Source organism: Grampus griseus, assembly GCF_964374135.1.
Source record: "Grampus griseus genome assembly, chromosome: 5".
In the NCBI taxonomy this organism is placed as follows: Eukaryota; Metazoa; Chordata; class Mammalia; order Artiodactyla; family Delphinidae; genus Grampus; species Grampus griseus.
Genome location: NC_138998.1, coordinates 59,042,619 through 59,114,707, shown reverse-complemented (window position 1 = coordinate 59,114,707; position 72,089 = coordinate 59,042,619).

The following is a 72,089-nucleotide window of genomic DNA, read 5'->3' as shown; positions in this document are numbered from 1 at the left end:
CCAACTTTGAAATGGCCACAGAGCAGAATGTTAACAGAAATCAAAATCACAAACACAGATGAAACTCCCTCATTGAGGCCAGCTCTTTTCCTGTCACCACCCTCCACGGCCCCAAAGGAGAGTGGAGGATTATAGGTTTGGTGGATGTTCCTTGGGGCACATTCAAAGAATTTGAGGTTTTGTTTGAAAGTCTGTTTGCAGACAGTAAAAATGGATTAAATTGCCTCTGCAACACAAAGGAATGCCAGGTCTCAGTAGAGCTAAGACACCAGAGACTTAAAGTGCTACTAGAAGCAAAATAATGAAAAGAGTCCAAAATGCTGGATCATCTTTGCAGTCAACACTATATCCTGTATGTTTGAATATGTACATTAATTGTGATGGAAAAAACCAAAGAAGTGATGCATTTAATAATACAATTTTTTTCTTCTTGAAAGGAAATGGGTTACTTAAGGACCATGGTATATATCATATATTCTTTTTTTTAAAAAAAGGTTTTTTTTTTAATGTGGACCATTTTCTTTTTTAAAGTGTTTATTGAATTTGTTACAATATTGCTTCTTTTCTTTATGTTTTTGTTTCTTAGTCCTGAGGCATGTGGGATCTGAGCTCCCTGAGCAGGGATCGAACCCTCAACCCCTGCATTGGAAGGCAAAGTTTTAACCTCTGGACCACCAGGGAAGTTCCCTACACATTCTTTTTTAAAAAGCACAACAGAAAGTTATTTACTTTGTTCTATTTTCTATTGCTACTCCCTCCTGTAAAATTTAGATGCTTTACATGTATAAATTCTAGAAGTGACGTGGGTTGGTCTAACTGTATTTACAAAATGCCATTGGAATCCAAAGATTAAACAAAGAATAAAGATGAGACTTTTGGGGAAATCCCTGGCAATCCAGTGGTTTGGACTCCACACTTCCACTGCAGGTGGCACGGTTCGATCCCTGGTCAGGGAACTAAAATCCCGCATGCCACATGGCACGTCCAAAAAAAAAAAAAAAAAAGATGAAACTTTTTCGTCTCTTAAATGACAACATTTCAAAGCATTCTAAGAGGTTAAATGAATTTTTTTAGTGCTTTTATGCATGTTGAAAGCACCAGATTATACATGTATGGGAAAACTGTGAGGAAACAACTATTCGTGATGGTTAAAGAAAGATCATACTAATAAAAAGAACCGTATATTTGGTAAGATTTTGATGATTATCTAAGCTTTAAAGCACTAACATTTTCAACTGATAGCACCTACTAGAGACACTGTGAGAAAGATCAGTTATGGGAGTACTTTTTTTTCCCCTCAAATGGCCTAAATCACTGTTAAACCTACACAAGTAGAGTAGTAGCTCTTTCCAAGGCTGAGTTAATAATATTTTCAAAACTTAATAAGTCAACATGTGTAAGGTGCATTGCATATTTATTTTGTTAGGTACTTTTTATCAGTTTTGCCTTCCTCTGCATGTTCCTGTGTGTGCCTGCACCTGTGCCTACCAGTCTCCGGGCAGTCTTCGTACGGCAGACATTGTGCTCGGCATAAGGGCATAGTTCCTTTCCCAACACTGCAGTGGCCCATGCACGGGCTATTGGAGCCTTAAGAGGCATCAGCTATGGAGACAGCACATGGCCTAAAAATTAGAGAAAACTCAAGGAGGAGTGGGCACTTCAGTTGAGGTCTGAGGAACATTAGGAATTATTTTGAGAATGCTTTTCTTTTTGTAATAAAATATATCATTTTTTTAATCAATAGAATTTATTTTTTGGAGCAGTTTTAGCTTTACAGAAAATTGAACAGTTAGTACAGAGAGTTCCGTTATATCTCCTTCCTCCCCCAATACAGTTTCCCCTATTATTAATATCTTGCATTAGTAAGTACATTTGTTATAATTGATGAACCAATATAGATTTTTTATTATTATTAGCTAAAGGTCATAGTTTACATTAGGGTTCTCTCTTTGTGTTGTACAGTTCTGTGGGTTTTGACAATTGTACAGTGTGATTGTCCATCATTATAATGTCATACAGAATAGTTTCAATCCCTAAAAAATTTCCTGTGCTCCACCTATTCATACCTCCATCCCTTTCTCCAAGCCCCTGGCAACCACTGATCTTCTTACTGACTGAATAGCTTTGGCTTCTCCAGAATGTCCAATGGCTGGAATCATACAGTATGTAGCCTTTGCAGACTGGCTTCTTTCACTTAACAATATGCATTTAACGTTCCTCCATGTCCTTCCATAACTTGATAGCCATGTTCATATTTTTACAAATAGAAAAAAGTACCATTCATAATCCCAGAGATTGATACTTTGTACAGTTAGACGCATTTCTTTCTAGTTTCTTTCATAGGTAGATAGATAGACAGAAGATCAGACATGCATATAGCAAATGATCATATTGTCTATACCATTTAAAAATCCATTGTTACTCAATCATTTATCAAAAATATTGTATTATTAAATATAAGTTTGTAAAATTACTTGTAATCCTAAAGACTATTCCATTTCCAGATGTATTATTTATTGAACTAAGTCCCCATTTGGGGGCATTAAGATTGTTGTAGATTTTCTGCTACTGGATACAGTACTGTTCTTCTTGCCACGTATATGTAGGGAAAATCCTAGAAATATAGTGGTGGTATCACATAGTGTATAAAAGTTCCAGGCTTTTGTTAGTGATGACTAAACTCTGCTCCAAAAGTATATATTGGGCTGGCCAAAAAGTTTGTTTGGGTTTTCCCATAAGATCTTACGGAAAAACCTGAACGAATCTTTTGGCCAACTCAATAACAATCTCCCCTCCCCCAGAGTGCCAGAAACTGCCTGTTTCCCTGCACCTTGTCAAAGCTGGGTAACACCGTTTTAAACAATGTTTAAATTAGAAGGATATTTGACATCCATTTATTGGTGGTTAGGAGGTTAGGGCAGGAGAGAAGGTATTTGGTGACAAAAATAGCACGAACAAAGGCATGAAGGTGGGTAAGAAAATCATGTCCAGACAATCGAATATTCTAGTGCAGTGGAAGTGCAGGGGAAGCAGCATAAACTGAGGCCTGTAAGGCAGATTTTGGAGACTATGGAGGTCCTTGAATGCTCAGCTAGAGGTGAAACATCCTGGGTAGACAAAAGGAAGCCCAAGGTCTCTGAGTAGGATAGTGAACGAATCCATGCTCCTGTTAAGACGATATGGGTGGCAGCATGAGGGTAAATTGGAGGATAACAAAGCATTCTGGGAAGTGTTTAGAGACACTGAAATAGTTGAGGATAAGGATGGCAGTTGACTGTTTTAAGGAGACAACAGTGGAAATGAAGTGGGAAGGATGCCACTTCATTTCTCCTCAAATGAAATGAGGAGCAGGTGCCAAGTGATGTTCCAGAATTTCTTTGGCTCCTTTGCGTCTCCCGTTCCCCAATAATTTTCTCTCAGATACTGTCACATCCCCAGATGCCAGAAATTCCCAACTCAGGGATTGTTGCTTTAATATGGGGGCTCTGAGGACCCCAAACCGAAGGGAATGTATTTTCCATTGTGGAATTTCAGGTAATGTGACAAGTCAGGGAAAAGCTTTTAGTGGCACTTGAAATATGTAGTAATTTTTAAAGCCAGTCAAAAATCCTTTATAATCTCACCAAGAAATTGTTCTGGGTTTGAATATTTATATGAGGAGCCGCATGAATATGTAAAGTCAAAATCACATTTATTTATGCAGTCAATAAATCTGACTCCATTAAAAAGAACACAATTGCCTGACATCAAGACTCTGGTCAAATTCTGGGATGTTTAGTTACCACAACCATGATACCGGTCCCTCCCATAGACCCTTAGAGCTGTGCACAGAATTTGCAAACAGAAGATGAGAGAAGCTAGTTCCCCTGGAAGGGGCAGGGGAAAGGACAGGTTTTGAAAGAGCTAGTGAGTCACCCGCATTCGAATGTCCAGCCACAGCTGAAATGATGACTGGAACCCAGGGGAGAGGTTCAAGTTGTCTGCCCTATTTGGGAATTCCTCTGCACACCCATAACAGTGAAAACTTGTGAGAATTCTGAAAATTTCCCTAAAACCAAATTTTGGGTTATGTCAGAAGTTTTCACTAAGAGAGAAATCACCTTGTGAGCACCCTGTTTATACCATCTTCTTTTGAATCGACACATATATTTGGCTTTGGACCCATTATAAATTACCTGCTCTGTGACAAGATTGTTTTCGTGTTCTCTCGCTAATATGTGTGTACATCTCCACGTGACTCCTTCTCTGCCTTTTTCTGTCTTCTGTTATATAAGATCTTACTGCTGTCTTCACCATGATCACACTTCGACAGTCAAAAAAAAAAAAAAAAAAAAAAACCCGATGTATTTCAGGTGTTTGAGATGAAGGAGGTTGCGTGAGTTTAACCTTCCTTGGTATCCTTGTGAGCTTTCTGTATTTAATACTTGTTTTATCTGAAGCCTGTGGAGGTTCTAAACTATTAGAAGACACACTTTCTGAGAACTACCTTTCTAGTAGCCTGAAGATATATCATTGATGTTGGGCAACAAAGTTATTCTCTGTAATCCTCTTGATGTTGTAAATGAAAAAGAAGACGGAGCCAGCGCCATCTGAACTTTGGGCAAACCATTTGCTCAAAAGGATCATCAAAGGACCAAGCCCTGCCAAAATAATATTTTTTAAAAAATCCAGCAGAAAGGAAAACATTGAGGAGCACGCACAAAAATGAAATTGGTGCAAATTAACTGCACTGTGATTGGAGAGCAATACAAAACAAACTCCCACCACAGCCTCGAAAGGAAAGCCACACAAGACAGACATTGAAGTTGTAGCCTCACAGTAGCCATCTTTTAACAGCTTTCTTTCTTCAATGCTTTAACCTAAAAAAAAAAAAAAAGGAGGAAAAAGAAAAAAAAGAAAAGAAAAGAAGAAGAAGAAAAGAAAGAAAAAGAAAAAAAAGGAAAGAAAGAGAAAACCTACCCATTGTTATGCCCCCTATTCATCCTTCATTCAAAGTCATTCACTATGCATTAATTACCACTCTCTTCAATGCACTGGGAGCTCCCAAACACGGCCTGTTTTCAAAGAGGCACACTTCCATGCCTCTGCTATTTATATGCAGAGCCTGCTGAAATTTTCATCCCAATACTTTGGATCCCCCTTAAGTTTTGCATACTGTAATTGTTCATAAGAAAAAAAAAGACAAAAGAATGATTTCATGCTTCCAGGACAGTTGTTTGCATCTCTTTCATTTTTCTTTCCAGCTGTGAGTGGCAGCAGCAGGTTCTTTAGCAGGTGTCCTGCCTGCCCTATGGTAATTTTTAACTTTCCTTCACTTTCTTTCATGTCTGACACATTTGTAGAGACTTTTTTTTTTTTTACCCCCATGCATGGTATGTTTTTTCCACCTTTTCTGTATCAATCTAATATCTGGATTTTTCCTTAATATGTCACTCTCCTTAGGAGCCATTTAGGGAGAAGGAAAAGGACTGAGTCAAGAGTTCAAAATCTCATGTAGACATCTTAAGTATATAGTAATTGGATCTCGTGACACTCGCTTCACTCTGACATTCCTGTGGGTCTGTTCACTCTGAAACTTGCGAAAACTACAATGTTGGTTAATAGGATAATAACAAATTAATGTGTGTGATAATAAATTAATGCACAGCTGACAAAAAGAAAACTTGTTCCAGTGGCACTCCTTGGTAGAAAGCTTTCATTTTCTAATACTATTTAAACGTCAGAAGATGGACACAATCTGCAACTAAATTTTAATAATTAAAACTTTATTAGGAAACGTATATGTGAATCAATTCAGATACTCATGTTCCAGTTTGTTCAGGCTAAACAATAGATATTAATGTTGTTTAAGGAGGCAAAAAGAAAAAGAATTAATGAATGACATACACCTGTAGGACTATGTACACTTACAAGAGCACAAAGGGTTCAGGCAAATTGTAAAAACTAACTGAATATCACATCCAAGCATAGAATGTTAGACTTGGAAGGAGATTATTTCAGCTTTTTTTTTTCTTAATAGTTGAGGACACTGAAGCCTAGAGAGATTATGACTTGTACAAAGTCACCCAGATCTAATGAAAGATAGAGTCTGGTCCTATGATGCCAATTGCAACATATTTTCCATGACATTCTTGCCACTTAGAAAACTTTTGCAGGCTTTCATGGGCATTTCAGCTGCACAGACAAGAGTGCACAGTATACCTCACCCATCCCTGGCACCAGCACAGGCCATGAACTCCAGTTTCCTGAGGATACAGCCAAGTTTCCACATGGTGACTTACAATGCCTGAAATACAGTAGATGCTTTAGAAATGATTGTTGCTATTATTACTAGTATTACCACTGGTATCAGTGTGGATCCCCTTCTGACCCCCTTTATGTGAACAGCATTTTTCTTTATGCATGTGGGCAGGTTCCATTTTGAAAAATGTTCGCAGCATGTATATATATATTCAGATAAGAGATCCCATGTATGAAGACAATAGTATCTATTTCACTACCATAATCAGGATCTCTAATAGGTAGAACACCTTGGAAAATATAAATTATAATAAGAGGAACTCAGAGTTGCAAGGGGTTTCGTAGATTATCTAGTTCAACTGTCCTCCCCTTGATAGAACCCCCTCATACTTACATTAGATTTCTTACATCAAATAGTATAATGTATCATAAAATAGACCCAACAACAGTTTGAAAGGAAATGAACGCTAATAACAGTAGCCACGGTTTATGAAGTACTTATTTTGTGAAGCACTATACAACAGGTGCTTTATATAATTATTTCTAATGCTTACAAACAAGCTTGCTAGTTAAATATTCATACTAGTTCCACTTTATTATATGACTTAACAGAGCCTCCAAGGGATGAATCGCCAAATGTGTAAAAGTCGGGAAGAGGCAGAGCCAGGATTTCAACCCAGGCCTGCACAGCAATAACATCCAAGTTCATTCCCCCATCACGCCCGGCACCCAGATTCTTCAATCAAGAGAGAATGGCTCCAAAATTCTGAAGAAATGTGCTTTATTCTTTTTCCTTATTTTCCCTATGAATTATTTCTTGGATTCTAGACTGTTCATCAAAGGACATTCCCAATCTTTGAATTTATATACCAGTCTTTCAACGTGAACCCTGGCCAGTTGTTGAGCCATTTTATAGATTCAAGGAATCTAAGCTTCAAACTAGAAATGAAATCGACTTCTTGACTTGAACCAGATGAAATGTCCCTTGATGTATATAGTAAATAATTTTAGTTTCATCACATGAACATTTACCTGAGACCCCTCACTAGGAGGTATCAGCTTCAGGTCCTGGCTCTGGGGGTCTCTGCAGCCTCAGCCGGGTCACAACCTCTCTGAGCCTTACTTCCCCGCGAGTCAGTTGGAGAGGTTAGTACCTCCCTCGTCTTTCTAATAGAGTGGGGTCAGTGCTAGGTGAGGCAGAGTGATCCTGCTTGTAAACTGCAGGTTTTGTAAACTAAACTGCATGATACAAAATTTCATAATTAATAATGATTCATATATAAAACCTCTATGGTTTAAGATGACTTTTTTTGAAAAATAAATTATCTTAGAGTAATAAGGAAATAAGAATTCCTTTGCTCTGAAGCAGCACCAAAATACCACCACCACCTTTTGGCTTCTTGAAAAGAGATATATAAAGGCAACTTCTGTCTTATTTTTGTTTGTTTTTAAAGGCAATGTTTAATTTTTAAAGATAAGGAGGAAAAAAAATCACCCAACGCAATTATGACAGAAATGTAATTTCATTCTTTGGTTTCTAGGCATTTAAAATTTTTTTTAATAATGGGAAAGTAACAAATAAAATATAAAAGGTAATGCAAATGTTAGAATCATAGACTCCTAGAGCTGGATAAAGGCTTTTAGAGATAATCCAGTCTGCTCCCCCATTTGTTTCATGATGAAACCTAGACTCTGAGAGAGAAAGTGATTGCCCAAGTTCACCCAGCCCATGAACTTGGAGCAGGAATAGAAATGCAGCTCCTTCTAATTCAAAATCCAGGTCTCTTTTTGCTACACCACAGGCCTTTGTTCCTACCATCTAGGACACCTGGAGGGCCTGCAGTTTACTTTGTTAAGGCTGTAAACTCCTAGTAAAAATATTTGTCTTCAATTTCACACATCCTTCAGGATATCACAGCTGCCCCCCAAACCCCCCAGGCAGCGTAGGCCAGTCTAGGGAGGCACCAGTGCTAGAGAGAGAGAGAGAGAGAGAGAGAGAGAGAGAGAGAGAGAGACACGGAGAGACAGAGAGTGTGTGTGTATGTGTGTGTCTGCGTCCGTGTGATGGAGGTCGGGGTGCAAGACGATGGCCTGGAGGGGCAGTGCAAGAAGGGTTTCTAAGAACAACTGAAAGCAAAAAAATTTCTCTATCCATTGCTCAGGGCTTTAACAACATCTTCTATAGCTACAACACCTTATGAAAATAATAAAATGACTAATGCTTAAGATAAGAACGCAAATAGTGCCCCATCGCTGCAAAGCTCCGTTACCCCTTCAGAGAGCACCGATTTCCACAGGGAATCACTTTTAATTATATTACTCCCAACACACGATTTGGACATCTGATTATTACTGCTGCCCAGGCACAGGATACTATCATCTCCGCGACTGGACAGAATACATCGATTTTATTGTTCCTAAGCTTATGGTTTAAGAAAGAGTACATTACGGCTATCTGTAAGAGTAATGGAATCGTAAAAAACAGAACATAACAAAAACCAAAAACAAAACCGAAAGACCTTTCCGGGAAAGTTTTAAAGGAAGTCAGCCAGAGAACTTTTGTAAGATATAAAAAAATTTTAATTAGTGGCCACAACAGGTAACCAAAAAGGAAACATGTGCGTTATATTATACTCAAAACTAATGTTTCTCTCCATTGTTTAACATTAAAACTAAATAAGATATAAGCCTCCTTTCCAAAGTTCACGTTCTTTACTTTGGCATTTAAAAAAATTTTTTATTCAGGTGTAGTTGATTTCCAATGTGTTAATTTCTGTTGTAGAGCAAAGTGATTCAGTTATACATATATGTAATTTTTCATATTCTTTTCCATTATGGTTTATCACAGGCTATTGAATATTGTTCCCTGTGCTATAGAGCAGGACCTTGTTGTTTATCCGTTCTATATATACTAGCTTGCAACTGCTAAATCCAAACTCCCAATCCTTCCCTTCCCCACAGCATTTTTTTTTACTTCATGTTTTTTACTTCAGCGTTTGTCAACCTTATATGAGAAACCTGGTTTGTGTACCACTGGCAGGAAATTTTTGTTTTCTTTGAACATAGCAAATCTGTATCATACCTGGAACTCTTCTGTGACAGATACTTGTATAGATATTAATCAGCGATTATGATGGTCATTTCGGGTTACTAGAGAGGGAAAGAGCCCTCTGTCAACTGCTGTTTATCTTCTAAAATGTTTTCTTATTTCCTCTTCAGAAGAGAAGTTTTTTTTATTCATCAACGATTATTAAGCTCTTAAGGGAAGTATAACTGATCATTAACGCCAGTCTTCTGTAAAAATATTAGTTTCTAACATTGTGCCTTTCAGGTGACTAAGTAATGCTAAATAAGACAATTTTCCCTGGTGTACTTAAATTTACAAAGTGCTAATAAAATGCAATTTTTTATATTTTTATGAAACTGTAGAGCAAAAATGGTTCCCACATAGACAGTAGGATTCATCCTAAATTCCTACTAAACGGTGTTCCGGGCATGTTTAAATGTTAATCTTGTAGATAAGCGACAGCGTCCCTCATAATTCCTCTACTCTACACCCAGGTTTTCTACCCTCACTACCATTTCCTTTACCATTCTCACAAATACTATATTAAAACCATCATCTGTAATACTGAGAAATAAGAATGTAGTAATAAGTTAAAAATTTATAGTAAGTGTTAATACCTATCTTTTTTTTTTATTATTGGAGTATAGTTGTTTTACAGTGTTGTGCTGGTTTCTGCTGTACAGTGAAGTGAATCAGTTATATGTATATATATATCCCCTCCCTCTTGGACTTCCCTCCCACCCTCCCCCATCCCACCCATCTAGGTCATCTTAATATTGAGAGCTCTCAGAAAAGATTTAATAATAATTGTGATGTTTTAATCCTCTAACTCGAATGGTTGGTCCGCATGTTTTTTAGGTTTTATAAAATATATGTTACCTATGTCCATTTGTGCGTTTACATGAGTAAAAAACATAAAGTGTCAACATAAAAAGCACTGGGAAAATTCTCTGTGGACAGATTTTATGACCAAAAGTTACCTGAAATATTGTCTAAATGCTTTGTAATTAAAATTAGACGAGTCTCGGAACTATGAAAACAGAGACTAAAGCTATAAATAATATTATCACCATTTATTGAACACCTATTTTGTGTCCCATGCAACCCTAGGTGCTCCATGCACTTCAGAGCCTCGCCAGCCTCCAATGTTACAAACTCCGTTATACAGATTCAAGGATGTTAGAGAGCTTGCTCAGAGCCACAGCTAGTAAACTGGAAAGCTACATTTTAAACCCAAGTTCGCTTTCTTTTATAAATGCAGTTAAAGCAGTTAATAGAATACATAAACCATTTAGTGCTAGGAATGTGGATTGTTACAGCAAATATAATCTACTTGTGAGTATATGAGCTTTTTAAGAGAAAAGAGGAAGAGATGTAATTTTGTTTTCTTCTCTTGATTTCCACCCTGTTTCTAGTCTTTGAGAGCAGAGATCGTTTTTAGTTACCTTTATAAGCTAGCCCTTGGCACATAATAAGGATTCTCATAACTAGGCCATGTCATGAGTTGTGAATTGGCTCTAAATACAATCCAGGGACATTGCTTTGTTACTCCTTAAGATATTGCTAAAAAATCAAATATAACTTGGAGTGTTGAGGGGTAAATTAACTAAGAAAAAAATTTTTTTTAACTTCCCCGTGTTTACAAGTTTCCAAGTATAAATCTGAGTACTTCCTTTCATTGCCAATTCTTAATATCTCCTTAACACACAAGCTGCAAGATAATCAAACGGCTAGATTTTCAGGAGGCTCCTCATGGATACCCAAGGATAATATTGTGGGGTCACACTGGGGACTGTGTCCTGGTAAGATGCTGAATTTCATCAAATATTTAGTTTTAACAATTCGAATTGCTCGGCTACATCTTGATTAACATAGAATATACATTAAGTAAGTTAAAGTGTATATCTAATGTAATGCCTACTTTTTCATTATTAAATAGACATTTGATTTGGAAAATATTTATGACTAGGTAATCTACTTCAAAATAGGGATGTGTTATATAGCCAAAATTTTAAGCATATTTATTAAAGATAATATAAAATAGCTAATATTTATAGAGTGCTTCCTATATGACAGACACTAGAGTAAGAAAGGAATACAGTTTTCTAATTTAATATTCCAAATAACCTGTATATCTTCATTTTACCTGCAAGTTAATGGAACATTAGAAAGTAGGCATGGTTGATAGTAAGTGTTCACGTCCAATTTGTGCTTTTTACCACAGATTTTTTCATCTTGCTCTACCTTGACATGCACTTTATTCTCATTCTTTTATAATATCAGGATGAAATAGCTAAAACATCTATTTTGACAGATATACTAGTGTTGTTGCTGTATTTGTAGGGTCTGCGTTCCTGGTTTTTAACTATATATTTCAAGGAGTTTATTTTCTGCTTGTTGATATTCATGAAAATTTCTTGCAGCAAGATAACAAACAATTTCTTCCTTGGAAAGCAAATTTACTCCAATACCTGTCACAATTACCCTTTTAAGGGGAGTGGACAAACGTGGCTGACAGGTGACCTTTTAACCTCCCAGGCACTTCCATACCTGGGGCATTTTACTCCGAAATGTGCAGCCAGCGCTGTTTGTTTGCATTCTCCTCTGCTATCCTGTTGTTTGTTTTGCCCACACCACTGTATTTGCGCTGAACACAGCGAGAACTCCACCACCAGCATGGCCTCTTGTCTGATACGGAAACAGCATCTGGGAGGGGAAACCCTTAAGAGTGCTGCCTAGTGTGTAAACTTGCAGTGGGAGCGTTATTTCTCTTACTATTCAACAGACCCTGATTTGGCAAAACACATTTTTAAGGTGCACGTGTGCGCCTTCTTTTTCCAAGCCCTGTTTCTGTGCATTCTTTTCCATTATAGATGGGTATGTGTTCAGCTTACCTTGTTACATATGTATCTCACTGCTCAGTCATGACTTAACTCTTGACTTGTATTTATGACTTTTCTATACGCTCATATCTCATTACAGCCCTTCACTCACTGTGATTGCAAGGCTCACCTGAAAACAAAATCCATTATTAAAAGTTCTGTGTCTTTAGACAGAAGACTTTACCCACCTAGAACTCAATTTCTCCATTTGAAAATTGGGATGATATTTGAGACTTGTCTATCTCAGTGAAAATCAAAGTAGGGACACCTGTTAAGGCAGGTAAAATTCAATTTTTCCCCTAACTCTGAGTCTTGCGCATGCCACAGGACAGAGGAGAAGCAGTGTGGTTGATAGCAAAGCATGGTCCCTAACCTGCTGTGTGGTTTGGGGGACGCCACCCCATCTCTCCTGGCCTCAGTTTCCTTGTTCCTTAAGGGAGGGAGTTGATAACATTGACCTCAAAAGTCCCTTTCGCTGCTCTCACGTTCTAAGAATCTCCTGCCCAAGAGAAAGCTCTTCTCCCCCTTCCTCTGTTGCTGCCTCAATCTCAGTATGTACTTGCAGATTGCTGGCTTCACGTACTTTTCTCCACATTTTTTGCAGTGTGGTGGAAATATCTCCAGGCATGGGGAGGCAGCTATCCCAGGTGTGCTAATGGGAAATGAGCAGAAAACAGCTCAGCCAGGCTTGTGCCTCTCCTGCCCCAGGCTCTTGGGTGAGGTGCAGTTCCTTGGAGAAAGCAAGATGGGTGCTCTGCTTGTCTCCAAGGGTGGCAGACACGCTCCTTCCCCCACACTTGGGTCAGAAGCATCACACAGGGCCACCACCATCACCACCACCAGGGAGATTTACATCAGCTTGCTCTTGCATCTCAAAAGTCAGACGGTAGTAGGAAAGGCATCTCCATTCCTGTAGATACTGTGAGGCAGCCACTCTGCTGCATGTTCTATACACATTATCTCATTTCATGCCACGACACTCCTAGGAAGTCAGTACTTACTGTTATTCCCATTGTATAGAAGAAGAAACTAAGATCCTTCCACTGTTAAGTGACCAAGCCATTTTCCAAGGCAAGACCATCTGATTCTCAACCTCTTCTTGCTAGCGTTTTCCACAGCCTCACCTCACCATGGTCGATTCACAAAGGAAACATCTCAACAACGTCATCGTCATTATTATTATTATTCTATTTTTTTAAAAAGAAATCTCAAGGGGATTTGGGGGATAAAAATGTCTAGAGAAGTATTAAAAATTTCCGTTCCAAAATGGCTGTGCGGCTTTCATCATCCCTAACCTGGTGCTTGGAAACCTTTTGAGCTGGTGGCAGCCGCTCATTTGATTCCCTTACTCTTGAAAGAGTGACTGGCCATCTACTTTTAAATGAAATGAAACTAATTTCATTTTGAGAATTCTTTGGAACATTTCGTGACAGTCATTGAGATAATTGGGGACATCCTGGAGTGTCACAAAACCAAGGTTGGGAATCAGTGTTCTAAGGACTGAAGAAGCAAATTAATTTTTCTTTCCAGTTTTCTTCAGATAGTTTTTTGTGTGAAACCTCAACTTTCTAAGGCTTTCATTATGTGTTTTGGCTTCCTTTTCCTTGTTATCCTTTTTCTTCTTCTTTATTTACTGCCTATAGACGACCGCAGAGCTCATTAATGTATCTCTTAACCTAATTAGCTTTCCTCGCATGAAACAATGCCCCTCGTTCCAGGAATGTGCAGGTTTTCAGAGCCAGGAAGAAGGCTGTGACCTTCTGAACCGTTCCGCTGTCAGGCTGAGCAAAGGTGACTCATGAAACACTGTCGAGGTACAGGAAAAAAACAGCACAGCAAGACAGTGCCCTGTCTTAATAATAGGAAAAATACATTTTCAAAGAGTGGTGCTAGGTTTCTTTTGAAGACTCTGCTCCTGGTTTTCAAGGTATCTGACCTAACCTGATTGAATTCCGGCATAAGCAGAGCTTCAGAAGAGGGAACCTGCATGCTGTCATCATGATGTGTTTATAGGCAAAGTCAAAACAGTTCCCAGGGAAAATTAAATATAAATGTCTAGTTCAGGGTGGCCCATTTAAAGCTTAAATCTCATAAAATTTAAGTATGACTGCCATGTGAACTTTTAAAACTGCCATCTGTCTGTTTACCTGTCAGTGACAATGTTTTTGTTTACTTACAGTCTCCTCAGTGACTTCTTGCTTTAACTTTCATATTTATTTACTATTCAAACAGTCTTTCATTCATTCCTTCACTCACTCCATCAGCACTGCAGATATAACACTTCCACGAAATACTTTTCCATTAGCCAGCTCTGTTACTTTTGGAGAAGTCATTTAACTACTCTGAGCTTCAGTTTCCTCATCCGTTACCATGTGGAACTGGACAGAATCTCTTCCAGCAATTTTATTTGATAATTTCTAAACAAATCCCCAAATCATAACATTTATACTGATACATAGCTCATCCAAGCCAGGAAACAAATATAATATTTGGCAACCAGTTATAAACAAATTCTCCCTACTGACTGTACGTTTGTTAACTGGCAACCCAACCAACTAGCCTGATGCAGGTCTGACCACAGATTTTTGACAGTGAAGTGGTCTAAGGGTCCTAGAAGTCCACAAAATTGATCCTCCGATTGTTTTAGTTTTATTTGCTTATTATTTTTAAGGTTCCTGGTGTTCAGCCCACTGTTTAGAAGTAGAACGTTTAAGACTTGGTACTTAATGTTTCCATTGCCTCAGTAATAGAACCACACTGGTGACCAGACTAGAAACCGATTGTGACAGAGGCAGCTGCTTGTCCCCAGTGTCCACTCTCTTGCTTTTCCCTTTAGTAATAGAAGACCTGAGTTTCAGAGAAGCACTTGATGGCCCAACAAAACTCTGCATTTCCCAGACTCCCTTGCAACTAGGTGTGCCCGTGAGGCTGCATCTGAGCCAATGGAATGAGAGCTGAAGCAGTGTCCTCTGGGTCATCTCCTCAAAGTTGAACCCACTCGCCATGCATTTTCCCTTACGTCCTTCCTGCTGTCTGGGTAGTGCCGACAGCTCGAACAACCTTGGAAACAGGTATTGCGGATGCCGGAGCTGCCCACCAGGCATGAACCATTGGACAGTTAGTAGAGAGAGGTAAATAAACTTCTAGCTTACTTATGCCTTGTCTATCACAGATACTTTGTTACAACTTAGACTATACCTTCACTAACACATCCTTAGAGCTGGACCTAACAAAGGAAAATAGCCTTAGAAGAAGTTACAAATATTAAAATTTTTAAAATAACATTTAGGGAGGAAGATAAAGGGGTGATAGATTATACTACTTTTCAAGTATATTCTGAAGGCGGGTGGCGGGGTGTCAGAAAAATTAGGAAAAAATAATGAATCCCATTTAAGGATCTCTTTAAAGTCAGGGACACCTCTTAGGCCAGCTGAGCCTTACAAAGCAAAGAAGACTCTCAGATGTCAGAGGCAAGAACCTCTGACCAGACATCTTATTTTGTTCTCCTTTTGTTATTGTATTCTTCTGCCGCTACAGTAAACAAAGGCTTTGCAGCCAGGCAACTTTGAGTTCAAGTTGTCGTTTTGCCACTGACTAGCGATGACGTTGGGCAAGTTACTAAACCACCGAGTCTCAGTTTCCCCATGTATAAAAGGGGAACAAAAACAGATGTTCCTCACAGAGTTGTTGCAATAATCAAAATAATATATATACTCTAATGGTTCTTGGTCCCTCGTGAGCTCTCCTTGAATAAGAACTATGATTATTATTGTCCTTCTTGACTAGTAGCTTGGCAGTGTTGCTGCTATTGATTCAGCTGCAATCTTGCCAGTATTTCACTTTCTGAGTGGACCTTTCTACAGAATGCCCCGTTAGAGCAATGCCTGCAGTCAGCTCCTAACTCTGCATTCACAGCCCAGGCAGACCAAAAGGAGGTCCACGGCTCCCCGGTGTTCACGCTACATAGAAGTGAGCATATTTTCTCAGACATTTAGTAAGAGGCTTGGGTAGCTGGGTACTCCGCTCAGGGTTTAGAACTTGGTAAAATTACCTGAGCAGGTCAAGTTCCTATTGCAAGTCTCATTTGCAAATACAGAGCCTCAGCCTCTGTGCCCCTCACTTACATACATTCTCCTGATCCTTCTTTGAGGATTATTTTTCAAATAATACTTACACAGCTCTCCAAACGCCTGCCTCAAAGGACCCTCATCTTTTTGATGCACTTTGCTTCTGCATATTATGGTGCTCTCATTTGGAAAGGGAAGAATTTTAAATGTAAGTCACGGAACGTCTGAATCCTCTTACGTACTTTCTAGTTACCCTTGAAATATTTTTGTGCAGGTTAAAGGGACTGCACGGTTTCTTCAGAATCAGAACCTGCTTTGTGCTGCATTCAGAAGGTTTTGACTGGGATGATCTCTTCAGGGATCCAAAGTGGGGAGCTGAAACAAAGGACTCGGCTTCTCATATTGTCAAATTTGCCCAAATATATCCCTCTCATCATCCAAACTCAAATAAACTCCAATTATAGCAAATAAAGAAGCTAAACAGGTTGTAAAGACATTATGACCTGCGTGTTCAAAGCTCTTCCAAGTCTACTGCAGCATAGGATTTCCACATTTTAAAAATGTCTGCATTATGTTTGAGATTCTAATGGTGGTGACATATTCATTCCACCTGAATTCAGGCCCAGCTCACCTCTTTAGATAGCAAAGATTATTTATTAAATGCCTCCTATGAGTCAGATAAGACACAGAGTTTAGGGCTTTGCATAGCTAGTCCTTAAAGTTAATAGTACAATTATGCCCATTTTAAAGTCAGAGAGAGGCTTGGAGCACAAGGTCACATAGACAGTGAGTGGCTGAGTAAAGATTCAAACACTGGTCTGTCCGTATTAAGACCCCTGCCATCCCTAATATTTCTTACTCCTTCTCAGATCGGGGGCTTTACTGGGAGTAAGCAGTTTCACTTTATTATAAAACTGAAGTGCATATCTCGGAATTAAGTTAGGTGGAGACCAACCATATTTTTCCTTTGTCATACTGGAAATTCATGGTTTTGGCAGGCATCACGATATTGGAGCAAAAATAAAAGGAGTTATTTTGTAAAGGATGCCTGTTTCTTTGCTTCTTATTACAGATACAGTGGGGGAAAGAAGCTTAATAGGATTTAGTACAAATTCAGATTATTTTAAAGTGTATCTCTCTGTGTTAATGTGCATACCCCAGATATGTGAAATGTGTCAGTTTCCCTTAATTCATGGAGGATGGAGGGAATCCGTTTGAGATCTTTGGGGTGTAGAGGAGAAGAGGAATTAATCTGACAATATATCTTCCAAGAAAGAACTCCTGGGAATTTTAGTGGAGTATTTCTGTCCAGCAGTAGCAGAGCCAGTGCCCAGGAAGCACCCAGTGTGCCACGTTCAGCTTTTGCCTCAGTCCTTCCTCATGGCCAGTTAGCAGACAGTGTGTAATTTAGGGCAATTACCTGGCTGATGTCTCTCATCCTCCCTCCTTGTCCTCCCCCAAATTTCCACTGTACCTACTCTCTTTCCCTGTTTACATTTTTCTTGACAAAGAAATAGACAAAACCTGAAAGTGAGCTTTGCTCACCAGGAGAGCAAAGGCTGTCCAACAGGACCAAAGAAACACTCAGGAAGAGTGGGTGCTGACAGGTAAATCAGGCAGAAGAGGCGTGTGGCTGGGGGGCTGCAAGTCTCCAATCTGAGATCACAGACACTCTATGCTACACCTGCGCAGTATGTGAAGGAGGAATAAAAATAACATCTTGTCATCTGAGGGTTCAAACCGATTATACATTTTGGGGAGAAAATTCCTATCTAGAGGATACATTTTAAAACAATTATTTATGAATTTTATAATTTTTAAAGCAGTGGACACCTATGACATCCTTAAGAGAAACTAAAGATTTGGATGGCTATCAATATTATAAAGAAATACATCCAGTAAAAAAAAAAAATTACAGTCATATATGGATGGTAACCATTTTATCTTGATCTATTAATGTCTTACCCCAATATGTTACTAGCATTTTATACTGAATAGTCATATCTAATAATGATAATTGTTTGATACATACAGTTTTGTATTATTTTCAAAGCACTTTTCCATGACTAATATTTGTTAAATATTTTGGAATTTACTATGTGCCAGGTACATCCTTAATGCTTTACATGGGTTATTCCATTGGATCCTTTACAACTTCGTGAGATGTCATCATGTCCATTTCATAGGTGGGAAAACTGAGCTTCAGGTGACTTTCTCGAGACCCCAAATCAGTAATTGCAGACCTGGGGCTCCCTTCTTCTGTTCTGTTCCTGTGCACTCTGTACTGATGACCACTGTCACTAAGCCACACTAAAATGGGATTGGAACATTTTAAAATAACGTTTATCTACAACATCTACAATCTTCTCTTTGTCGTTCATAAAGAAAAAGGTGTTGCAGTATCCTTTCATACATACTGCATGCTTTCCAAGCCCTCAGGGCCTGCCAAGACTTGATGCTGGATGGACTACCTGATTTCTTGTGGATGGTTCTATCTTGCATGTGATATTATTGAGTATGGTCCGTTCATCCAGGGCATTGTTGGAATAGTGACCTAATTGTAGACTGCTGTGTCTTCTTTCTACCCAAGAGTAGATGTAGCCCCACGTAAGGTTGAAGCCCAGAGCTTTGTTCTGAAAGCCTAGAGGACAGGGAAGTGCATTCCTTGGAGAAGCTTACTGTTGTGAGTGGGGTTTGAACGGTGGTTTGAAGCGTAGAAAATGGACTGTTGTAAGTAAACACATTCCTTACCTTTACAGGTGAAGACCTATAGTTAAACACATGAACTATCTGATATTTGATTTAAATATTTTATGTCAAGCCAGCCCTTTTGGGTATTTATTTTCATCCATAAGATATAGATTACCAAAAAGTAAAACAAAAATGATTAAAAGGACTTTGGGGGCTATATTTATGGAGTTGATTGGTACAACCCAAACAATTTTTTCTCTGCAATAATACTTGAAATGAACGTTATAGAAATATACAGTTAGTTATATACTCACTATAGGGTTGTTTCTAATGTACGGAGTATAATAGAAAGATAAAAATAAGCAGACTTTATTCCACATTAAGTATCAATTGTGGGGGATTTAGGCACGATGTTCTCTAGACTCCTACCTACCGAGTCCTATTCTGTCATCACTGGCAATCCCTATCTCTAGCAAAGAATATTGGCTGTACACACACACACACCCACACACACTACACCACACCACACTACACACACACCCCACACACACACTACACCACACCACACTACACACACAACACACACCCCACATACACTACACAGAAATGCACACGTGTCAGTTGCTCTTCCACTTCCTCAAAATAGTCCCCTTGCTTTTTGTATTGTTTACATTTTAACATTTCTCACTGGAAGTCAGATTATTGAAATGAATGGTTTGCATTTTCTATACCTCTTTCTGAAACAGCATGTCTGATCTGGTTCAAAATTGAGGCACGGTAGCACATGCTAACAGGAGGCCCATCAATCTGGTCCACCAATCAGGTCCGTCAATCTGAGAACCGCGAACCGCCCATCTCTCCTCCTGCCTTGCTGCTCTATAACCGTGTTCCTCATCTCTCGTAATTTCACACCACGGACATCTCATCCTGCCTGTTAGATCCAGTCTTCAAATTGCCTTCTCCTGAATTACGTCACAGTTCTTCCCCCAAACCCCCTTAGGTTCGCATCATTCGTGAAATAAAGTCTGTCTGTCCTTTTCGCATAGACGGACCTCAAGTTACCTCACAACCTCCCTTCTCACCGCTTGCCTCACGTGCCCCCAGCCCTGCCACCAAGCACATCCTCTGGGCCAACCACTCTTAGCCAGGAATGTTCTTCCTCATTCTGTTCTGAATAGAAGAATCCTATTTTTTCTTAAAGATAAAATTTAAAAAATCACTAACCAAGGAGAGTTTATAGAAACGGGAAATTGTCTCATTCTCTCACAGGAAATTCTGTTCGTTAATATTCTTTTTACCTTCCTTTCCCATCTCCCAAAAACTCCAATCACAATCACTTCTTATTATATGATATCACAGCATGGCTTTTGAAGTTTTATTCATCTTTGTACTTTATTCTGACTTGTATTATAGTGAGTTGTTTATCTCTCTCTGCCACTAAATTTTAAGTGCCTTAAAGATAGGGATTGTATTCATTTTTCCATATCCAGAATTATATTTTAACTCTGTAGTTTGGCTTTAAAGACTGAGAATTTGATGCTTTTGCAATAATAAATACAAAAGTCTTAATTTAACAACTGAAAAATTACATCTACATAAACTGCATAGTACCCACAAAGCAAACATCCAATAAATGTTTGTTGATTGGAATGTTGACTGAATTACACATTTATAGAATGAATTCTTGAAACAGAACATTCTCTATTCTTTCCTACTTTAGCTACAGCACAAGCTGACGAAGAACAAATAGAATTGTTGATTAAGATCTCTTCCTTTGTTTCTTTAACGTTTCTTCACCATCAACTATAAACCTGTGAAAAAGAGAGGGTTTTTTGCCCTCAAAAAACTGACATTGCTTTTGTATAGACAGTTTTATTAAACTTTAAACAAGTACACATCATTAAGTCAAGTTCTCACTGAGAGACTGGGAAATTTAAGCTCTGGTGGTCCAACTCTTTGAGCTTCTAGAAGAAGCTCAGGATACTTGTAAATCCTCTAAACGTCACGGCAGATGATAACGAATAGTAACTTACATTTATGAGTACTTTGCTATTTATAAGGTGTTTTCATATATACTGTTCTTTAATCCTTACAGAGAGTTCGTGAGGTAGGTTTAAACCTCATTTTCAGGTAAAAAACTCATGAGTTTAAACGTCTTTCCGAAGGTCATGCAGCTAGGATACAGAAGAATTAAGTCTAGAACCCGAGTCTTTTGACTACAGATCTAGTATTCTCCATTGTAACATGCAGAAATAGAGCAAGACTGGGCCCCTGCATACTTAGAAAGAGAAAAGCAGGATCTGCACAACCACGCAGGTTGAAAATACAGTGAGACTCTGGAGATAATGCTGCCTCCCTTTGTAGGGGTTTTGGGGATAAGAGTAATAGTCTTGAGCAATAAAGTGGATCATGCTCATGGGGAGAAGCGTCAGAGCAAGAAAGCGACACAGAAGTAAGTATCCAAGAGGCCGGCATCTCCAAGAAGGTGGTTAGGAACAAAACTCCAAACAAACTATGACCTTATCCTAAAATGTGCTGCGCCTAGAGGGAAGTTTGGATCGCTATCCGAGCCCAAGGAGGACTGCAATTGGACCAGTGACCAGAATGGTCTCAGTATTCCCAGTGCCTGGCACTGGGGTTACTGGAGGCAACTTATAAGTGTAGAATTAAACTAATGTAATTGAAATGAGTACAGGGATGCTATGCATGGGCACACCTAAATGTTTTAGTCATTTCGGTCCAGAAAGTCCAAAACTGAAAGGCACATGAACCAATCTATAAATAACAAACAGCATGGTTAATGTAAACATGTCCACAAAATCCTGAAACTAATAGAACAGGAGGAAATCTCTTAGAAGTTAAGTAAGATGAATACAGGCTCTGTAAGAAGAAGTCCTCTCTGTATCACTTCACGTATTACTAATGCAAATGTAAGTAAAATGTTTTAAAAGTTGGCCAAACTGGTCGATCATCAGGCTACACGGTTCCTAACAGAAACTGGGCTGATTCAAACATTTCAGATATGTTTACTGCTTCATTCAGCAAACATTTATTGAGTGTGCACTATGTGTCAGACCTATACAATATGCTAGCAATGCTATAGTGAACAAAAATGACAATTCTGTCTCTTGGAGCTTGCAGTAGGGTTGACATGCATGAGGATGATGGGCTCATTGATATGTCCTTTGGGCCCTGGATAGGCCTTGGGTTTGATCTTCAATTGCAGCTTCTATATCTCTTGCTCTTCCCTCTCCTGCTAATTTGGAGCAGAAAAGCAGGGAGCTGTTGATGTTGAATGGGAGGATTTAGCACTAAACAAGCAATTATCAGCTATTCACAGTAGCACAGAAAAGACAACAAACGACCAGAGACCCTCTAAGATCCAATGGGGGAACTTCTTGTTAATGTAATCAACTGCTCTTTTTCAAGCTCTCAATACAATCTGAATTCCAAATATCTTTATTAAGCAAGCACTATGGTAGGAAATGTGGTACAACAATTTCCAGAATACCTGTACCTTTATTACACGTGTATTATAGACCAAGCACTGTCTGGAGTACTTTATGTTCATTATGGCAATTAATCCTCAAAACAACTCAACAAGATAGTTTATACTATCATCACAGTCTTGATGAGGAGGAAGCTGAAGCTCTGGGTGGTTCTTTAATCCAAGGTTAACCTTATCCAAAGTAAGGTAGGTAAGTAAATGCAGAAGTCAGGATTTGAAACTAGTTTTGTCTGATTCCAGAGTCCATCTTAATTAGATGCAACATTGTCTCTAAGCCTCTGCCTTCAGTGATCTTAGGCTTCTAGGAGAGAAAGATAATTTAAAATGCCATTTTGAGATTAGTGATAGCTGTTGCAAGAAGAGCAGGCATTGGGTTACTATAGAGACACACGGAAAATCATTAAATCCAGCTTTGAGGGTCAGAGAAGTGGCATCTAAACCAAGTCCTGAAGGATATGCAGGCACTAACCTCATAAAGAACGGAAGGAAGGACAGGAAGCAAGGAGGCGAGGAAGAGGAAACAGTATGTGCAAAGATCCAGAGGCAGGTCTGGGGAAGTGCACGTACCGAGACCATGATCATCAGTAACCATCCAGCCACCATGTGGCACAAATTGCAAAATGCTTTCAATCAGATCACCTCACCCTTGCTGGGATACAGCATGAGGGCACATGAGGACTCTGGTCATGCTTGCAAAATCTGATACGAGTTTGGTGAGAAATCTTACACCCTACACTGAATCACTGCACAGAGGTCTGGAGTCCTGGCCACGCCAGGGCAGTGCAGCCTGGGAGGGGAGCATGCTGACACATGGCCAATGCAGGCTCAGCTGTGGTCATTCTTCTATCTGTGACTGCCTGACAGGTGGTGATTGGCTGTTCCTTCTTTGTCACCAGATGGTGCTGGAATTCTCAGACTTTGGTTCTACATCAAAGCATACAACTGAATGAAGGGGAATAGACTGAGTAACCAAAAAGGGCCATTTCTACCCTGGCAGGCCAAAGAATGCAAAAAATATGGAGTGGGGAAGGCAAAGCCATTGGATTTGAGGTAAAGTCATGAAGGAAACGAAGACAAGTCTTCACACTCTACCATAAGTATCTGTGACATCTTCCCCAGGGCTATTATTTCAGGACCTTCATTAATTTCAAAGTAATGTGGACTCAGTGTCATTGATCAGTATAGTTTCATGCATTCATTACTCTGTCTTACAGGGAGAAATGAAAAGGCTTCAGAAACACAGAGACCTGGATTCAAGCCTTGGCCCTAGGACTTACTAGCTGTGTGGCCTTGGGCAAGTTGCTTATCCTTGTCTTTAGAATGAGGATAATAATGCAGACTTTGAATGACAGACGTGGGGATTAAAGATGTAATGTATGTAAAGCATCTAGTCTGCCCCTCCGTAGGCATTCAACAAATGGTAATTATTATTATGATTATATTGACATTTAAAGAGAGATTTTCAGTGACTTAACTCAAATTTTGACTAGTGGTGGGAGTTTGGGGCTGCTGGAGATAGATATTTTTTGTGAGTATTGATGATTTTCTGAATCAAACAATATTTTAAATTCACTAAGGATTTTTGCCATTTAAAGAAATCCTATAGTTAAATAACTATATTTGTGAGATAAGAAAGTTACACCCCTATCTGATCAGTGTCAGTACATTTATGGGAATAAGAGAAAAGAATATTGAAGTTGGAACTCCCAGGAAAAATCCCATGATTCTTTCATGAAAATAGACTCTGGTGATTAATGATCTTTCGTAACACCTTGAAGATTTATTGCTTCTGATCAACCAAGTACTCTAGTACTCTAGTGCAAAAAACCAAGCTTGTCGATTGGTAGGAAAGAGGGTGTGTTTTTATTCTTCTTCTAAAATTGAATAGACTAGATATTCATGTTTGATTTATTTAGCATCAGTGGTGAAGCAGAACATTCAAGAAAGGCACAATTGTGGAAAGACCTCTGGACTAGGAATCAGAAGACCTGAGTTTTAATTCTGTCTCTGTACCAGCTAGTTATAAGAACTTGGTCACAAAAAGCTGGGATAAAGTTATCACCTTCTCATTGGGATGAAGCAGGGATAGTCATCAGGGGGGATATCACTCAGAAATTAAGTGTGATGAAACTTATTCTCCCAGCATCTGCATTCATTTATGGCTACAAGTTAGGTAGCTCTGGAAGTTTAATTAAGCTTTTACACTTATCCATAAAACTCAGTCATTATTTATTACTCCCTTTACTTATATGTCTAAAAAAAATCTATAGAGCTTTAATTCTCAAATGTGAAGTATAATATTAATTGAACTCTTCCCTTTTGATAAATACATTTTAGGTTATAGCAAATATTAATAGGGGGGGTCTATCTTAGCATTCTAAATTTAGAACCCTAGAATATTACCCAAAGATTTAACAGCTGCTGACAATCTGCCTTAAAGGAATCTTGCTCAATTACAGAATTTTGAAAACAAAAGCATACTTTATACAAAAATTAATTTTCTAAGGGTCATATAAGTATTTCATTAGTTAAATGAATTTAAGGGCTTTATCTGAGGAAACATAAGTCACTTATCTTGTTTTAAACCATCCATGTTTCCCCTAATGGTGTTTACTAAGTCTGAAAGGTATTTATTAAAAATAAGTAGAGTAACTTGTACATTGATTAAACTGTCTATCTCTTTAAGTAGGTCATGGAATTGCAATTTAGCATATAGAGTTGAAGAGAGCATCAATTAAAGATATAGCTAAGCTTAGTCAGGTGCTCATGAGAGGAGATAGGATTAAAGATCGGTATAAAAAAAAAAAACGTAAACCCCCAAGTATGCAAAACCTAAATGCAATAATATAATGAAAGCACAAAATCAAACCAGTTGAGATAAAAATGAAGCACTTACCTAGTATGATCACCTGAAAAGCGTGGCAAATTCCTGCAAATTGCAGGAATTCATATTGCAAAGTACTCAGCAATACTTCTGTGTAGTTCTATAGAAAGCTCAGAAAATCCTGCAATATCTTGCAAAGTGCTCCACAGGTATCCAATACTTTTGAACTGATATCATTCTACCTTCCTCAGTGGATCCAAATCATGTAACCACTGGTCTTCAAGTGATGAAAAGGTAAGCCCTGGAGAAATGGAGGATTGGTTTTCAGTTTTGAGGATGGGCTAGAGATCAAAAATCTACTACTCAGAGGTACCCTGGATACCAAAAAAATACAAATAAAAAATGCCCTTTTGATTATTTTTTAAAAGTATTTGCTTCTAAAAAGGACAGAATCCCCCAACCTTCCAATCCATATTTTAATAACCCAACAATGGAAGAGAAATATTTGACAGAGGGTGTATTGGATGTTGATGATCTCCAACTGCTTCCAAATCTGCATAAATAAAACTCCAACAAATCCCTACACAATGAACCAACTGAATGGGGCTCTATTTATCTGCCGCTGAAGAATAAAGGGCCAAGCCGATCCTATTGACAGTTAAGTCTGTAGTTTCCAACATATCACTGAGGTCACTAACCCACCACTACTGGACAGGCTGACATAAACAGCTGATGTGCTCAACAAAAATTAGGGCTCAAATCAATTCACTGCTGAAACCCAATTTAAGGAGCGCTTAGTTTGCACGGTTTTGGTTGATCAAATTCAGAGATGGGATTCGATTCATATTTCAGTAATGAAGATCAGGGCTGGGAACTGATATATTGAAAGGTGTATTTTTCCATTTCTTCTCCACATAAAATATTCATGGCTGGCATGTTCTACAGTGTATTCTGACAGTGTAACAGCTGCCAAAAACCTGGTACCTGAGGCCACTTTTACATCAATAAATTATCGAAGGTTACATCTGTAGCAAGATAGCTTTATTTGGCCACGCAAATAATACCAAGGTAAGTAACATAGTTATCCCAGCTTTTGTTCCCTTGAGGGTGGACTACTGTTACACTCCATGTTGCAAAGCATGCTGGGAAGCTCCGACCAAGAGGTAAGGAGGAGAAATACTTGCCTTTGTACTCTAATAGAGGCAGCACGACATTAAGGAAAGGTCATAATCTGGAGTCAAACAGAAGAAGTGGTGTGAATGTGGCCAGATTATTTCATCTCTCTGAAACACAGTTTGCCCATCTTTAAAATAGGGATGTTCCTCTACCTCCCTGCATGGTCATTGAGATCAGTAAATAGACAATGTCTCTAAATGGTCTGCTACCTGATGGACTGTCAGTTAATGTTATTCAGGTGCTACCTTCTAACAATGTATCACATTGTACTGAAACACCAAAGTATTGCATTATCACAAGTCCTGGAGAGTTTCTCTCTCTCTTTAGGAAAATTAGCTGAGTGTAGAAATTCAATTTTCTAGAGTTCTGAAGAAATTGATTTCATAAATGGAAAATTTCTTCCTTTGCCATTCTCTCTCTCTTTATCCTATCCTCTCTTAGAACTCCGGAGTTCTCCTTCCTGCTCAGAGGAATGTGCTGAATATAGTGGGCACATTATCTCTAATAAAACCTCCAAAAATCTAGTCCAATATGGATGTTAACGACTTTGTATTTTGAAAGTACTTTTAAAACTTTATTGCTAAACACTTTTTTTTTCCAGTTAAAAAAATATGTATATAAGAACAAGTGGGTGACTCACACCAAAGGCCACAGAAGGATCTGGTAGACAGCATGGGGTTCACGCCTGGCTTTTTGGCTCAGGTCTGTTGAACAGTCATCCTGCCAGCTCATGCTCGGGTTCAGTGTCAGCAGCATGCCAGCCCGCAGGCGGAACTTTATAAACAAAGTTCCAATTGGTCCAAACGGAGGCAGAACCTCTTGGACACCCCCCAGCCATCCCCCCCCCCGGCCAAAGCACATGCTTGTGAGACTCTGCAAGGTGAGCACCCTTGCAAACTAGATTCCCTCTTTTGGGTCTTTTAGCTACTTAAAAAAAATCAATTTAAAAAGAAAGCAATAGGGCTTCCCTGGTGGCGCAGTGGTTGAGAGTCCGCCTGCCGATGCAGGGGACACGGGTTCGTGCCCCGGTCTGGGAGGATCCCACATGCCGCGGAGCGGCTGGGCCCGTGAGCCATGGCCGCTGAGCCTGCGCGTCCGGAGCCTGTGCTCCGCAAGGGGAGAGGCCACAACAGTGAGAGGCCCGCGTACCGCAAAAAAAAAAAAAAAAAAGAAAGCAATAATAGCTAAATTTACTGGTTCTGCTGTTTGCCAGATATGGTTCTAGTCTCTTTACAGGCATTACATCTAATCCTTACAAATCAGGCATTTTTTAAAACTCAGTTTATAGACGTTGAAGTTGACACTCAGTGAGGATAAGGGGCTTGCCCAAGTCTACGAGTCTAAAGAATATGAATCTAGTCCAGTGTGGCTTCAAAGCCGGCTCTTTCCACGATACCACACTGCCTCCTTGAATCATTAGTTATATGTTAATACTGAAGCATAAGTTAAGGGATCCTCAATCTTACTTCCTTATTCATGAATCCCCTTTGTTGAGCACATTGCCCTGGTCCCACCCAGTAGAGTAAGGAGGGGAAACAACAAAGAAGTTTGACCTGGTTGCCAAGAACATCATCCTCGTAATCTCCAGGAGAGGCACCCCCAGTGACCCTACCAGGCCCAGTAGCCCGGCCCTGCGTTAGCAACAGGAAACACAGATTTTTTTTTTCCCCGTTGACATTTCGAGGGGGGCCTCATTGCAGGAATACAGGTTCCTGCATAATGTACTGTGATACCTGATTGCCACAGGATGACCTCAAATCTGAGTTTGGATGACAGAGCACCCCTGGCTCTTTTCCCTTTCTGGAAGAGGTGGTACCATTCAGTGGCTGGGCCTACAGTGACTCAGAAACTACTTACATCCTGAGGAATCAGAGCGAAGGGACAAAAGCCGCCATTCTGCAGGAGCTGAGTGTTTTGTTTGTCTAGAGGACAGCATCTTGCATCTCAGAAAGCTCATGGCCTCACGCGCATCATCCCAGGGGGTGCGCCATGAGCTCTGTCCTGCAGGAAGAGGCCAACGCCTGATTCACTTGATCCTCTGAGTACAGCACCATGGTCTCCCTCCTGCCTCCCACCCAGTTACCACCTAAGTCAAATGCCTGCACCTTGGGAGCCTGGAAAACACATCCCAAGGCAGTGTGGCCTCAAGCGGACAAAGGCAGCCTCCAGGGCAGCACGTCTCCTCTTTCACTGCCAACTTGCCCAGAATTTGACTTGAGTGGAAATGGCTGTTCGTTGGCTAGGTTCATTAATGAAAAAATGTTTCAACAGTTCCATTTAACAACCTGGAATGTCCTTTGGAGAAGGCCAAATTAATGTGATTTTTACCTTAAGAAGCTTAGAAACATAGCTGCTGCTAACTCAATAATTACATTGTACTGCCAGCAACAATTCAATATTTTTCTCTCGCCTGAGGGTTACAACACATTTGCACCATGGGGAAGCTTTTTCTCTTTACATCTCAAAACTGTACCACAAACTCTTCCTTTATTCGTAACAGCGAGATCTCCAGCTGAGATAGGCACTTTTGTATTGCTCTAGATGACAGTTTTCTGTGTTCTTTCCAAGCACAGGGGGTTTAATAAACATATCTGGCAGGGCTTCCATAGCTGGAGGGCCCAGGATGACACTGTGTGCAAACAATATGCTCGCGCTGGAGGGAAACAAGTTTATTGAATTATTCAATTAATAGATTACAGTCAGGATACTTGTTATCCTACAATGAAAAATGGGGCAAGAACTACAAGAATTAGGGTAGGTCCCAGGATTAGTAGCAGCAGGCAATATGGCATATACAGACCATGAGGGTCTGGCCAAAAGCATGAAAATGTACCCACCAACCATCCAAACACACACACACACACACACACACACACACACACACACACACACACATACACACGGAGCTGTTCAAGCACATATGCACATGCACACACATGCACAGATACACACGCACTTGTGACTGTACCCTTAAGAAGGGGAACTCAGAATCCCAGAATCAAATACTATAAGGGCCTTAAAAACTCATTAAATAATTTAGTATATTTTAGTTCTGAGTTTGGAGCTTGGGGATGAGGAGGAGGTTGATGTCAGAAGGAGCAGGTATATGAGCAGCTCTATATTCTGTTCTCATAGAATTCTAGAAGAATTCTATAAAGAGATGTTGGTAGAATTTTCTCTGTGAAACAAAGTATTTTTGCAAGGTTTCATGATTAACTGCCTTTCTGCTCCAGGGTAAGTTCTTTCCTCAATGCAGAACATCTTAGAATGTTTTCCACATCAGAACTTCTCACTCTGAAGCAATTCTTGGTTTCAGAGTGAGGTTTATGAAGTTTATCCAGTTTGTAGAGATATGTTAAGATCTCCTTAACAAGAAATGGACTACTACATTTAAACGTGGGATTTAGGGGCAGGGAGGCCACCTTTCTTTCCATGGGGTATTGGTATGTTATGCTGATACAAAAATCACTCAGAAGAGAGTGGAAGGGATAAAGTTGGAAAGCTACCTTGGGGGAAAACTGTGAAGGATACTATGTGCTTGATGAGGAAATTCTGATTTTATGCTGTAGGGAATGAGGGACCATTGAAGGTTTTTGTGCTGGAGTCATTTTCCTTGCCCTACCCCAGCTGTACTGTTTTAAAGTCCTGGCTTTTAGTTAGAATTTGTGGAATTAAAGAATTGGGACATAGTTCATATGTGCTAGAAGTACTCTCTGTGAAATGGAAATGTAGTTAATATTCCAGGGAGCACAGGAGTAGCTATGTGCAGTGCAGATCAGTAGAGGAACAATTCTTTAAGTGTTCCAGTATGGTGTTATTACTTTGAAAGTCTTCTTATCTATGAAGATATAAACTCCTCAATTTGGGATCAAGGTAACTGTAAGAATATTTTTTACTATATTGTGATACCGAGGAGACCATCTCTGTTTTACTGAGTGGAAAATGAAGCCAGTGAAATGTTTTCCAAAAGTGACTAAGGAATAAGACAGGAAATACATTTCCAAACAGTAAAACCTTTTGATTCTTTCAGGAGAGATTGGGAAAGGTCCCTGAGCATCTTTAGTTCTTTCCTTTGTGAACTTTAGCCAGGTGGGAGGGTAGACAAACAATTCTTCCAGCAAGCAAGTGGGCATAGGAAGTTAAGCAGATGGCTTATTTTAGCTGCTAGGGAAGCTAGCCAAGGCAAGAGCCTGAAATTGAAAATTGAATCACTCCATTCTCAAGGGCAGAATTGTTCCTAAGTTCATGGTTGTCTCCCAAAAAATGGATCAAGACAGCCTTTTATGTGTCTGTCAGTTGTGACCTTGCCCTGGCTCTCCCAGCTGGAGTCACTAATGTTCTCTACAGCAGGCTCAGCCAGTCGCCATCCCACCGCCTGTCCAGTCCCTGGGCCAAACCAGAGCAGGGCAAGCCTTGGTCTGTCCAGATGGCTAGCTCTAATTAGAGGGTGAAGGCACCATGGCCAGGGCTGAAAGTAAATGCTGCAGACACCTTTTCCAAGAGTGGCAGCCACTGCTTTAAACTAAGTGCATGTAGGCAGGGTCAAGGGTCATGTTTAGATGTGCATATGTATGAGAGGGCTAAGCCTGAAAAGGCAGTTTAAATGAGCTATTCAAAGATGGAGGAGAAATAGATATGCAGAGTTGGAACTGTCAGGCATATAGAGACAGGGAGGAAAAAAGGGTAAGTGAGAGAGAAGTCTGGTACATTCCTGAGTCAAGGACTATTGCCTATTACCTTGGCTGGTACTTCAAGCCAAGGTTACCAGGTAGTCAGCTGCTTTCAAAGGGACACAGGCAGAAGAAAGAAAATAGGGCCCAGGTCGCCAGCTGGTGGGACCTGAAATTAGTCTTGTTACTGTGAATCTACTGTCTGGTTTGCCTACCAAGAGCCCAGGGACATATCTGGCCTCTGAGATCTAGCCTTTTCTGGTCTTCATCACCTTGGTCATGCTTTCTGATTCTGTTATCTTGAAAATGGGACACTTTGCTAGATCCCAGAGCCTTTGGCTGGGACCCAGTTTATGCCCTTCCTAAATCTTCCAGGGCTTGGCTCCATGGACCCTGTTGTTTCGGTCTTCTCTTCAAGGCATATGTTTTAAGTGGGCTGATGACCTGTGTGCTGTCACCCAAATGACTTTGATTGACAACTCTCCTTAAGACTAATTTCTGATTTCCACCCAACAGATCAGACCTGCTAGGGTACTGGGCTTTGATCAAATAGTGACTCTGTGTACACTATGCATTGGACAAACTGAGGTCCTGAAGGAGCCAGTCTTATAGCCCATTAGCTTCCGCAGCTCCCCTCCACTGCTGCTGGCTTCTTCCTTCCCTCTTCCAAAGAGGGTAGTTGAAGTCTCAGCCTGTAATGGGCTTGAAATTGCCCCAGTTAGGACGGTGTTTCCTGTATGCCTCCAGCTGTTGCAGTATGAAAAGCATGAATAACTTAATTCCACAGAGAGTCTTAGAGTCATCCCACAAAGGAAAGAGCTCGTAAATGATAGGATATATAAGAAAAGTGCTTTGTAAATTGAAAAAGCCTATGTAACTTACTATTAATGGTGGAGAAAAAAAGACCAATGAAAGAAGCACACCATATACATGATCATTCAACTTAATTCTTACAAGAACACTAGAATATAGTACTATTTTCTTGTTTACAGACAGAGCCAATAAGGCTTAGGAAGGTTGAGGAACTTACCCAAGTCATTCAATTCATAAATGACAGATCTGGGATTTCAGCCTAGATCTGTCTCTTTCTAAAACCCATAATTTTTCTTCCATGCAGGACTGCCTCTAAGTAGCCACCAGTATTGCATAAAGTTAAAAACAGACAATTTATGGATCAGAGAGTGTATAATAAGATACTAATTATGTGGTAATGACAAATTGCAAAAGCAGTTTGGGAAAAGCGAAGATTGAGATGATTATCTTCGTGGGTGTCTTAGAGGGGATAGGACTTAAGGTGAGCTTTGAAAATTGCCGAATTTAGATGAGGGGGAGGGTATTTCTGGGAAAGAGATCAGCAGGGGTGAGCCCAATGGGTGGAATTGGTGCTGAGAAGGCCTGTGACATCAGTCTGGGTGAATTGTGTGGGATAGACAAACAGAGGAACATCAAAAGCCAGGCCAAAGATTTAGACATCATGGGGTAGGAAGTTGAGAGCCAGAATCACATGGAGACTCTAACTCAAAGCAGCTTGGGTCATTATAATGTTTCTTTCTTACTCACAGCCAAGAGGGAAGGAAGGTTGTAGCCAGCTGGTGCCCCATCTCAAAACTTCCTCCCATCACATTCATTCTAGTGAATCACTCATGAAATTAAGGTATGAGCCACACACATGATGATGAGGATGTGAAAGGGATAATGTTACAAATCCAATATTCCACACACCAAGTTGCTGAAATTGGTTGACATCTTCCAAACCAGACTTGGAGTAGAATCCTGCTCACTCATTTTTACCCATAACTACAATTTCTCTTTGACAAACATGGATTTCTACTTATTTATCTGTTTCTACATTCTTTTCCTCTCAAACAAAAACGTGACTGTAAAAATGAATGCAGTGTGGTGAAGACTGGAGAGGGAAGATGAAGACAAAAGGGATTTGTCCCACAAGATGAACTGTTGGGTTGGCCTTCCTACCATGGTGGCAGCAATGCACTTGTGATATGTGAGTCCAGCTAAAAAGAGTCATATTTCTTGTTCAAAAAGACTGTTTGTGAGTTCTAGTTATTTACCAAAGGAACAATCCTACTATAGGCTAAATGTGATAGCTTTACTTCTAGCATTTAGTGGAAGAAATGAGAGCTCATTTCTAAAGCTCTCACTAGGCAGAATGCTTGATCTTGAACCAGCCCTTATTAATGTGCTAGGGCTGCCATAAGAAAATACCACAGACTGGATGGCTTAAACAAAGAAACGTATTTTCTTACAGTTCTGGAGGTAGGTTTGGTTTCTCCTGAGGCCTCTCTCCCTGGCTTGCAGATGGCAGCCCTCTCACTGTGTCTTTTTATGGCCTTTCCTCTGTGTATGCACACATCTGGTGTATCTTTCTTATAAGAACTCCAGTCCTATTGGATTAGGGCCCCACCCTTACAACCTCATTTAATCTTAATGACCTCCTTAAAGACCTTGTCTCCAAATATAGTCACTCTGGGGGCTAAGGATTCAACACTTAAACTTTGGAGGAGGACACAATTCAGTCCATAACAAACCTAATACAATTTAAATGGAAATATAATGTTATGGAAATATTACATACATGTATATAATTATTAATTAATTTCTCACATTATTTCGAATTGTGGTAGCTTAGGTCAAGTGGGTTTTCTTCAAGTCACCTTACAGTAAAAGGAACGTGGGACGAGGGGAGAAAAGTGTACCAGAGGCAAAGAGCACTGTGGGTACATAAGTGTGGTGTGGTCCTAGTTCTGCCATTGACTTTCCATGTGACCTTGGGAAAATCACTTGACTTATCTATGTGTCAATATCCTTATCTCTTAAAGGAGAGGCTTTAAAAAAATAATAATCTCCCGGATCATTTCTAACAATAATACCTATGATTCTGTGACTTTGCTTTACAATTTAGTCAATCAAAAGCTATTCATTCAGAGATGAAGGAGGCTACAAGTACTGGCTACTTGTCGAAATTGCTTACACCTGAGCATAAATATTTGCATTTTGCCCAATGGCAATTTCTCTTCAGTAGAAGATGGAGGTAAGGTCTGCAAGGTACCAGGTTCATCTGGTCACCACAGTCACCTTGAGCCACTGAAGTTGTGAGTTGGTGTCTGGGTAGTCAGGGTTGAAATCGAGGGAATCAGTGTCAGATCTCCACTTTATTTGATGATATGTGTGCACAACCCACGTAACACAGCCTTTGGCAAAAGGCAAGTCTGCAGTCACTTTGGGCCTCTATTTTTTTTTTAGCTGTGCATTTTCCTGGCTTCTCCTTTTTGGAAGGCCTATGCCTCACAGTTAGTATATACCAACTCTATTTAATCAGCTGCTCATTTAAAAAGATGTCCATTCTGCATGTGGTATCCACAGTGTTGCAGGTAACTGCTGATTCATGTATGTTAACATAAGCGTTATAGTTATAATGAAAGAAAATGACAGAAAAAATCCAGGGAGAAGGATAGATGTATAGTTAATCTACAGTCGAGGCAGAAACCTAACACTTAGCATTCTTGAAAAAGTGCAAAATGAGAGAAAAACATATCTCCAGATAAAATTAAAACCTATACTGTTTAGTTTAAAATATATTGAGCTTGCATTTTCATTGAAATGTGTTCACTACTACATACTACTTATAAAATTATCCTGTTGGGCTTCCCCGGTGGCGCAGTGGTTGAGAGTCCGCCTGCCGATGCAGGGGACACGGGTTCATGCCCCGGTCTGGGAAGATCCCCCGTGCCGCGGAGCGGCTGGGCCCGTGAGCCATGGCCGTTGAGCCTGCGCGTCAGGAGCCTGTGCTCTGCAACGGGAGAGGCCACAGCAGTGAGAGGCCCGCATACCGCAAAAAAAAAAAAAAAAAAAAAAAAAAATTATCCTGTTGTAATGTTATACTAGTGGATATCATTCTCACCCACGAGATGCTAAAGCCGAGTAGCCGTGTGGTCCTGTGAGACTACTAATTACATAATCATACAACCCTAAAGATAAAAGAGGCTTCAGAAGTTATATGGCCAAGTGACTCAACTAAAATTATACTGCAGAGGAGTAAATTAATTCTTTATCCTCCTCCCGTCAAGGGGAAGACTTGACCCCTCAAGTCAGGGAGAGAGAAGTGAGCAGTATCAGAGTAAGAGGTACCAAAGCCATAGCTACAGTGGCCACAGATAAAGAAGGGACTGGGTTCAAAGCAGTATACCTTATTATCTCTTGTCTAAGCATCTGAGATTAGGAATCAAAGATGGAGACCCAACCATACCTCAAGGGTGATCACTCAGTCTCTACTCAAACGCTGTGTGATCTACTTCCTCTCCTACCTGGTCTCCTATCACTTTCACCCTTGCTCGCTTCACTTTGGCCCCTCTGACCTTCTTGCTCTCTTCAGAACATGACAAACTCTTTCTCCTGTCATGGTCTTTGTACTGTCTGTTCATCTCTCCTAGAAAGTTTCTTTCATCGGACCTTCTCATGGCTTTCAGTTGTCTGCTCAAATATCACCCCCAAGACACATTTCTATCCAAAAAAGACCTCCTCTGCATTCCTTTATTCCCTTAATCTGCTTGGTTCCTTCAAAGCACACATCACTACTGGAAACTATGTTTTTTGTCTGTTTGTTCCATTGGAATGTAACCTCTGAGTGTGGGGACCTTGCTTTCTTGTTCCCTGCTGAATTTTCAGTTCTTAACAGCAGTGCCTGTGACATAAAAGATGCTCAATAAATATTTGTTGAGTAAGTGAATGAGTGAATGAACCCAGGGCAGAGTCCTGGCAGGACACAGGGCAACTTCTCTCAGGGTGACATGGGATGAGTGTTCAAGCAACTGACAATTCATCTAAACAATATTACTAATCAATTTTCCCATCAGGTTTGTAAGAAAATCTCTCAAAGACCTTGGGGAGTCAAGATACTCCCCTTGTCTACTGTGTTATACTCCCCTTGTCTACTGCTGCTATAGCAAATGACCACAAATTTAGTGACTTAAAACCACACAGATTTATTACCTTACAGTTTTGGAGATCAGAAGTCCAAAATGGGTCTCACTGAGATAAAAATCAGGGTATCTATAAGGCTGAGTTCCTTCTGAACGCTCTAGAGGAGAATTGCTTTCTTACCTTTTCCAGTTTTTAGAGGTTGCTAGCATTCCTAGGCTCATAGCACCCTTTCATCTTCAAAGGCAGCAATGGCTAGTAGAGTCTTTTATATAGAGCATCACTCTGACACTAACTCTTCTGCCTCCCTCTTCCACATTTAAGAAGCCTTGTGAATACACTGGACCCATCCAGATAATCCAGGGTAATCTCCCCATTCAAATTCAATTGATCAGCAACTTTAATCCTATCTACAACCTTAATTCCTCTTTGCTATGTAACCTGATTTATTCACAGGTTCAGGAATGAGAATTAGGACATCTTAGAGGCCTATAATGCTGCCTATGCTTACCAATCCTTAATGTGGTTTATGTGCATGGGTGTCTGTTTTAAATGGCTAGAATTTGTTCTTGGAGAATCATGTTAACTCAATGTGCGCTGCGTTCATCACAAAGTGCTCACAAACTCTCTAATTTAAAAATCTATTTTTTCTAGACAATAACACTAGTTTCATCAGACTAATGCTTTATCCTTCTACCTCTTTAGAAAACAGGGATGGTGTTTGCCCCTTAGTCTTCTGACTCTTCTCTTGTTCTCTGTGATTTCTTAAGACCAGCAAATCAGGTTCTTTGATCATATCTTTAAGGTGTTTCAACATCCTGGGATGCAGTTCTTCCAAACATAGACGTTTTCTCATTAAGGGCACATGATACTCTCTCTCTTCATCTGTCTTGGCTCTGTTTCCTCTTTGCGTTGTTTGTTCTGCCCACTCAGTTTGAAGATTATTCTTCTTGTTAGATCAGTCCACAGGCAAATAGAAGTGATTTCTGGTAACAAAGCACAAGATTCTTCAAGCGAGGGTGCTTGACATTAATCAGAGCCAGGCCTCCCTCACATTCTGTATCTCCCCACGGTTTAGGGGACATGTTTAGCCATACCCTCCACTTTCATTTTCACAGCTCTCTTTCTGATTTTTCTTGCTTGAAAGCAACTTTATACTTCTTTAGCATTTTTTTTTTTAGCAGCTTCAACTCCTTCTGGTCTCATTTGAATACAATTCTTTAGGATCTCTTTTTTGCATGTTTAGTATTTATTAATCTTAAACCTTAAACCTGGGAGAGAGAACGTCTACTCCAAGGCCCTCAAGAGCAAGCAGTGGCCCATCTAAGGTCCCATGTGGTTGAGCAGCCTATGGGTCTAACCCTGTCACTGTCAGGGCTGGTCCATGGCACTGCCCAGCCAGTCTCTTCCATCCTTATGCCTTCCTTCTTCCATCTCTCCTAGGAGTCCTTTTAAATATAACCTCATCAGAGAACCCCCTTGGCAGTCACAAAAGCTTCTATAGATGTGCCTACCTTTATTCACATGGAGATAGATTATTCATGCATATATGATCAGAATTACATTTTTCAGACTCCCCTCTCTCATTTGACTATATTCCCTTTTAAGAAGTCTCTGTCGAGCTTCCCTCGTGGCGCAGTGGTTGAGAGTCCGCCTGCCGATGCAGGGGACACGGGTTCGTGCCCCAGTCCGGGAAGATCCCACGTGCCGCGGAGCAGCTGGGCCCGTGAGCCATGGCTGCTGAGCCTGCGTGGCCAGAGCCTGTGCTCCGCAAGGGGGAGGCCACAGCAATGAGAAAGTCTCTGTCTATAGAGTGATGTCATTTCTTTGATTTAGGGGAAAAAATGCATTCTGAATGCCTAAAGAACACATTTGACTGTGTTCAGTCTTCCCTAATTTTCAACTAATTTTAACTCTAAAAATGTTCTCATTTCCTCCCATAATCTCCATCACCTTCACAGGCCTCTCCTTGCTAGTGAGAATTAAGTTCAGAGCAGCAGTAGCCTCTACCTTCTGGAAGATCAAATTGTTGGGAATGCACAGCCAGGTAAGTATTTATCTGATTTCTTGATTTTAACACAATAAAACTTCCTGCCAATGAGTCAGTGGAACATGTTCAGTCAGTCATTTCACATGTGTGACCTCTCTGAACCTTACTTTGCCTGTCTATCAAATGGAGGAAATACCTACCTTATCTACTTTTCTTAGGGTTTCCAGGGAGGATCAAATGAAAAAAAGTGTGAAAATGTCTTGGAAAGTGAAAGCTAAATAAATGGAAGATCTTAATTGTCTCTCCCAAAGTCCAAAGTACATGAGGAAAGAACTGCAGAAATAATAGACCAGAAATGCCTGTCTGTGCAAAAGCAAAAGAACTGGATCCAGGGCTCAGGAAATGCCTGCCAATTCAGAAATGCAGGGCGATTGCTTGTAGGTATTTGTACCATGCTGTTTTGCACCTACAATTCAGAAAGAAGAAGGAGAACTTGGAGAAAGGGATACAAATGTTGGGAAGTAAAATCTATGCAGAAAAATGAAACTGACTGACAGGTTTCAACCAGGAAAAGAAACATTTAGGAGGTGACCCATTCATTCAACAAAGAGTTAATGCTTACTATTTACTAAGTGTGTAGGGCCTCATGGGAGGGCTGAAAATGTAAAAGACATGGCCTCTGCCCTCAATGAGCTATCAGTTGAGTAAATGCTGATTTGCAAATTCCAAACATTTACTCAGAAAACAGTTTCAAGGGTCTACTAAAGAAACTTGGGGCTTCCCTGGTGGCACAGTGGTTGAGAGTCCGCCTGCCAATGCAGGGGACGCGGGTTCGTGCCCTGGTCCAGGAAGATCCCACATGCCGCGGAGTGGCTGGGCCCGTGAGCCATGGCCACTGAGCCTGTGCGTCCGGAGCCTGTGCTCTGCAACGGGAGAGACCACAACAGTGAGAGGCCCACGTACTGCCAAATATATATATATATTTACTGTCCATGAGTAACGGGTGAAAAGAAATCGCCCTCAGCGTTTCCAAGTCAGAGGTTCAGGTTGGCCTCCTAGAGCTATAGGTGGTCCCTCGTTGGAGGCCTCCCTCTCTCTCTCGCTTTCCTCAGGCCTCTCCCTCCATCCTGCCATGTGTAGAACTGGGCTCTTAGAAGCCTCGTGTAGGCTACTCTCTCCGCCTAGAACATACGCCCTGCCGTCCATGACCATGCCACCGCTTACCTAAATCTAGTTCTGGGCTAAGGTGGTAGGTATAAACTAGACACAATGGAGCCCTTCCTTACAAGATGTTCTAGTCTTAGAAAACCAGAAGAGTAGTGTTCCTTTTACCTGAAAAGTTCTAGTATGAGTCCTCCTGAACAGCATTCATCCAACACATCTCTTTGGGGCCTCAGCTGGGTGTCAGCCCCTGTCCTGGGCATCAGAAATTCAATGGTGAGAACACTGACCTATTCTCTGCCCTCACGGAAGTGTGTGGGGAGGTGGACATTAGTAGTTAGTCAAATAATTGCATAAATGGTTACTCCAAACTGCAACAGGTGCTAGAAAGGAAAAGAATGGAGTGCTGTGAGTGTATATGACGAAGGTCCTGGGAAGGTTTACTCAGGCCAGTAACGTTTGAGCTGAAACCTGTGGGATGAGTTGCAGTTAACTGAGGATAGGAGATAAAATAATGAACCAGATCAGTGGTTTCCAGCTGTGGTTAGTTATGAGTCCTATCTAACAATAAAACTAATAAAGCTTAAGAATGGTTTACATTTTGTAAATAAAAAAAATTTCAGACTAGTTCTATAATTACATCATTCCCAATCACCTGCCTGTGTTCTTCTTCCTTCTGTTGGAAAGTATGGAGTAATGAGCTGTGTACCCTGAATTGTATACATCTTTGGAGATACCTATTAAGGTGGGTTTTTTGGCCTGTGAATATCATTTCTCACATGTGTCTCTATGACAAAAGGTTGGGAACTAGTGGAGAAGAAGACATATAGGGAATTCTAAGCTGATGATTCCACCACATGTCAAGAGAAAGGTCATTCACAGTAGACAGTATCAAATGTTACAAAATGGGATTCAACGATCCTTACTGGTATGATGTAAATAATAATAAAATGATGATTGGTTTATTTTTTTACTTTTTTCCATAAAAAATACTTTCATAAACTTAGTGCTGAGGCAAAACTATCTTAAGCGCTGACATGATACAAATTAAATATCACATTGTTTTTTTTTTAATGTTTGCTCTATTTCCTCCTCACATCATAATCCAGTGTGTGCTACATATACATATATGGGAAGCATTTTATACATATTCACCCTCATAACTTGACAGATGGGAGGGATCTTGCAGTCATTTCTAAAAGCAGACAAAAGGCCGTTGGTTCTGCTCCGCGTGATGGTTTGTGAAGACAGAATACACATGCTTCCGTTGATGATTATATAGCTCTATCCATCTGTCTGCCTCTGGAGGTTGGGAGACGAAGATACAGCTCCCACCGTCCTCATAAACAAAAGTAGACCATGCTGTCACCAGTCAGACACGCCAGCTAATTGGAGCTGTCGACAGACACAATATTCTGTGTCAACAGCTCTAGTAACAGTTTGAAACAGCAATGATATGTTGGTTGATGGTGAGGATGACACATGTGTCTCTAATAGCATGCTAGAAATCTGACATAACTAGAAAAGAATTACTAAAATGTGATTCCTGGCCTCTGGTATTCCTGTTTGTACTTACCAATCTCTACAGAGGCTGGGCGGGGGGCGGGGGCGTGCGGGGAGAGGGTGGTTGTAACACATCCTTCTCCGTATCATTTCACAGGCTGACAGCTTAATTCGATACTCATAATGTCTAACTTTAAAATGAATCTTGCTAAAAAGATTTGTTTCAACAAGCCACCAAATCGTAACCTCTTTGGGAAAATGAAAAAGGCAAAAAAACTTATTTGTACAGCTTGCTAAATTGAAACCAAAATAGAATGGAGACATTTTGTCAATTTACCATTTCTATAACTATAGATTTATACTGTTCTTCAGGAAAGTAATTTTTACGGAGTTAGATGTATACAAATGCTCATAGATGTGGCTTATTCTTCAACTTCATTTCATGATAGACAAAATAGGCCCCAAATAGAAACAGTTTTGATAAGGCTTTAGAACATAAATGCATAATGTACATTAATCTCTGTGTAAATTGTACCTGCTAAGAAGGCTTTCCATCAGGTATTATATCAAGAAAAAGTTAGACAGTCCCTTGTAGGTTTCCAATAATTTATTTATCCTCTAAATAATTTAATCACATGACTCACTGGGTTGAATTTTAGCTCAGCCACTTACTAGCTTGGACAAGTTAGTCAACATCTCTGGGCCTCAATTTTCTCATCTATAAAATGGAGATAATAATATAACCTCCCTCATAGGGTTATATGGATTCATTGAGCTGTAACATTTCAAGTGTGTAGAACAGTACCTGGTACATTACATAGTAATATACTTTGAAGATTTCAGATAATTTAAAGCACAGGACAATTCCCAACGTATACTAGGTATTTTACAGATTATAGCAAAAATTGTTATTACAATTTGCATTATAGAGCACTTTTATTTTTAGACTAATAATCTTATCCTATTATTAATTCTTTGAAATAAAATGTGATAACCACATTTCCAAGGAAACAATGGTGCTCAGAGTGGTTAAGCAGAGGGTCAGTGGGGATGGAATCACTGAGGTTTAGTTAGGTTGCTGTCTTCCAGTTCTGGGGCCAGAGTGATACTCAGCTATTTCCATTGCCTCTTGGCCAGGTAGCCAAACAACTGAAAGCCCCTTCATTTAGTTTTTTCATTCAGACCCCAAAATTGTATGTCCTCAGAGGCCTCTGTCCCTCACATTTAGAATCAGCCTTAATCACTGCCTACTCATAACTCATTGATTTTTCCATATTCCTTGCCCCATTATAAAGACAACTAACTGAGGCAGTAACACTCACCACAAAACCACCACTACCACCACAAACAACAGTACAAATGTAGGAGAACATCAAACTTAGATTATCTTGATCAATGAAGATATGACAAAGACAAAGAAAAAAAGCTTTCTCTGATAGGTAGTTAAGATACTTTTACGGCACATACACCACAAAGGAGGATTCCGTGCAGAAGGAATCTCCATGTCCAAACCAATGGCCTATATCAACAATACATTCTTTTAAAATCTTACTGTTACCAATTACACATGAATAGTAAAATAACCCAACCCTATGCAACACAGCTTTGTCCGGTCACTTCATGGTACATTCAATCCATAATATAAAATGTTTAGCTTTCACTTCCTAAGAAGGTAATGGGACTTTGCCTTCTGAGAGGCAAGATGGGCAGCTGAGCTGTGACCATAGGCCTCCTTTCTGGAATTACTGAGTCCCTTGTTGAGAGCATGAGAAGAGCATCATTGACCTTTCCGGGGAGGAATCAATGCCTCAGTCTTGGTTTTTTTATTACTGTGCTTGGATCACTTGAACCTACTAGCTCAGCTCCTTACTCAATGCCCTTGCCCTTCACCTCCATCACTAGGACCATATATGCGATCCTCTACATTTCCTCTCCTCTGGGTCTTTATCCAAGGCCTGAGCCTGACACAATCATGTCTCTAAATGACCAAAGACAAAAAACTCCATCCATTCTTCAAGGACCTTTTCACAATGGCTCCCCTTCATAAAAGTTTCCTTAATTGTCACTACACTCGTCCCAAACAGTGAGTGAATTTCTCCCTCTTTTGAATGCTCCTTGATATGACATTTATCATTTTCTTCCATGCATTTTAACTAGTTATATACAAACTTCTCTTTTCCCTGTATTGTCACCTCCTTGGTAGCAGAATTCAGGCCAGATTCATTTTTGTTTCCTATGTAGAACTTAGCATGTAGTGAATACTCTCTCTATATTTCTTGCTTACTTGAATGAATGAATGAATGAATTCCCCTCATCCCTTAACACTTCAGATATTTAAACTGCATATGCTTGAATGGACAAAACCAAAACCACACAATATATCCAAGAGAAGGAAAGGCTTATATTGAACATGGTGGTGATTTAAACGATGGGGTTTGAGCTCTTTTTTGACATCAACCCCATTGCTTCTCTGGGCCTTGGGCTACTTGGGGATTGGTTTGCAGCAATGTATTTGCTTTAACCAATTTCATTATTAAAGTAATCAGGGAGGGAAGAGATATGGGAACATATGTATATGTATAACTGATTTACTTTGTTTTAAAGCAGAAACTAACACACCATTGTAAAGCAATTATACTCCAATAAAGATGTAAATAAATAAATAAATAAGTAAAGTAATCAGGGTGCTTTAACTTGAAATCTATCATAAAAGAATTTTCTCCATATGATTATTACAACTCATTCACATCAGTGATATCTCTGTTAATTCCTTCTACAAAAGCAGCTATATATGCATAAGCCTTGACAAATCACCTTGCTTTTTTACATGTAATCTCTAAGCAAGAATCAATTCCAGGTAAGTGGCTTTTCAGGCGATGGCACAGAGGTGTCCATGGCAAACCCTACAAGGTGCCACTCAACAGAGCACAGTGTAAAAGGCACCTCTGGCATGGTGCAGCCCGCAGCCCACGGGACTGCATGAAGTTCTCCGACTTGGGAAAGCTTTGGAGAAACAACCATAGTTCATATAATACCAAGTATTTTCACTCTTATATCAAGGAAAAAAAATAATCCAGGCTTGTCATTATATTTGAGAAATAGCTTGATAATTTTAAAATAATGCTTTTTATTATGTTTGATTATAACTCACTGTAAACATTGTAGAAAGTACAGACAAGTGAGTTGATCATAATTCCTTAGTTCAGGGATCATCACTCCATTACTGTTAACCTTTTCATTGTATTTCCTCTGGTTCCCCCATATGCACATATGAAAATATTTATATATCTGCCTCCTCGAGAATATACTCTCCATACTACTGCTTAAAACTTAACATTATGCAAAATAGCATTTCTCAAACTTGCCTATCGAATAGAATAACCTGAAGGACTTATTTAAAATACAGATCTTTCCGAATTCTCCACACGAGAACCAATTCACTAAGTCTGAGGTGAGGTCTCCGAATTGGTATTTTTAACAGCTACTCCCTGCTACGTGGTTTTTATGTTCAGACAAGTTTGAGAAACACTAATTTCATAGGTACGTCCTCAGGTATTCAAGTGATTTCTGAACAGAGGAAAGCAGTTTAACCTAATTCTCCCAACCCTCTCAGCCAGGTAGATCAAACAGAAATTCTATACAAAAGGAAAATTGAGTGCACCGAACAAGCAAGAAAGTGGTTCTGGTCACCCAACTCTCCTTAATATCCCAGTCTTGTCCTCAAAGCGAATGGAATACAGACACTCCTCATGAGGTTGGATGGGCTAGGGATAATGTTAGTTTTTTTAAGTGTGTTAGTTTCTGCTTTATCACAAAGTGAATCAGCTATACATATACATATATCCCCATATGTCCTCCCTCTTGCGTCTCCCTCCCACCCTCCCTATCCCAACCCTCTAGGTAGTCACAGAGCACTGAGCCGATCTCCCTGTGCTATGCGGCTGCTTCCCACTAGCTATCTATTTTATATTTGGTAGTGTATATATGTCCATGCCACTCTCTTACTTCGTCCCAGCTTACCTTTCCCCCTCCCCGTGTCCTCAAGTCCATTCTCTACATCTGCGTCTTTATTCCTGTCCTGCTAGTTATTTATGTCCCTGGAGACCACATTCCAGAGACTTTCCAGGGTTCTCTGAGCAAAATCAGTCTCCTTAGGTCAGAAGGTGGCCATATGTGCCAGTTTGCCTGTTCACTCCCAGTCTATACCTGCTGTTCTGGCACATGTTATTAATAATATAATGCCTTCTTTCACTCACTAATAGTGTCCCAATTTGGACAATAAGTTCTATGAGCACTAACCTGTAGGGTTACTGCCACCCTCCCCTCTGATCTGTATATTAGAAATGGGGCTTACTCTGTACTGGCTCCTTCATGTCTAAGAAATTTTCTTCCAAGTTGAGATCTTATTAATGAATCAACTGCTATCTTGTATGGAAAGACAATATTTAATAAGACTGGGAACCAAACCATTCTCATGGTGAGGTCTTCCTGGCTAGTTTAAGGCTATTATTTTGGCTTTTTTTCTCAAGATATTTGCATTTCATAAACCATTTAAGATGTGCTCTCTTTTCCTTATCAGTCCCAGGAAGATAAAACAAATTTCAAAAAATCTTCTAAACACTCTGCCACAAAAAGTTCTGCAAAAATTGCATTTTAATTCTATAAAAGCTTCCACTTAACATTTGCCTATTATAAACAATTAGCTTTTTAATTTTCAGTATGATAACTATAATTGAGATTAATTTCTCTACCCATGGATCTTCAGTCATTATTTCTTTAGGGCAGATTCCTAAAAGGTAGCTATGATATTTTAAAGCACCTCTCCTTCCTCAGAAGGACCCTCCCCTTTTCTTAAAATTAATAAGTTACAAGGAATTCAGGACAAGATGAATGGAATAACCTGCAAAACTCTCACTGGCTATGCCTAAGAGTGCATGACTGAAACAAATGAGATTCAGGTGTATCTGCTAAAATCTAGGACAACAGAAACATCAATCTTGCCTTTGGAGCAGCAGCAAGGTGCCTGAGTTGCTGCCTGAGATTGAGCCACGTGCCGGTAGCTCCAGCTCCTTCCCTCCGTTTCCTCAGATGGAACAGGAAGGAATGGTTGGCCCTGCCCTGAACTGACTGCCCTAGAAACTAGTCCCTCACCATCATCTGGCTGACTGCTGGAGATAGGTCAAGGAAAAGTCAAGATAAGGTGACACCCAGAAGAAGAATAAAGTAGAATGAGGGTTAATGAGATACGTTGCTTCATGCAACCAGTTAATGAGAGGAAGACCCACTTTTAAGTAGTTGTGGTCACCAATATGACAATAAGAATGTGATCAATTATTCATTCACCATTCATTCTTTCCTTCGACAAATATTTATTGAGTATCATCATTTTGGAATATATACAAATATCAAATTGTTGTACACCTGAGACTAATATAATGTTGTGTGTCAATTATACTGCCATAAAAAATGCATACATATCCATATATATTTATCGAGTACCAACTATTGCCAGGTACTGTTCAAGGTAATGAAAATAAAGCAGCGAACAAAACAAACTAAAATCACTGTCTTCCTAGAGGCTATATTCTAGTGAGGGAGATGGATTGTAAACAAGGTAAAAAGTAAAATATTTAAGATATTAGTAATAAGTGCTAAAGGGAAAAAAATAAGCAAGGAAGGAGAATATGAAAAGTGGGGGCTGAAATTCTAGTTAGGGGTTTCCAGGGGAGGTCCACTGAGAAAGTGACTTTCAAATGAATGCCTGAAGGAAAGGAGCTAGCAATGCTGCTATCTGGGGGAAGAACCTTTCCAGAAGAGACTGGAGGAAGAGCAAAGGTCCTGGGGCAGGATGGCGCCTGGGATATTCAAAGAATTGCCAGGCCAGTATGGCAGAGCGAGATGAGGTCAGAAAGGTAGGGGCTGGGGGTGCAGTTTTCTAGGCCATCAGAATGATGTTTTGGTTTTCACTCTGAAAGAAATGGGAAGCCACTGCAGGATTTTTAGTGGAGGAGTTGTAAAATTTCTAGTGGAGGAGTAACAGGATTTGATTTATACTGAAACGATTACACATTTTTGCTTTGAGAATAGACTTGAGGGACATGGGGGATAGGCGGAAGGGAGATCAAGAGGTGAAGGGGTATAGCAGAAGAAGAGAAACTAGTCTGAAGATTATTTGCAATAAAACCAGGTGAAAGATGATGGTAATTTGTATAAGATTGTGGAAGTGGAGGTCGTGAGAAGTAGATAAGTGTTGGATCTAGTGAAGATGATCACTAGAATTTGCTGACAGATCAGATATGGGATGTGATAAAAAGAGAGGCGTCAAGGATGACACCGAAGTTCTTGTCTTCAGCTGCCAGAACAGGGTTGCTATTAGCTGAGATGAAATCTACAAGAGGAGGCAGTTTACAAGTGATGAGTGGGACTTCCGTGTACAAGTTTGGTGTGAGATGCCTGTTAACCATCTGAGTGGAAACTTCAGTCAGACATTTGAACACACAGGTCTGGAATCAGGAGAGTGGTTAAGATGGAAGAGATAAGTTTGGGAGCCACCAGCATATGGATAGTGTGTAAAGCCATTAGACTTGATGAGAAGCTCACAAGAATGAGTTTAGATGGAAAGGATGACCAAGGACATACCGACATTAGAGTGACATCAGAAACTGTTGTAAAAAACAAACAAACAAACAAAAATGGTACTGTTCTTGTGCATGTGGGTTTGTCAGCTCACATGTGTACCATGTTAGGATGTTTCTCAGAGGTGTTAGGCTGGCTGCATGCTGTGTGTAGGTGGTGATCTGACTCACTTATGTCCTCCACGGGGCCTAGGAGAGAGACACAGTAAACATTAAATAAAGAGTTGAATTAGCTAGAATAAATATCATATAGATTTATGATATTGATAAAAAAGTTTATTTATATAACTTTTCTACCTGCAATTCCTACATTTCAAGCCTTGACATTCAAAACAGTTGCTGGTAAAATCACTCTGGTACAAAGACATTTATATAAACCAGAACATTAAAGTATAAAATGATTAGATATTTTCATTAAGCTTTCCAGGAATTTAGCAGCTGCCACAACCTGATCGTTGACTATTTTTTATCAGGGCTCCACCTAGGCTGACCCTAAATGACTAATGATCAGATTTTAAGCTTATTAAATGAATTATTTTTAAAAGAGTACACATGACCTGAAATAGTATAGAAATACTCACGTATTCATATATAGGTGAATACTAAGAAACTCTAAACGTTAATTGGCACATGAAAAAACTGCAAAATATTACAAAGATAAGAATCTCAAAACAAACATCATTTAGGGAGTGCTGATTGGGGTCACAAAACCCAAAATCTATCTGATTGGTTCAGAACCAGCAAATTGAGTGGTTGTATTGTAATGGACAAATTGTAACTACTCAAGGGGGTGTGTCCCCTGGAAAATCTGCAGCCTCGCCTGGTCCAGAAAAGGTAACTCTGACTCTGTGTTTGATGTGTAAATTGTATTCCTAAGAAGAAATAAGGAAAACATATTTTTTAAAAAAACAATGAAAAGAATAAGAATAGAGAAAATGAAGAAAAAATAAATCAGCGTTAGACTCTTTATAGTCTGTTTCAGTGTAACTTTATGGATCAGTTCTTTATTCATTGCCATTTTTCTACTTAAGATGTTATAAAACTGACATATTAGATTTACAAGGGTATAATTGATTACATTTGAAAACAATAAATGTTTATGGAAATATGTTAAATTCTTGAGTTATTCATTGAATTGTTGTTAAGTGGATGTGTACTTAGAAAGCATATTCAAAGCCTAAAGATTAATAAGTGGAATTAGACCAGACAAAAATAACAGTGAGCATGTCTCTCCATCTAAAAACCTCCCTCAGCCATTAGACTCTAAAGCACATATTTACATGGAGAGGGTTATGTGTACGTTTTTAGCACAAGTGTTCATTCATGATGTCAGAAGATCTAAGGAGAGATACCAACTAAACAATTTTCTCCCTGGAGTTGTGCAGCAGGTTCCAGAGGGCCCCAGGAGGAATCAGTATAAACACTGTGACCGTTATTTACTCAAACTGGGACTCCAGCAGCTGGGCTGTTTGCATGATATGCAAATGGGCACATCATTCAAGGAAGAAAGGATGAATGCTCTGGCACTTGCAGGGCAAACATTAACTGCTATGGGAAAAGGGCCAGCAAAAGAGAAAGCAGACAGAAGCGAGTGGGTGGTGAAGGGCAGGACAAGAAACATCTTCCAAAGAGGCAAAATGCAGGAGGCAGACACTGCTTGCTGGGAACCGTTCAGCATTCTCAGCCTCAGTAAACAACAGATGGGTGTGTGCGGCTGCCCGTCTCCATCAGGAGCAGTGAGTTTCCTCTCCACCCAATTTCTTGCTCCAGACTGCATTCATAAAACTCTTTGTATTTGGAAAGCTACTAAGAGGTACAGAGGGAAGATATTAACCGAAAGAGCAAAGGCTCAGGGGGCTAAGAGGGCATAGAGTGATGTGGGGAAAAGTGTGGCTGGAGTCAGACATAACTTGGCAGGAGTTTCAGTTCTACAATTTGACAGCTATGGACAGTGGTCAAGAGTCTCAGTTTCCCTGTCTCAGTTTTCTCATCTGTAAAATGGGCTTAATAGAGCTATCTCAGAATAGGATCATTGTAGGATTTAATAGATCTTCTTTATGTAAAGTGCCTTCTACCGACATAACATTAACTGGTTAGTCTTAGAGCTGGGACTTGAATTATTCGGGGTTTTTGATCCCAGAGTGCATCAGTTCTTAGGAAGTCTGGAGATCTTGAGACTGTGGAGATGCCAAAGAAGTAACCTGATGGTCATTCTATATTTAAAGGCTGCTCAATTCAACATAGTTTGGAAGCAACTCTATTTCCAAACAGTTCATAAAACCTGTGAGTGAAATCCATTTTTTAAAAACTCCAGCTTACCCAAGCCTGGTAGAAGCTTACAGGCTCCATTGCACTTGTTGCCTTAATTACACATGTGCATAGAGTGTGAAGTAAAACAATATCAGTAGACTGAACGTCTGTGTACCCACCAGCATAATCTAGGCACACTTTTCTCTCCTCCCCACTCAGGAGTAAACCCTACTGAATTATGCATTTATAACTCCTGTGTGTCTTTAAACCTTTCCCTGATATTTTGTAGTCCTAAATAATAAGTTATTATTTTCTTAAGATTTAATTTTATTTATTTTTGGCTGCACTGGGTCTTCATTGCCGCGCGTGGGCTTTCTCTAGCTGTGGCAAGCGGGGGCTACTCTTCGTTGCGGTGCGCGGGCTTCTCCTTGTGGTGGCTTCTCTTGTTGCAGAGCACAGGCTCTAGGCGCTTGGGCTTTAGTAGTTGTGGCCCTCGAGCTCAGTAGCTGTGGCGTGCGGGCTTAGTTGCTCCGCAGCATGTGGGATCTTCCTGGACCAGGGATCGAACCCGTGTCCCCTGCATTGGCAGGCAGATTCTTATCCACTGAGCCACCAGGGAAGTCCCAATAATATATTACTTAGTTTTGCAAGTTTTTATACTTTAAATAAATGGATTTATACTACATTTTTTTGGCTCATTAGGTTTTAGCTTATTACGTTTTGAAATTCATGTTACAGACCATCTATTTTAATTGCTATATAATATTCTCCTATATGAATATTCCACAATGTATTATCCAATACCTTCTCTTAATGTACAGTTGAGTTTATTTTATTGTTGTTGTGTTGTTTACCATTAAAAATTATGCTACTGTAAGCATTCTTGTACATGTCTCCTGTTTCAAGAGTCTCTCTAAGATGTTTCCTTAGATATTATGAGTGTAGGTGATTGAAAAGACCATGCATTTGTTGGGTGTCATGTTCTGTATAGTATATCCATTGGGAACAGCTTGTTATTTACACTGTTTTAATCTTCTATAGCCTTACCTAATTTTTGTCTGTCTGATCTATTATGTAGAACAGTGCATTGTTTCTCCAACTATGATGGTGCATTTATTCTTGCAGTTTTATCAATTTTACTTCATGTATTTTGAGGCTATAGTATTATAAATAGACAAATTTAAAAGTATTATATTTTCCTGGTTAATTGAACATTTTAGCATAATGAAGTTGTCCTCAATCTTAAATTGCCTTAAAGTTCATTTGGCTGGATTTTGCTATATATTGCCTACTTACTTTAGGTAGGGAGTTTGCAGGGAGTTTCATTTTGAATCCCTTTCCTTTCAGCTGTTCTATATCCCTAAGCTTTTTAAGGTCTCATAAGCATCATACAGCTGGGGTTTCTTTAAAAATCCAATCTAGCAATCTTTAAATTGGCATGTTTCATTCATATTGTTAATATATTTGCATTTATTTCTTCCATAGTATTGGTGCTTTCTATTTGTCTTTCTATCTTCCTTTTTGTTTCTCCCTTATTGACTTTTTTAGGTTAAGCATTTTTCTCTTTCCATTTTTCCCTCTTCTAATTTAGATGTATATTTTATTTCTATTCTTTCTGTGATTATCCTAGTAATTTAAACATGCATTTTTACCTTATCAAAGCCTACAGTTAATAACTGTATCCTCTTAAGCTCTATAACCATATAGTTATATACTTCTCTTAAACTATAACCGTGTAAACCATAGTACTTTAACTCCAATAACAACTTTCCAAATTATATGCTCTTATTGTCCTATATTTTACTTCTGCTTTTTAACCTCATAAATTGGTTGTTATTGTTTTATACAGTCAATGTTTGCTTAAATTTACTTACTATTTGCCATTTAAAAAAATTCTTCCTTATTGCATCTGAAACTTCCCCCATGGGATCACTTTCCTCCTGGCTGAGGTATATTCTTTAGATGGCAAACTCACTCAATATGTATATTTGTCTGAAAATAACTTTTTTCATGCTTGTTTCTGGAGAATATTTTCATAAGGAAGATAACTCCAACTTTTCTCAACACCTAGAAAGTATCACCCCACCGTTTTCTGGCTTCCATTGTTGCTGCTGAGAAGTTGGCTGACAGTCTAATTGTCATGCCTTTATAGGTAACCCTTCCTTGTCTCCAGCTACCATTAAGATACTTTTTTTTTTGTCTTTGTTGTTCTGCAATTTCACTAAGATTGGTCTAGATATTAATTACTTTTTAATTATTATTTTTAGGATTCTCTGGGCTTCTCATATCTAAGAAATATGTTTCTCATAATTTCAGCCATCAATTTTTCATGTATTGCCTCATCCACACATTCTCTCTCTCCTCTCTTCTGAAACTCTACCTACAGGTTTCTTAACTTCTCATGACTGTTGCAGCTCTCTGTGCTGCATCCTACATGATTTCATTGGATCTTTCTTCCAATTCATTATTCACTTTTCAGCTATATGTAATCTGCTCTTAATTCCATCCATTGAGTTTCTAATTTCAATTACTATATCTTTCTCTTTTAAAATCTCTGTTTGGAAATGTTTTCATTTCTTGTTCTTTACTCCTAACTATATTCTCTTTCTTTATTCCTTTAAATACATAAACATATTTATTTTACATTTGTGTCAGACATTTCCAATTGAATCTGAAGCTTTTGCAGGTCTGATTCTGTTGATTCTTCTTCTTGGTATCTTGTTTTCATACGTAGTATTTGATTTTTGACTATGAGCTCATGTTTATGGGAAGTTCAATCTATGGGAATTATTTGGGTCTGAGTTTAGGTGGGTTTTCCAAACATTTGCATGTCCTAGACACATGGGCATGGCTTACCTCGTACTTCTTTACAACAAATTATTGGCTTTAAGACTTTTCAGCCTACCCAGATAGTACATTTTTGGACTCCAAACCTAGGCGAGGACTCACTAGTAGCTGAGGATACTCAGATTTTTTTTTCTCCTCTTCACATCACCAAGACTTGAAAGAGGTCATTTTCCTTACTTCTTCCAGTGAATTCAGGTTTTTATATTTTTACTCTTAATCTGAAGCTATAACCTTTGAGGTTTTAGCTTTATGTCAGAGGTCTCCTAATTAAATTCCCCTCTTTGACTAGGTCCTATGTTTTGCCCCCTGTCCACAGTATGAAAATTAAAACTCAACGTCACTGAGATTCAAATAGCTTCAGGGTGTTCCGCTTGCCCCTCTGAGTTTCTACTTTCACTTAGTATTTGACCTCTTAGGAATCTTTATTTCTTAGTAGCCCATCAGCACCTTTAAAAATATTTTTAATGTATTTTGTACAGCATTTATTCAGTTTAACAGGAGAGTCAACCAGGATCTCTAGCTGGCAATATTACTAGATGTGGAAGTTATAACGAATTTCCTCCAAGTAGGAGATTAAATCTGTCCTTCAACACTTTAAAATCTGTCATATACTTTTCTTCCTTGATTCTTGCTATCTGAAATATTTTTAGATCTAAATATATCAAAATATATTAAGGCAGGTGTCATCTCTCCCAGTTTCTGTTATAAAAAATCCCATAGTAGCTTTATAATTCAGTATCCAAACACTTTGATGTTACACAAATTAAAACAAGCTTTGAACCTCTGGAATAAAGGCTTACCAAAGGCTTTATCACCATCAAGGCCTTTAATTTCTTGAACAAACTTAGCCCTTTTTAAGGTTAATATCAAGTTGATAGATGTGTGACATTGATGTAGATCTTCTAAGTCTAGGGTCTCCAAATGAGATGTGCATACCTCTTAGAGTGCAGAAGGTTATCCACTGAGGTACAGGAAGAAATTATTAGAACTTTTATTAACAAATATTTTTATCTTAAAAATCAAAAGGAATTAATATTTACTAGTATTTAATATAAAATTTGACACTTACATCTGTACTTGATCTGGATGTCCTAAAGGAAGAGGGAACAGTCCACAGTATGGAGAAATTAGCAGTGGTACCCTCTCTCTTTCTTCCTGTCTGGCACACTACAATTTGCTACAGTGTATACCCAGTTCAGTGCATTTCTAGACTATATATTCTGGTTTAAGTTAACATTTCAAAATGGACATGTGGTTTTTAAAGTTTTTCTGTAAATAAGCTGTGGATCAAAAAGAATATTAATTATGTAAGTACATGTAAACAACAAGGAAATGACAGAGAAATACTTCTCCTACTACTAGTATAAGTTCTTTGTTGACCACATTACAAAGAAAAAATTAATGATGATCTTATCAGATCTAACAAGACATTTTCCTTCTCCAGAAAATGAAATTATCATCAAGAAGCATTTTTGAAATCTGAATTTGCATTCATTGTTATTAATAAATAATCTTGCCTTAAATGTATTTTTCTCTGAGACCTTAGCTAATGATAGTTGTATTTGTATGTTATGTAAAATAAATAACTACAAATGTATTGGGATACATACTTAACAACAGCTTATTGTTCGGAATGGTTTGAAACCTACTACCTAGGCACCTCCTCAAAAATTCCACACACACACACACCCACATAATTATTTTCTCTCTCATTATTGTAACTTACACAGGTACTGTTCTTTAAGTGATTCACTGTTTATCCTTTAGAATGATTCATTTAGACAAAGATTCATCCATGTTCACATGCAATGATCACCACTTTCTGCCCACTTCCGATTATTTGATGACCTCTACTTTATTTTCGATACTTTTTACCTCATCTTATGAGTACTTTCTACAATCCCATTGCTCTTACATTTAGTTGGATGTGACAAGGTAAATAATTCTGACAAAACATCTCAAAGCTATGCACAAACATTGGGAATAATAGACTAAGAAAAAGTGTCCTGCTTTCACAGGGCCATTAATGCCATTGAAGTTGAAATCCTCACATATGAAGCCTGGTGTGGTTCCTGTTTCTGAATGCTTTTAGATTGGAAAGTTTTAAGTAAAGCACTTTCTACATATTCAAAAAGCTCTGAGAGTCTGTGAAAAATTACATTTATAGAAATGTAATACAAAATTACATTTGGGCCCCCACCTTAGCCAAACGTAATTGCTGAAGATTGTTTTTTAACTTGTAAAGAGTATGTACTCCCTGGGATTCCAATCTCTATGAAGAAAGCAGAAAAACCAGTACAAAGCTAGCCCAAATCAGAACAAGAAAGATTATCCCTGTCAGCTGCCTCTTTTCCCCTCTTTTCATGAGTGTATATACAATGTAAGTTACTCTTGGATTTCAAGAGAACAAGGATTGTTTATTTTGTACATAACAAACTTATTCTCTCCTGAATCTCATCATCATTATTACCTATTCACTTTCCATCACATTGTGTTGCCTTGCCCTGAAGTCTCAAAATCTTTTTGTCTGTGGATTGACTGCTTGATGACAAATCATATACTTATAATTCATTGGTAATATATTACACGTAAAAGAAAATATACACAAAAATAGATATAAAGAATAAAGTTATAACTCAAAGTTAAAATAACTAAAATATTAACTAATATAACTAAAAGTTATAACCAAATCTCTGTGCTGTACACTTGAAACTAACACGTATTGTAAATCAACTATACTTCAATTTAAAAAAATAAAACAACAACAAATAAATTAATCAAGTAACTAAAAGTTGAAGGGCCACTACTTGATCATTTGCATATCCCCGGGTGCATGGCCTACTTTAGCAGTTACTGGTGGGTAAAGTTTCAGAGACTCAAAGAGTCTTTTCTGGCTTCTTTTGCCTTTTGCTACCTGGGGGTAAATAATCATAATCGACAGACACAAATTAAAAGTAGCTTGCGGGCTTCCCTGGTGGCACAGTGGTTGAGAGTCCACCTGCCAATGCAGAGGACACGGGTTCGTGCCCCGGTCCGGGAGGATCCCACATGCCGCAGAGCGGCTGGGCCCGTGAGCCATGGCCGCTGAGCCTGCGTGTCCGGAGCCTGTGCTCCGCAATGGGAGAGGCCACAGCAGTGAGAGGCCCACATACTGCAAAAAAAAAAAAAAAAAAAAAAAAGTAGCTTGCAAAGAACATTGGGGAGTGCTGGATGGTGACAGAGTACATGGTATTAAACCAAAGAATAATCCCAAATCCCACTAGAGGAAGTGGACCTTAGAAGACATCCCTACCAATCACTCTTGTGCGTTTGTCTTTTTTTTTTTTTGCAGTACGCGGGCCTCTCACTGTTGAGGCTCAGCGGCCATGGCTCACAGGCCCAGCCGCTCCGTGGCATGTGGGATCTTCCTGGACCGGGGCACGAACCCGTGTCCTCTACATCGGCAGGCGGACTCTCAACCACTGCACCAACAGGGAAGCCTGACCCTTGTGCCTCTTAATTCCTTTCACCTTCTCCTACCAAATGCTTTCAAGTGTTTTCACCTCTATATGGGAATTCTCCTAAGTGTTTGTTATCATATAACCAAAAGCAATTCTTTAAAGACATGCTGTCATTACTAAAGTTGTGTCTTTCTATAAGGTTGCTATGGCTCAGATCAGACTAATGAGTTGTGAGCCAAGAAAAGCACCATGATCCATAATACATGGTGAATCACAATCATAAATTGAATGCCCACTTAGTAGTTCATAAAACTACTCCAGGCATAATGATTACTGAAATTCTGACTATGAGGGAATGCAATGGCAATAAAGGGTATGTGGGAAGGGAATAATACAAAAGAGATGCTCAAAGCATATGAAGATAAAGAATAAATCATTTCTTTTGTAACTGCTGTATTTACTGCTCACCGGGGCCTGCTGCTCGTTCTCACCACACCTGGGCAAATAACAGGTTGTGATAAATAATCAGCCAATGAACACAAATATGTGTTTTCGTGTTGGTGTTTTCTCCTCCACCTCTTCCTTCTCTTCTTTCACTTCTTTTCTTCTTATCCATCTTTTAGTTATTTTTTTGAATGGCTATTTCACACATTCTGCCACACATACATAAAACCTCTTACTTGGCCCTTCACTGAAGACACCTTTATAACAGATACCAAGCTGAGATCAAGAATACCTGCTTAGGGCTTCCCTGGTGGCGCAGTGGTTGAGAGTCCGCCTGCTGATGCAGTGGACGCGGGTTCGTACCCTGGTCCGGGAGGATCCCACATGCCACGGAGCGGCTGGGCCCGTGAGCCATGGCCCCTGAGCCTGCGCGTCCGGAGCCTGTGCTCTGCAACGGGAGAGGCCACAACAGTGAGAGGCCCGCGTACCGCAAAAAAAAAAAAAAAAAAAAAAAAAAAGAATACATGAGTAGATACTTATTTAAAATAAAATTAAAAGATTACTCTAAAAATGTGCTTAAGACTGCACTATTCAAATATTTTGAAGTACCTTAAGCAAGAGCATTTGAGTGACCTGTAATATCCTAATTTGTGATAATTGCCACAGCTATCTCCAAAGTTATTTTCACCATATCTTATGTGGGCACATAGGCCATAAGACTTTTCAGGTACAAATTGCTGGACAGTTACTGATGAGAGAAAGGTCATAATAATAGGTTTACAGATATCCGGGCTGGCTTTGGGACCATTTAGAGGGAACCATTTTGTCTTATTGTTATAAAGATGATAAGGAAGTAGTTTAAGGTAGTTAGAGACAATCAAACAAAAGACAAGCAAACAGAGCTATATAACTTCTACTTTCACTTCCTGCCTACTCCATTACTTCTAGAACTATGGGAGAAATAATATGATTGGAATGACCGAAAGGTTAGGGAGTGGGCAAGGTTTACCTAGTAGAAAGTAGATTGAACAGTGTTGGTTAACCTTTTTGAAAGTGAAAAGTTGTAACATTTAACAAAATACCAAATTGACAGCAGGGGTGGGAAAGGACTCAAACTGCATTTGGTCATGTTTTTTTTTTCTTCTTCCTAAGTGTGTATCTTTATTAAGAGAGAGAGACAGAATTGAGATGGAGGAGTGGGGTGGGCAGGGGTTAGTGGAGAGGGAAAAAGACAGAGGGAATTGTTTGCTTGAAAACTGAATGTCTGTGATGATACTTCTGTAGCTATAGTTGCTCCAAATGTTATACAAGAAATCAATGAGATTCTAAATTGTATTCAATCAATAAATATTTCTTGAGCATTTATTCTGTGTCAAAACTGACTTTACAAAGCTCAAATATCTTTCCTTTTAGCACGTAAGACTTCTTCACCTGAGGACTGTAGATTTTTAAAAGGTTTGTATAAATGGTATCTGGTCTCAGTAAACTTAAAAGGTCTGACACCAGTTACAGTTCCTTAGAATAAGCAGACTGGTGAGGTTAAGAAACAGAAAAGAAAGAAAGAAAGAAGGAAAGAAGGAAAGAAGGAAAGAAAGAAAGAAAGAAAGAAAGAAAGGAAGAAAGGAAGGAAGGAAGGAAGGAAGGGAGGGAGGGAGGGAGGAAGGAAGAAAGAAAAGTTACACACAAACAAATACATACAAAAACACCATAAAGATACTTTGTGATTTGACAAACAGCAATAATAACCTCTTTACTATTTGCTGGAGATACATAATATTAATAAAACTACCTTTACTGTAAACTGTAACTTTAGTTAAAAAACAAATTCATGGGGCTTCCCTGGTGGTGCAGTGGTTGAGAGTCCACCTGCCAATGCAGGGGACGCGGGTTTGTGCCCCGCTCCAGGAAGATACCATATGCCATGGAGCGGCTGGGCCCGTGAGCCATGGCCACTGAGCCTGCGTGTCCGGAGCCTGTGCTCTGCAACGGGAGAGGCCACAACAGTGAGAGGCCCACGTACCGCAAAAAAAAAAAAAACAAAAAAAAACAAAAAAAACAAATTCATGAGATAATAGGATAAAAGATTTGAAATTGAAGTTGATATTTAGAGTAATCGACCCATAAATTCTAAATTCAAGGACACTATTTCTGGACGACAAGTATAAACGGAATTGACATTCAGAACAAGGGGGGTGTCTTGAGTCATCAAGTTGGTCAATATCATGGACAAGACTTGAAAATCTGGAAATGTTAAAAGGATTGGAACAAGAACAATGGCCCCTTCTTGAAAATGATAAGTTACCTATACAGCATAAATAGGAATTAGAATGCCAATTCAAACAAAAATACCTCAGGTTTTCTGCCAATAATGAATTTCATTTACATATTCTTACCAAAACCAATTTTTTTTAGAGATCTATGTTCAAGTATTAGTTTATTATACTTAAATTTTGTTGCCTAATATATTGATAATGACAAAACTGTTTAAATCAATTCAGAATTTCTCTTCTGTTTTTATATGGTTTCTGATTCTCTTCTCTAAACAAATGATTTTCATAGGTTTTAGATAAGCAATTTAACTTTGGTGTGTTTACTCACAACAATTCTCTTTTTCATATCATCTGGTACACCTCAAAATTGGGCATGTTGGACTTCCCTGGTGGCACAGTGGTTAAGAATCTGCCTGCCAATGCAGGGGACACGGGTTCGAGCCCTGGTCTGGGAAGATTCCACATGCCGCAGAGCAACTAGGCCCACGTGATGCAACTACTGAAGTCCGCGTGTCTAGAGCCCATGCTCCGCAACAAGAGAAGCCACCGCAATGAGAAGCCCGTGCACTGCAATGAAGAGTAGTCCCTGCTCGCCGCAACTAGAGAGAAAGCCTGCGCTAAGCAAGGAAGACCCAACGCAGCCAAAAATAAATAAATAAACAAATGTATTTTTTAAAAAAAATTGGGCATGTTCCTTTAATAAGGAGGATTGGTAAGTGTCTTGGAGAATATCAGTCAGAAGAGAAATATTCATCTGACTTTTTTTTTAAGAACAAAGCAAATATGGCATACCTCTGATCTGAACAAGTAAATGGAAAGGGTTTTGGCTTACTCATTTTAAAAAGCTGGGAAGAATAAAGTATTGAGTAGATTCCTGCCTTTCTTAAATGAACTGTACCACTGAATAACCAAATGAGAACAAATTTCTCTGTATAGAGGTATTTCAGCTAATAAATGGGGAAGGAATAAGATAATTATAATATCCACTTTGCAATCCCTAATTAGATAGCAAATCTAAATAATGCATAGAAATTTGTGTTAACATCAGAAAGACAGGCAACTAGATATTACATGCCTCCTGATGGAAGCACATACTACTCTCTGAAGTATCCTTGCTACAAAAATCTGAACAGAATCTCTTCAAGCCTCTATAGATACAACTACCTAGTCAGGGGAAACACAGAGGACAGAAGAATTCCGGGGATATAATCAGCAAAATCCTTACTATGGGAAACTATAGAACAAACAACCTGTTTTTTTCAACAAAGAAATGTAAGGGAAGTTTTAAAAAAAAGGCGGGGGGGGCGGATAGAGAGGGAACCTATAGATTAAAAGGGATTTAAAAGATATACCAATAAATCACAAAGTGTGGACATTATTTTTAATTCCTAATTAAATATGAAAGTTTTTTTTTTAATTATGACATTTAGATATCTGAATATAGAAAAGTGAAAGTGCTAATGCTAGTGATAAGAAGTATAGATTCCGTATGTGCAATTCAAACAACAAAAAATGGAAATCATTAGGCATGTCAAAGAGAATGAATCTTTGGGGGACCTCCCTGATGGCACAGTGGTTAAGAATCCGCCTGCCAGTGCAGGGGACACGGGTTCGAGCCCTGGTCCGGGACGATCCCACATGCCGCAGAGCAAATAAGCCTGTGCGCCACAACTACTGAGCCTGTGCTCTAGTACTGAGAGCCACAACTACTGAAGCCCGTGCAACTAGAGCCCGTGCTCTGCAGCAAGAGAAGCCACCACAGTGAGAAGCCCGCGCACCGCAGTGAAGAGTAGCCCCCGCTCGCCGCAACTAGAGGAAGCCCGCACGAAGCAATGAAGACCCAACACAACCAAAAATAAAATAAATAAATAAATAGAAGGAATGACTGGCTTCAGTTGGATACTTAAAGGAGTCAAGGCACTCAACTGTAAAGGAAATGAACACAATTATATGTAAAATGTTGGAAATTACACCACTAAAACTTGTGTCCACATTTATTTTTTAGTTCTCTGAGAATGGAAACCTTCTTATAACATTTAAGTCTGTTGTTTGGATTTTACACATTTAATTTGCATGCATGTTTTAAGAATGCATTAAGTGTAAAAGTGCTGTGTTTCCTTTGCCTGAGTTGTGTGTATAGGCTAGTGTTACAGCCACAACTTTCTGGAGTCCTGGGATTGCTTCCTCTGCTTGCTCCTTCGCACTTGGGGGTGTTAAGAGCTCCCTGAGGTTGCTAGCCCCAGGATTCTTCACCATCGTTTCTTGATCTCCCTAAACCCCGTCAAATGTTTGTGAATATTCCCTTCGTTACATTCTCCTTAATTATCCCGTTTGAGTTAGTCATCTGTTTCCTTTTGGGACAGTCACTGATAAACCAGGCAAGAGAACCCTGAAGAAGTGAAGTGTTCTTAAAACCAGCTTGGACGTGGTCTCAAAGTCCCGGCCTTACTTAACCTGCCATGATTTTGTAGCAGAATGTGAGGGAAAATATGCCTGTAATAGAGATGAAGCATATATATTTCTAATATGTTTTTAGTACCATTAGGATTTTGTTTATAATTAGTGTAGTAATTTTCATTCATGTCAACAAGAATGGGCAAACTGAAGATGGTGTGTTCCTCATTCACATAGTTCATTCCCTTCCTGTTTGTTAAGTCTCCACTGAATGTACAAAGACCATCCCTTTAAAAGGAACAGTAGAACCTGGGATTAATTCCATGAAATTAATCTAATCTATGCTCTATGTCTGACATTCTGGATGATTTTACTACTCCTTATCTCTATTTATCTTTTAAATGAGAATAACTTTATCTGAGTTTGGACTAAATTAATTAATAGTTTAAAAATCTGCCTTTTTTTCCCTCTTCTCCAAAGACACAAGATAATTATGGTTGTGGGTTTTAAAAGTTCTAATAATTAAAAAAAAAAACTCTGTACTTTTAATCCTGTCTTCTTATGGCCTGACACCGAACTTTTTTCATGATAGGGCTGAGCCTTGGGCTCTGAGAAGAGTTCCATTTGAAAATAGAACGCTGAATTTAAAATATCCCTAAGGCTATTCATTTCTACTTTGTTATATTGTTAAGGCAAGAGGGGAATTTACTCTTACATATATCTCCTGTAAATCACTATTGGACAGTTGAATCAGCTTCTCGTTACTTCTGGCTTTCTTCAAGCAAAAGAAAACAAAACAAAACCTTTTGATTAGTTTCCTTTCTTTTCCAGTGCGGTCCTTGTGGTGTGGCAAGGCCTCCTCGAGTCACCCTCGAGCCATTCTCCAAGTGCTACTCAGTTTGGGTTATTTTCTGCTGCCACCACCAAGTTTTTAAAAGAACGTATGGGTAGAAGGTTGGGGGGGAATCCATGGTAAAGTAGCTGCTTCTCCTCCAAAAGCCACACCCACTCTCTCTCCAGTGCTGCGATGTAAGGCACAAGACGGCCCATGGTCCATTGGCGCTGAGCACTGGCCGGAGAGCTCTGGGCGTGGCCTTGGAAGACCTAGTCTGTGTGGAGATCAATCTTATGATTTTTTTTTTTTTTTTTTTGCGGTACGTGGGCCTCTCACTGTTGTGGCCTCTCCCGTTGCGGAGCACAGGCTCCGGACGCATAGGCTCAGCGACCACGGCTCACGGGCCCAGCCGCTCCGCGGCATGTGGGATCCTCCCAGACTGGGGCACGAACCCGTGTCCCCTGCATCGGCAGGCGGACTCTCAACCACTGCGCCACCGGGGAAGCCCCAACCTTATGATCTTGAGCAAGGCATTGCTCCTCGGAGCTTCAGTCTCCTCAAATGTGAATTGAAGAGAACACTCTCGCCTGGCAGACCTCAAAAACTTTGGCGAGATTCAAATGAGCCAATGTGCATTCTGCGTCCTCAAAATTGGTAAACCCAATGTACTGTGGTCATCGTTTCTGGGGTTTTGTTTAGGAATTCTAAACTGAAGTATTTTAATCAATGTCCCAGTCACCTGCCATTCAATATTCTGGATTCTGTTATCTGAAAGATGATCCCAGACCCAACCAATCATTCAGTGCCTCTCTTTTGTGGGGTCTCTCTCTCCTCTGCCTCACCCCCCTTTCTCTCTCTCTCTCTCTCTCTCACACACACACACACACCATTTCCCTGGGGCTGGAAGGAAGGAAGAATATTTTTCTGACTTAAAGGGCTTTCCCTTCAGCTTCAGCCATGCTTGCCTGCCCTCCAGTCTCGTGAACCACCACCTCACCTGCTGGCCCCAGATTCCATCTGCAGAAACTTCCTGCTTAGGTATCTCACTCAGCCCTCAGAGCTGAATCTCTGGACTCAGTCAACACCTCCAAGGTTCCTCACTCATCCTTGAAGAGCCCCTGTCTTTGAAATCTGTCTCCTCTCCTAGAGGGAGAGGTGCTGCTCCCCTGGGGAGGTCTCCTCTGTCCCCCTTTCTCACAGAGACCCATTCCTTTGCCAAAATTTCTTCTCAGAGGACATTAGCTAGAATATCAGCACATCTGCATCTAATTAAAGTTCCACTTTTCTCTGCCTCAAGTTTCCTGGACACACCCAGACACCACACTGATTTTTGAAGAGTTTGCTGCAGACACACACCCTTAGTAATATTGCCCCAGTTTGCTCCCATCTTCTGTCCACTGAGACAGCCCCTCAGATTGCTTGTTGACAAGCCTTTATGACGGCCAAGTCTTAACATAAAGGAAGGGTTGTGCTCTCCTCAGGAATTGTTTTGTTTCTGTCTTATGGACACATGAATTGTGCCATTAATCAATGTTTCTTATTCATTTTAGTGGCAGGAAAGCTTAGACCAAACTTTCTCCCAACCTCCATGTTATGGACTGAATTGTGTCCTCCTACAAAATCATATGCTGAAGCTTAACCCTCAGGCTTAGAATGTGATTGTACTTGGAAATAGGGCTGCTAAAGAGATGATTAAGTTCGAATAAGGCCATTGGAGTTGGTCCCAATCCAATCTGACTGCTGTCCTTACAAGAAGAGATTAGGACACATAGGGAGACACCAGGGATGTGCATGGGCAGAGGAAAGACCATGTGAAGACACAGCAAGAGGTTACCATCTGCAAGCCAACGAGAGAGGCCTCAGAGGAAACCAGCCTTGCTGACACCTTGATCTTGGACTTCCAGCCTCCAGAATTGTTAAGAGAATACATTTCTATTATTTAAGCCACTCAGTCTGTGGTATTTTTTATGGCAGCTTTAGCATATTAATATAAATTTTGGTTCCAAAAAGTGGGGCACTGCTGTAACAAACTCCTGAAAATGTGGAAGTGGCTTCAGACCTGGTTAATGGATAGAAGCTGGAAGAGTTTTGAGGCACATGTGAGAAAAGTCAAGATTGCCTTGAAGAGATTGTTGGCAGACACAGACATTAAACGTGATTGAGTGAGGTCTCAGACAGAAATGAGGGCCATGGTATTGCACATTGGAAGAAAGGTGATTCTTACTATACAGTGGCAGAGAACTTGGCTGAATTGTGGAAAGTAGGATGTGTGAGTGATGAACCTGTATATTTAGCTGGAGACATCTCTAAGCAAAGTATCGAAGGTGTGGCCAGCTTCATGGTTACTGTTCACAGTAAAATGCGAAAGAAGAGAGATAGATTGAAGGAATTGTTAAGCAAGAAGAACTTGAATATTTGGAAAATTAGCCTATCTCCATGGCAAAAATCTGAGAAAGTGTGTTTTGGAGAGAACAGCAAGGGTGTTACTGGACAATCACTCCATGAAGAGACTAAGGGTGTGACTCAAGCATCCACTCAGCCATGTCAGCAGAATCCAGGAACAGAGATGGAACGCACAGCAGAAACACCGCCGGTTTGTACTAAAGGTGACAGGGAAGGGACAAAATGAAGGAAGGCTGTTGGATTTGAACTGCAACATCAGCTCTTCCCCAGGTCTCCTGCCAGCCCACTCTGCAGATTTTGCACTTGCCAGACTCCATAGTCATGCTAGCCAACACACACACACACACACACACACACACACACACACACACACTCACCCCATTGGTTCTATTTCGCTAGAGAACCTTCACTAATACACCCCACCCTTAGCAAGTATAGAGATCTATACTTTTATCCTGGCCTGATTCCTGTTTTGTGTTTTTGATATGTCCGTATCTTTGTTTTATTTCTTCTCACCTACATTTAATGTAACTTACTGCATTCTATGTAATTGTGTGAGCCAATTTATATCCTCTGGAATAAAAAGGCTGTAATCAAACTATGAACAAACTACCCCTTGGACATGATCACTCTTTCCTCAAGTTTCTAGTCTTTACTACAATGAATAGATAATGCCAGGAACTCTGGTATAGGTGAAGTAAGTGTGTGAAACTTTTTGCTAAGCTTTTCATAAGATGAATTTAGACTCTCTATAGCAAATGTCCTATTGTCATCTTCACATGACCCTATTATTCCTCCAATTGTTATCCTTACTTATTTTTAAGTAAAAGATTAACACTTGGTGCCAGACTGATTAAGATTTTTAAATATCTTAGGAACTGGCTTCTAACTGCCATTATTTATAGGAAGATGGAAGTCGGGCTTTTTTCATCAGAAGTGTAAGATATCAATGTTGGGAGAGTCACAAAGGAAATGAGAGAGTCATTTCAGTGGGAGAAATAAGGAAGAGGAAAGGTATGAGAAACAGAGGCTTTTTAGGGAGGTTCTCAGGAAAGTGAAGTTCATAGGCCCCATGCATATGCTGAGAGGCCTGAAGGTCTGAATTCACAGAGGGGACACTCACTGTCCTTACAGACAACGTGTAGCTGCCAGTATTAGCTGAGGCAGCCTACCTCAGTTCAGCATTCGTGAATGACACACACATAATGGATCGTTACACAAATTTGTTCCCAGGATAATCATGGAGTAATATAAAAGTACTCCTCTGAGCAACAGCTATTGCTGTTTGTTAATAACAATCCGGCCATTAGAGTGTTCTGAAAAAATTATCATCAAGGCATTTAGTGTGAAAAAGATACCCTTCTTTAAAAACTAATATCAGATCACAGAAATGTTCTGATAATTTACTCTTGGCAAAAGGGGGCAGGTTTGCTCCTGCTAAAAACTTCACAGTTGTTTTGTCTTAAACCGCATGTGATCTTCAAATGGGGGACGGGGAGCCACACCCAAGGAAATTTTGTGAAGGTGCTGTGCTTTCTTTTTCCGATATTTCTCTAGAATTTTCAACCTCATTGTATGTGATAATTCCTACCTGACTGTATTGTACTAAACCATGTTCTTTTCTTGCCTCCAACTGTGGTAATGGGAACTAAACAAGTCTGATATTTACAATTCCATTTTCTTACTTACTGAAAAATTCTGTGATTTTGTTCCCTGATTGGATTCACACAATTACTGGTTTGCTATTTTCCGAGCTATTGAGCTCAGGTTGCAACGAGATCAGAATTCGACAGCCAGGGTTGCTCACTGGAACTTTAACTTCCTGGGGCATAATTCCCACATCATCATCACTGATTTCCAATAGCGAACGGCAACCTAATTTTTAGATTTTAGAGCTCACTTACATAAGTTTATTACTCCTAATGTGGAAGACTTTTTTGAAAAATAACTACAAGGAAACAAGCGAATATTTGTTCATCCATGTGTCATCCAAATTCCCCCTTGGGATGTTTTTGCTTCTTCCAAAAATGGAAAACTATATGAACCTTCACATATTTAATTCTGAGGCTTTGGTACGATAATTTTAGGCGAAGGGATGATTTGGCAGTAATGTAGAGTTTCAACATGCCATTACATCATCCTGTGATATACAGAAAAGTTTTGTATTAAGTGCCATGGACAAGAGCCTGTTATAATATTTGCAAAGATGATTTTTGTCAAATTGCAGTAAAAGGGTGCTATTTTTCAAACTTACCATTTACTTTGGTGTTAAGAGAGAAGCTTCAGGAGGACTTCCAGGTGGCAAGAATTATGGGGCATTAGTGTGTGTGTACGAGTACACAAAAGTTTGGAGATCACTAAATGAGTTAATGTTGCTGAAATATATATGCATCTCTTCTCTGCCAGCAGATTTACATTAAAATCTGGGAAAAATAAACTTAAAATTAGAGGCTAAGTTCCAAATAGAAATGAAGCTGAGTTGCGATCTCCACGACTCGCACAGAATTGTCATATCTTGTTGTCTGGTCCATTAGACGCTGGAGAACATGGTGCACTTTTGTTGGTGTTACTGGGATGCTTTGTTTGAGGATTCTGAGAATCTGTCCAGTATTCTTTGAAGTACTGAGTAACATCAGTTCATCTCAAAGATCACTTGTGTCTAGTAGCAAAAGGTCCAGATGTCAACGTCTGATATAAGTAACTTTAAACTTGCAAAAGAAGTGAATTGTATTCATTCTGGGGCTCACCTTGGGGTATATAAATGCTTTCATATGCTCTTGAATCAGCATGATTTTATAAAGTCTTCAGTGACTAGACTGAGATAACCACCAAAAATGCTACAGAAAATATTTAATACTCACCTTTTTACTTTATTTAGTGTGCTATAGTGTGAACTCCGAAATGCATTTAATATAACATCAAGAGCTGTCTGATACATTTAGAATCCTCGTCCCTTTTTTAAAGCTTTCATGACATGGGTTCTTCTTACCAGATTCTTCCGAGCCCCATCCCTCATTTCCACATGTCCGACACTTAAAATTTAAATCTTAAACCATTGTTTTCCACAAAGTTCAAGATTTTAAAATCTATCTTACGTTCTTCAGTAAAAACACTACTATCAGTAATGGTTTTGCCATTTACACACATTAAAGTCTCCTAAAAATCAGTACTTCCCCAAATGCAAGATTGAAAACCATAATTTCTGAATTGGTGGCATTCCCTTCAACTCTCATAGTTTTCAATTTGTTGCTCACTCTGCATTTTCAAAGCTTTTGGTTCAGTTGCCAAAAAAATGCATTGAAAAAATAAATCCTTTTTATAAGTCCCCTTAGGCTCGATTATGAGTCACTTGAAACAGAATCAAATTTCCCTGAGAGGGTATTTTTCCATTGTTACAGGGAGAAATGGATAAAATAAGAAATTGGAGCGGGAAAGCAAAATAACTAAAATTAGCTTTATGAAACCATAATTTTTAGAATGTATTTCCAAAAACTTTGCAAGAAGCATCAATCCTTCACTTTTCAATTTTATGAGAAAGAGTGGATCTAAAATATTCTTCACATGCCTTCCCAAGTTGAAGGTGTTATTAACAATATTGTTTTCTACATTAGACTTTCTGCCATCCATATTCTTTACTTTGTCCTCATTGTGGGATGACGGTGTATCTTGAATGAAGAAGACTTAGAACCTGCAATTACTATTTATATTAAAAAAATTAGGTCTATACTTGTGAGATCTGACAAGTAACTTTATGAATAAACATCTCCTTGGAGCAGGAACTGCATTTTATTCATAATTGTGTCACTACTCCTAACTTTTAGCCCAGTACCAGACTCATAGCAGGCCCTCAATAGGTATTGTTGAAAGAATGAATCAGTCTTGTTTTTATTTATAACTGTGTGTTAGACATCTTAACCTAATTATTAGAGCTATCATCTTACTTGAGCCATGTATATTTATATTTTTCCTCCAAGATTTTACACAGATTTCACATTTTCTTGATTTGGGATTAAATTCAGAAGTCTAAAAATTGTTAGAAAATACTATGGTTTTAAAGGAAGACTTCTCCTCAGGCAATTTCCCAAGTCTTTACAGTAAAAGTTTTCATCCAGATATTATCAGACCTTTTAAAAGCCCTGACATGGCACTCTCGTGTCAATTTTCATGCTTCATCATGAGAACAGGATGGGTGATGTTATTAAAGGACTTTCTGTTAATTCATAAGCTTTGAAAGCCATTGGGTCCCAAGTATAATGATATTATTGCTAAAATTTTGCTTTTTGATCTACAGTATATTTTATAATGAATCTGCACAGAATGAAAGATAAGCATTATGATCAAGTCATTTTGCATACAAAAGACTAAGTAAGAAGTTAAAATAAGATAATCTGACATTTTTCTTTAGATCAGCTATAGCCAAACGCAAAGTATGGTAGTCACAAGGATCAAACTCTCAAAGGACAACATATTTTAACACTAAGAATAATGAGATAGAATCATGGAAAGCTCAAATAATTATTTCAGTAAGGAAAGGCATTTTGATAATAACAAACGAACAAAAACTCTGTTGGGTAACAAAGGCTTTAAGGTTGATTTTTGGGGTTTTTTTACTCTCATGTATTAGATTCCCTGAATAACAAAACTAATATCTTATTAATATGAAACCACTAATGCCATAATGAGTGTTATGAAGTATTAAAATCATTATCCACTGAGATAATGCTGGATAATCACTAAGCTGAGTGAATGCTTCAGTCTGAATCAACAGTGTGCTCAGTACATCCATTTGGGAAGCTTGGTCCCAAGTGGTTAGGGCCGATTTTTAGAGTATGTTTCCATGACAAAACCCCTAAATAGGAAGAAATGACCATCTTTATCTCTTAAGGAAATGATATGCAAAAAGCATGAGCCATTCACCAGTGCTTCATAGTACCAGAAGAAAACTCAAATTCAGTTAGGATGGCTATTTGGTTCAAGAAAATTGGCAGGTTATTATTTTTTTCTTTCTATTTTAGTCTTGCAGCTATATAGACAGTTTAAGGCACACTACTGTCACTTGAATTCAGAAATTAGATAACGCAAATGTAAGCCCACAGAAATTCTGAGTGCTATATCCATGTCAAGCATAATTAATGCCTTTTATTATGACTAATAATTTATTAGTATCATTTATAGCTCTCAAGAGACCTGATGTACACTTTCAGGTCAGTAGAAGAGTCGTGTTAAGAGCCAGGTCAGCCCTGTCTTCCTGGTTCCCCCAAGGTAGAATGATCCTTTGCTCCACTTAGCCCTAAAATCTTGGACCCAGGAAGTCAGCAAGTAAGGGACAACTGTGACCTTCAAAGTCAATAAGTTTCACCTCTACACAAATTTCAGAGGACAACTGCTCCCTGATACTGTGCTAAAAATTATATATGTGTGTGTGTGTGTGTGTGTGTGTGTGTGTGTAAATAATGTTAAAAGTGGCTTAATAAAAAGTGATGTAATGTTATTGCTCTCCTTATACTCACAAGTTATATAATATCACATTTTGTTTAAATATTTTTAAAACTCTATACGGAGGTTCCTTAAAAAACTAAAAATAGAGCTACCATTAGACACAGCAATCCCACGACTGGGCATATACCCTGAGAAAACCATAATTCAAAAAGACACATGCAACCCAATGTTCACTGCAGCACTATTTACAATAGCCAGGACATGGAAGCAACCTAAGTGTCCATCGACAGAGGAATGGATAAAGAAAATATGGTACATTTATACAATGGAATATTACTCAGCCATAAAAAGGAATGAAATTGGGTCATTTGTAGAGACGTGGATGGACCTAGAGACTGTCATACAGAGTGAAGTAAGCCAGAAAGAGAAAAACAAATATCGTATATTAACTCATATATGTCGAATCTAGAAAAATGGTACAGATGAACCTATTTGCAAAGCAGAAATGGAGACATAGATGTAGAGAGCAAAAGTGTGAACACTGGGCGGGGGAAAAGGGATGGGATGAATTGGGAGATTGGGATTGACATATATATGTCACTGGGTATGATACAGATAACTAGTGAGGACCTGCTGTGTAGCAATGGGGAACTCTACTCTGTGCTCTGTGGTGACCTGGATGAGAGGGAAATCCAAAAGGGAGGGGATATGTGTATACATATGGCTGGTTCACTTCACTGTGTAGCAGAAGCTAGCACAACATTGTAAAGCAACTATACCCCAATAAAAAATAAATAAATATTTAAAAATTGATAGAATAAAAAAATAAATATTTAAAAAACTCTAAGACATTTAAACTTTTTAAAGAGTCTCATACAAAATTAAAAATCAACTTCTATTTTGAGATCATTTATACTGCAATGAAAATGTACATGCTTCTCCTCTCAAATTTAAAACTGTGTGAGATTACAGCAGAAGGAGAATGACATAACTGAACCAGTTATCTGGAAAAGTTCAGGCTAAAGTTGCTTTTCTCTCAGTTCTCAGAACTCTTCCCATTATATATATTTAATCTAGAAAAACCTGTTTTCTTTATTATTATATATCACAGAGCCTCTCAAAAAATATATAGGTAAAATGAATACATTCATTAGGTATTTCCTGAACGTCCTTCAGAGAAATCTTAAGTTGGATAATGTATATTAATCAGAAATCGGTGCTTCATTCTGACAATAAACACTGTTTAATAAACCACGTAAAATACTGTTGGTCATAAAATGAATTCTGGAATTGTAAACATTTCAGGTTTGTTCAGGGTTTTTTCCAGTAGAATGTGTTCTCTGCAATTGCTGAGAAATCATAACTGGGAAGAAGGCTAAGCTCCTTGTTGAATATTTCCAAGGATTGGATTAACAGGTAAAATGAGAATCACACTTTCAATAACTGTTGAGCATGTGGGAACACGTGGATCCATCCCCCAAGGCTTTGAGTGATGTAGGTTCTACCACTTCCTTTTACAGTGTAACCTCATGTTTTTGACACGAGAAAAATAAACCCCTAACAAAAACCATTTGCTTTTAAGCAAATCCAGTCTATTTGGAGAGATTTGTGCTGGTCTCTAACATCTGACTTACTATAAATGACAATAACAACTTTCGTTAATTTCCTTCTCCCTCCAAGATTCTGCTATGAAGCTCACAAATTCTGAAGGCATTTGAATGTATTGTGATACTGCATCTTTAGCTGCCAACCTAGATCTAACCCAGTACGCATTCTGTATAGACTGGCTGAAAGTATCTGGCTCAGGCACCCATCATGTTAACATTTTTTCTTTCTCCTTCCCTTCCTCCCTTCCTCCCTTCTATGCTTCCTTCCTTCCTCTTCTCCCCCAGCCCTTTTTTGCAACTCTTAGTAAAAGGTCATTATCCCTGTCTAGACTTTTCTCGTAATAGTCTGTGCTTTTCAGAACAAATGTTATGTTAAAGAACTGGGCACAATAGTATTCACTTTGGTCTCTGATTTCTCTGCTTTCTGGCACTCAGCAGTGATATGAAAGATTTTATATAAACATATGCTTTTCATACAGTCTTTTTGCAAGGTGACTTTGGGTCCATTTGTACTTGTTGGATTTAAAATATCCTTGGCAGAGAAGGGAGGGGGGTGGGGGGGAGGAAAGAAATAAGTGAGGAAGATTAAGAGGTACAAACTTCCAGTTACAAAATAAATGAGTCACAGGTATGAAATGTACAATCTGGGGAATATAGTTCATAAGTGTGTAATATCTTTGTATGCTGACATACCGTGACTAGACTTATTGGGGTAATCATTTTAAAACGTATAGAAATATCAAATCACTATACAGTATTGTATAACAGGAACTAACACAGTGTTGTAGGTCACTGATATTTCAAAAACAAA